Consider the following 71,774-nt stretch of genomic DNA (forward strand, 5'->3'; position numbering starts at 1 on the left):
TTCATCTTCCATACAAAACTGCTCGAGAGCATTATTTTTCTTAATGTGTTGTAGGCTAAAAATGAACCCTCCAGGGTTTCCATTGCTCTCCTTGTTGCCAGAGCAACAAAGCAATGCTCACCTGAATTTCTGCCAGTGTAAGTATCAATTTACAAGCCCAGATGAAGTTTGTGCTGCTCGCAGGTGTCACTCGCAGCATTTTTACTACGAGCCACATTTTTAGTGTGAGGGAATGCCAGGAAAACTCAAGAATATATCAGTATTTCATTTGTGGTACTTGGTTATTGCTCCACTTCATTCAAATGTTTCCCTTAAAATATCTTGACCAAGGACATTCAAAGAGAAAGGGTAATAATTAAATCTTTTATATGAAATCCAGTGCACTAATAAGACTTTGTTCACCAACTCAGAAGAAATCTCATTAAAAAGCTTACTCAGAACATTTCCCAATAAATTCCTTCCTAAAACTCTTCGTGGGGAGGGGAGCAGTGATGAAACTTTTTAAGAGCATACAAGATGTTTTCACTTTCTGAATTGAAAGAGGGTTTATTTTCGAACACTATCCATCCAAAATCCATTCCATGTTTCTGTTTGAAACAAGTGACAGAAGCAGAATTCTGTTGCCATGCTGTAGAAAAAGAAGGACTACAACTCTGAAGTTGTTATGTGTAAAATTAAACCCAGAAGGACGACGTGCCATATATTAATACATCTAATTAAAACATATTAAGAAAGAGATATGAAAAATAGAACACTGAGAAAATAGCTAAGCTCTATGGCTTATGTAATTCACGATTTTTCTCCTCTTAAAAACTAAGAGGCAGAGGAAGAAGGAGAGAAACTCCAAATCTCCTCCTGTTTCCAACTCCAAATTCCACGAGAAATCATTTTCAGACGTTGGATCACAGCATCAATTATTTTACTCTACTGAGCCAAGCAATCTGAAAGTGCAAAAATTGAAAAGAAAACCACAGGCACTTCCAGTTATGACATGAAAGACATAAGTTAGTTAAAAAAACACCCCACAGTGTTTTATTTTCACACACATGACGTGCACCTTGTAAATTCACCATTCCTGAAAAAAAAAATAAAATCTTTCCTTATTCCATGCAGAGTCAGATGCAGAGGCAGTGTGAATCACAGAGCTATATGAAGGGATTTTGGGCAGAAAATTGTCTAGGCAAGGGATTGGGAAATTCAGAGCTAAGCTTTTTTTTTTTTTCCCCATTTCCCACAGATATGCTCTGCTATCAAAATGCAAAGGAATATTTTTCCTTTTTCTATGTATAAAAACAAAAATCCTCAGCCTTGCACTGTTTATCTTCCCAATCCAAACACTTAGGCCAGTGTTACAGAGAAGCCTGCAACAAGAGAAAAGAAAAATTGTCCTTTCTGCAAAGAAAATATCTCATTTTGACCTCAGCATGATGATCTGCACTTGCAGAATGGAATCCTGGTCAAATTCATTCTGCCCTGCTCTCTCTCTCACTATTGTTGCCAGTCCCACCACGTGTTTGTTTTCAGCCAGGACACACACACTTCTCATTTGATTGATGCCAAACTGAACACCTCAAGCTGAAAAACAAGCCAGCTTTCACTTCACAGCCTGTCCATAAAGACAGCTACTTCTCTTTTGGATTTCTAGGTTGCTGAGCTCAGCCAAATTAAAACAAAACCAAAAAAAAAGAGTCGTGTTTCTTATTTGGTTTCCTTTTAGTTACACACTCTCTAGAAATACAGCAGAACACACACCTTGCTTTCTTGTCTGTCCATACATGTGCAGATCAGCCTTTTCTAAATATCAAACTCAGAAAAAAACAAAACCCCACATGAGGGGGAGAAAACTGAAAGGTGAGGTTTTTTTTTGTTTTGTTTTGCTTTTTTTGTACACCAAAGTGGAAAGTCATGAAGTATGAATTTTTATAAAATACCAAAAAATTCAAAGCCAAGTAGTTCCATTTGGTTGTATGGAGCATCTTTCTGCTTCAAGACCAGTTCTAATCCACACACTCACCAGTGGTAGCATCCTTGTAAGTTAAGAGAGGTAGTCTTGTTTTACTCTAAGGCTGAACAAGTTTGTTTCCTAGTTTTCACCACCTTGGACTATTTTGTTACAGCTCTCAGGGAGGGTGACCCTCTCAAGTGGCAGCAATGATCTTGAGGGAAAGAAACCAAAAATCAACATTTCTTCTTGATCTCCCTTCCTCTTTCTCTGCTGCTTAAATCTGACTTTTCTCCCTCCCCCACAACATAAGCACAGTTTCAAAATAAACTGATGTAAACAGAAAGCAGTATTCATTTAATGCAATTAATAAGAAAGATTATTAATTTTTTTTCTCTTTTTCTACAGTCAGGGCTCGATTAGTTAGAAAATACTGACAGCTCCTTTTTTTTTTGTGAGAGACATGGGCAGTTTTGTTCAGACAGTGGAAGAACATCATGGTGTGGCTTTTTATCTTTTTTTTAAACTTTTTTTTAGTTTTTTTTTTTTTTAAAGAAGGTACTGTAGAGAGCATAAAGGCTCCTTGTACTGCAGTAGCAAATCCAGTACCGTAGCACTTCAGAGGTGGTTAACAGTGCTTTGGTTCAGAACCGGTGTTAAAAAATAAAGCTGTAAAAGTCAGGATATTTGGTGGGATTCTCAACAGCGTTTTGTAGGGACGTAGGAAGGACTGAGGAGGCATTGGCTTCTTCCCCTTGGCAGAACTCTTTGTCCTTGGCCCTGTTTTTGAGTCAGTTTTTTGGGATCCAGCCTGTCACTTCCAGCGGTGGCGCACGAGGGAGGACTCGTCGTTGACCACGTCGTTGTCGGTGTAGCGGTGCTGGCAGCGGGGTGGGATGAGCAGCAGCACGATCAGGACCAGCAGGATGACCCCACACAGGCTCATCAGGGCGTAGGAGGCGATCCAGAGCACGGGCTCGTGGAAGGAAACGCTGGAGACGCAGTTGCTGGCGACGTCTGCTGTGGTGAAAGGGCCCTCGATCTCCGAGACGGGAGAGCCGTCAGCTTCTGGGGGAGAGGAAGGGAAAAGGAAAGGATCAGCTCTGCAGATGTCACTGGGTGCTGCTGGGAACCAGGGAAAAAGCAGCCTTGAAGCCTTGAGTTTCTCAGGCTGCACAAGGATAAGAAATTATAACAATGATTATGCCCCTGCAGGGTGCGTGAGAGCCGTGTGAGTGTCTTGTGATGTTTTGCAGAAAGCATGATTTCAAAGAGGTGTTGCCTTCTTGGACCAGTGAGTCTTTTCTATTCTGTTTTTCATGTATACCCTATAAAGTGTAGTGTTTCTTTAAATAAAGCTCTGTCTCTCTCTTTTGCTTTTCCACTGCACGAGGAACTATGTTGCATTATCCTTTTTGCCACTCACCTATAATCTAAAATGCAACATACAGACACCATTTAAAAAGTATTTGTGTGTCCCTCTCCCTCTGTCACCACACATCTTGGCACGCTCATGTTTTACCACATTCCTCATTGCAATAAAAATGCAAGAATCTTGTGTTTATAAAAAAGAGAACGTGACTCTCCCACATCTCCACAATCTGTCTAGGAGAGAACAAGCATTTCCATCAAAGCCCAAACCACTGGATCATGTTTTTGCCTCTGCACTAATATTTTCAAAATATCAATATAAATATTCTACAACATCCACCCTGGTGTAGGGCATTTTTTTCTTGTTTCTGGCAATTCCAACAACTGGAAAAGCATGTCAAGTGAGTCTTTGATCTTCTGTATTTGCTGTCATCTTAGGGAGCAGTTGGAAGGTTCATCAGCTTCACAGACACCTTTAAGGACTTCATCCTAAACACAAGGAGCAGTGTGGGAAGCTGGGTGACAGCTGTCCACAAAAGGGGAGTGGAGGAGAGGAAGGTCAATGAGGAGCAGGGACGTGAAAGATCAATGGTGTTGGGCCAGGAGAACTCACCCAGCAACTCAAAAAATTATGACAAAATTAAGGCAAGCAGCAGCCATAATTCGCTTCTCTAGTCAGCCCTTTCCATGACACATCTGAGTATTTTTCATGAAGGTCTCAGTTTTAACTGTCCTGCTCCATTTCTGGCACATTTTACATACAGGCACACTCTTGCCTGATTGGAAGTGATCCCATCTACTAAAAATTGTATCTCTTATTTTCACATATCTTAGTCACAACTGCTGAAACCACATTTAAAGAGATTACCATGAACTACCCACTTGGAAGGAAGAAGGGAGCCTGGATTTTGCAAAGGTGGAGTTTCAGATTCTTAAGCTTTTTAAAAAATGCAGAATAGGTTGGTTGCTTTATCTGCATAGATTTTGGTTGTCATTCAGTCCCTGGCCTCATAAGACCTCGTATTATTTTAAGATTTAGGTTTTGTTAGACTTAATTCAACTTAATTGTGGGCTGATGTTGAAATGGACAATCCTGCACCCACACTCCTGCTCCTCACAGCCCCTTTTGTGTTGGTGGAGGGAATGGGAGGCTGCAACTCGCAGATCAGATGGGAAACCAACCTTCACAACAAACAAAATGCCCAAACAAGGAATTTTCTGTGGAATCACTCATCCAAACCAACCCTTCCTCCACCCCTAAGTGTGGGAAGACTCCTTTAGCAGGAATAGGCTGTGAGAGCAAACTGGGGGAACCCGAGGCTGCACCCACGAGGACCCTGGCACTGGTGAATAACCAAACACCCACTCCCCAAACTCATTAGACTGTAAAATTCTGCCTAGAAGGTCTGTGGCAGAAATGCTTTTTGTCCAGAGCCCCAGGATTGCACTTTGCCATGCAATTATTTCTTCTGGACATCTCACCCCCCCTCCCACCATTGTTTTGTCTCTATGAAGTTCTGCAGGAACACCAAACTCAACCACATTTAACACCAACTTGAAATGCAAGGCCTGAGTATCATTACTTAGTTGCATTTTGAATAAGTGGAGGGAAAAGAAAAAGCAGTACAATTTTCCACCTTGGAAATAGCTTTGAAAATAAACAGTCTCTAATTACTCATTATTTGGCTCGTGCACAATAATTACTCCTATTAAAGAAGACAACACAAAGCTGTTGCCATAGTGGCTGACATTTTAAATTGCATTTTGAGAATGCTTGATAGCACAGCCTCTGCTTTCTTCCCTCCAAAAGGGAAAAAAAAGTTTTCCCTCACACTCTTCCACCCCCAGAGAAATTGAGAGGAAATTTGCCTAAATTGTTCAAAGAAGCCCTTAACATAAACTAAGAGTCACACACACTCAGCATATTACACATTAACTGAATTAGAGTATTTGGATGTATTATTTGAGAATAACTGGTGGTACCTAACTACAAAACTTTTACAACCTTGAATAAATGAGATTTTCTTCACTGTTGATGATTACAGGACAAAAAAGGTGCCTCTGGAAAAATGCTGTTTTCTAAATGTTATTTTCTAGAAGTGCTACACACGCTAGCTCACCCACTTGGATGGTTACAAAGGCAGTAAAAACTGAATTAGATCCAATTCATCATAGAATTATAAGGTACAGCTTGAAAGGGGTCCCTGGAAGTCACCTAGACCAGGATCCTACTCAGAGCTATCAAGATCAATAGATCAGTTCTGCTGCAGATTTATCCAGCCAGGCCTTGTAAAACCCTGAGGTTTTCTTCACCCACCTGGTGAAGAAAAAACTCCTCATGTCAAACGTTCCTGAATGTCCCTGGTGGATGTTACTCTTTGCTATGTAATTTCATTTTCACTTACCTTGGTTTGCATGTAGCTTAGGGCCCACCAAAACCCCAGCTATTTTCCTTTTCCTTGTTTTTTTTTCTTTGTTTGGAAAGGGACATTAAAGATTATCTAGTTTAAACCCCCTGCCATGGGTAGGGAACTTTCCATTAGACCAGGTTGTTCAAATCCCCATCCAACCTGCCCCTGAACATTTCCAGGTTGTTTCACTAAAACCAACTCGTTGATCTGAGCTTCCTGTCTCAAAAAAGAACCTGATCCAAAAACCTGTCCTAGTCATCCTGTAAACACTAGGTTATCAACAGGTAACTCAAAATTATTTGTCTGAATAAGTCTTAAAGGGTTTCATGTAATGAGGAAAAGGCAAATTTCCTGCTACAATGGAATAGCTTCCTGCAGCCATCTAACTTTCCTCATTCTTGGTACATCCTGGAGAATGAAAATGGTCCAAGGAATAATGTGGGATAAGCCACTTCTCATCTCTAGCCAAGTCTGAAAAGTAACCTGGAAGTTCAATGAAATTGAAGTTTTTAGCACTGTTCCCATAATTTTTGTATTCGTCACTTACAGCTCTAATACCTTAAAAGAACACAGATTTAATTTAATGTTCACACTAAGAAAGCAAAGGTCATTGCAAAACTACACTGAATGGTTGTTGGATCCCAGAAACTTGAGTTTTTTGAGCTTTCTGTGCTTTCTGTCACTGACCCCCAGGAGAATACTGCTTTGGACCTGAGGCCTTGGAGAAGCTTCCAAATTTGAGTGATGGAGTTAAAATCACTGGTGTGTAGTTAAATACAAGTGTGTGATTTCACATGGTGAAGGGTTTTAAATTTGAGGTTTTTAGAATATAGTAATAGGCATGGGACAAGATGAAGGATTTTGGGTGTTGTCTCTGTCTTCTTCCTTCTTCACAGTTTCAGGCAGCAGTTTTTGGCTGGAGAGTTAGTGCTGCACTGAGGATCACAGGAGTTTGGTTATTGGGTCAAAAGTATAAATAATATAGGTGTTAGTTATTTAATGGACTGTTTAGCTTTAAAAGACCTTGTAACTAGCTCGATTCACCTCCATTTTGCTCACTTTTAGGTGGTAGCTAGAAGTGTTGCAGAACTCTGTACTTTAGATAAGATTTAATAAGCAACCAAGCCCAAACATGAGAAATTTTGTCTCCTTTATGTTTTTTAATCCTGGCTCTGAGTGAAGACAGAAGAAACTTGAGACAAGCCACTGGTTAAGTGGTGCAAAACACCCCACCATTACAAATGGTCTTTAACATTTGTCTGTCTTTGAAAATTCGAGCCACCAGTAATTCAGTTTAATTTATGCCCACGAGCTGACTGGAAGGCTCCAAATAAATGCCATTAATGTAGCTGCTAGGGAGGGCAGTTAGGCAGCTCAGTCCCTCACCCTGCACTTGATGCTCACCACTCACAGCCTCTGATCACTCTCTGATCAAAGTGCTGGCAAATGTGGAAACCACGAGCTGTGAAGAAGTGAAACTCAACCACAACCCAGAGAAATGTCATCTGAGTGGAATCTGGTGACTCTGTGCAGCTTGTCTGAGCCACTTGGCTGATTCCTCAGGAAGCAGAGTTCCCTTGAGGCTGGCTTAGACATGAGCAGAAAGCATGGACAAGGACACAAGGAGGAAATGTCTTGGAGGTGCAATCACATGCCCAAGCTCATGGAAATTCCAGTGGCAGCTCCATTCAGCAGGGTCAGCTCCTCCTCACTATGTGAAGTGGTCAAACTGTGCTGGCAGGTGGCAATATTAACACCAAGGTGTTGTTATTATGATTATGATTATTTTTCTCAGCAAAGCAGTTCTATTGCACAGCAGCTGCCTGGTGTCCCCTGCTGACCACAGGTGGTCAGTGTGTCCTGCCAGATGTCCCCTCCTCCCTTTGCAGCAGGACAGGGACAGCAGGCAGCTCCACACTGGCTCCAGCTGCAGCAGGAAGAATGAAAGGCAGGAAAACCTGGCCTGCAGCACTTGCCCAGTTACACTCTCCTGCCACAGGCATTCAAATAATTTCTTTCATCACTGCATGGCACCTCACAGAAGTGCCCATAAAGCAACTCATACCTATATCCAGATTTTCTCTGGGAGTGAGCTCAAAGCTGATGAGTCTGAGCTTGTTAACAATGGAGAGATTAAAAAAAAAAATAAAAAATATAAAGCTTTAAAACTGCCCTAGAGCTACAACTCAGCCAGCCAGTATCTCTGTTTTCCCCCTCTATGAGTGCATTAAGCACTCCAGTCCTAACTAACTTTACTTTCTCTGAGACCCCAAAAGAAGCACTGCCAGTTCCAGTGCTTTTCTCTGGCAAACCCCAGGTGAGACAATGTTTTTCAGAGCATAGACCATTCCTGTTTGGAGCAGAGACCTGAATATGGGTGCACATCCTTCCCCTCCTCTCCCACTTGCAGGTTCTTTTGATGTCAGAGCAATGTCTGAACAACAAGGGGAAGAAACCCCAAAACTTTTGGGTTTTAGCTACCCTTGGTGAGGAAAGAGAAATCATGAAAGTTAACCACCACAGTAAAATCAGCCAAAAATTATGAGCTTTTTCACAACTGCCTGGCAGTCAATTAATAAATTAGTGGCTTTCTGCTTACAATGAGGAAAGCAACTGTTTAGAATTAGCACAAACACTAATTTTAATGTGAGTCCATTTTCACCTCAGCTCTTTGTGAATTTCTAAGGGGCTGAACAGGCTGAATTTACATTAAGAGAAAAGTGTGAGTAAAGCACACTGCAAGAGATGGTTGAAGAATCCATTTATGCACAACTCTGAGCAGGAACCAGCCCAAAATGAAGCTGCATTAAAAACAGGGACTCATCTGATGTAACTGCTGGGGAAACTGCACACACAGACAGATGTCCCAGAAAGATCATTTCTGTGAGAGGGAAGAACCCAGCACAGATACCCAGAGCTGAGGCTGATTCACTTCATGCCAAAAGATGCTGCAATACAGTTTTAATTTCCTTTTTTTTTTTTTAACTTCCTTCATTTGAAATGTGAATAGCTTGGGATTTCTTTAAAACCCTTGACACTGTGGGAGTAACCACAGTTTCTCTGAGTTTCCTCACTCCCCAAACCTTGAGGAATTTTTTCTCTTACCTGCACAGGGACTCACTGCAAAGCCCACTCTCCTCTGGGCTCTGTCAAAGATGACATAAAATCCTTCCATGACTGTAGCACCAATGACCAGGGCATTTGTGGAGGAGGAGATGCCAAATCTGTAGCACTGCAAATTATCTCCTATCACAAGGATGGGTTGAATATATAGCTGTTTAAAAAAAAGAAAAAATTTAAAAAATGGAAGCCAGAATGTAAAAAGCAACAACTCACAATAGGTGAGACTGCAAGTTTAGGCTTTTTATAGTTCAGGCATGCAAATTCCACTGGAAATAGAGAATGGATAGGGGCAAACAGATTTTTGTACATTATTTAAAACTGGTCAAAGCTAACAGGCAGGAAAGAGGTAAAGCTTGTGGATTCTAAAATAAATTTAAACACAGTCACTGCATGCTGGTCAACAGCAAATTCTCAAGATTCTCACTTTTTACCATATTTTCCATAAGGGAAGGATGGCTGAGGAAGAACTTGGGAGATGAACTCATATTAGAGAATAATTCAGTTATTAGAAGAATTATTAGGATGAAGTTGATTCAGTGTCAGCTTCAAGGTTCTAGATTTTATAAATTCAAGTCACATTTCCACCCCTGTCTCCTTGGGGAAGATGAATGATTGCTAAGCTACATAATCAATACAGAAAAAGCTTATCATAAGGCTTTACTATATTTCAAGTTAAAATGTACTTAATAGGTTCATTCTTTCCTTTGCTCCTGCCTGTCCCTTGAGGTAAAATAATGTATTAGTAATATGAGAGGATACCAGCCTGTACTGCAACTTATACTGGGAGGAGAAGCCAGAGAAGAAAAACAAAAGTGGCACATTATATTCTAAATATAATGGAATGGATGGAATATTAATAAAAGATAAACCAGGTGAGTTGCAGAAAATGGTGAAAAGCTCACAAAGGGTCATAGCCAAGATTTTCATATTCAGAAGAAGTGCTGCAACTCAAAATGCCACGAGACACAAATCAATTCCCTTCCCAAGACGAGAAGATCAAAATGAGCAGAGACATTCTGTATTGACATCTGATGTGGCCAAAGCTCATGAAAACAAAACAAAAGCTTGCCTGTTTTTCTTAGACAAATTGAAAAAAAAATAACTCCCAACTGGATGGACTGCACTGAGAGGGAAACTGTGCTTTGTGCTTTTCTTTTTTGCTTTTAGGTTTGACAAATTTGTTATTTTCCCTACTTAAAAATTGATTTGAAAATTTTGATTTAAAAAGGTTTCCCTTGCATGCAACAAGCCAGCTCCCTATTACTGCAGAAAATAGCTTCTATTTTTAAGAGCATGTGCTTTATAATAGTAAAAATAAATGCAGAGATGAATAAACAAAGAAGGTTGAGACCTGTGGTAGGATAGAGATCCGAAACGACCTACTGGAGTTTTCATCCCTCAGGTAAATGGAGAGTTTGGGAAATAAGGACCAGGGTTTTTCAGTTCTATCCCAGCATGCAAGCTGTGAACCAGTCCAGAAACCAGAAGAGAATTCTTGTATCTACAAAACAAACAAAATCATACTCAGACTACAGACATTTTGATAGCTTTGTTTGTGAATGATCACCACCACTGTCTGATACCTCTTTCATTTCCATGGAGAAACTCAAGAACACAAATCTGAGCTGCTTCTTCAAGGACCAAAACAAAAACCCAAACCCCAGTGCCCAAACTGAGGTGTGTCATAATCCATCATGGTCTGGAGAAGGGGGAAGAGGCAAAATCAAGTTTTGTTCTCCCTTCCCTCCCCATTTTTGTCTCATTTTTTCCTGTATTGCAGTGAACACGTGGCCTCCCTGAGCAGTCACTTCCACAGTGGGATTTTACTGCCTCTCTCCCTCCTCTCTGACCAAACACCAATGTTTTGAAGCAGCATTTTCCATTTTACAAAAAGCACAATCCAAAATACAATATATGCAAATATATAATGAGATAATGAGGTCACCTCCCTTCCTCATGCACCCACAGCTTCTTACTCAGCTTCAGAGTTTTGAAATCAAGGGCTAAGCCAAAAATCTAAGGGAATCAAGATTTGCTGTAATAGAAAGAAAGACATCCCTCTGTCTCTTTAGTCTCCCTACCAGTACAACCTGACATGCTTTTGAAATAAAACTGATTAACAGTACTTTGTAATATATCCATGGAAGTAACAAAACAAAAAGCAAACCTTTACAGAGCTTGTTTGGCTAAGATAAACATCTTGCTCAATGTTCCTTCTCCCTGAAGCTGACCTGTTGCCACACCTGAGCAAAACCCTTCCTCATTTCACTGCATTGTTTTGGCTGGTTCTTGTTCCCCCACAAAGCAGCAGTCCAGGGAGGAGCTTGATCTGAGGCTGCACAGCCAAAGCCTCCCATCTGGGTGAAGGAAGAAGATGGAACCCAGCCTCTGCACTCTCCTCATTTGTATTTATCTGTGATATTGATTGTTCTGTCATCATCAGCTCGTTCATTAAAATATGGCATTTTACAGGTGACAGGCACTCACCCCCAGTGAAGAGTTTGTTAGGGCTGCACAGAGACTCCTTCACATTGCCAAGTGCTCTGCTCTTGGAACTCAACAAGCACAGACTCATGTGAGCAAGGAGATTTCCCACCCCAAACAGCCTTTTACCCTTAACTCTCAGCTCATGCTGAAGTGCATCCCCTGGCACAGGGCTGAACACTCTTCCCTCAAGCTGAGTCCCAGGCCAAACCTGCTGAGAAATGCAGCTCTCCTCTCTTTCCATTCTGTCTTGAAAAGCAAATCTGAGAAAAACCAAGATACCACCCAGCCAGGTCAGGCCAAGCCTATAAAGGTCTGTTTTAAGTGGCTGCTTTAATTTCCCAGAAAGATTAATGCATTGCATTTCTTTCCCTTCCTTCTGCACACTGCAGTGATGCATGTGGGAGATTTGAGTGCACAACAAAAGGCCATTAAAATAAAGATTTGAGGATTATCTGAGCCTTTCTTCATTTAGTTTTTTAATTTAACATTGTATTACTGCTGTCCTGACTTCAGCTCAGGTAGGTGCCCCCCATCCCTGGCTCATCTCTGCCCATCTGCCAAAATCCCCACCCTTCCAAACTGCATCATAACAGCTGCTCCCTGAAAGACTTTCCAAACAGTTTAGGTTTAAAAAAACCATCTGCACCACTGAAGAGCACAGAGCTCACAGCCTTGTTTTTTAACTGAGCTGAATAATGGAATGTGCCACATGTGGTTATCCCAGTGTATCTGAGAGGGAAATAACATCTGGCTGGAGTGCTCATAACAAGCTATGAGAGCAGGAACTTGTTAACCAGGCTCACCTGTGGTCAGAAAAGTGTGTCTGACTACAGCAGATGATTCTTTTTCAGTGGTACATCTGCTGCCAGAAGCAGAGAGCTGCAGTACAATTGCTGAAAATGTCCATTTTCCTGGCATTGCTCCTACACAGCTGGAATCCCATCCTTGCACCCTGTAACTACTTTCTTATTTAGTTGACTCTCTCCTTTGTTTGGAGCTGTCAAAGTAAATTCTGGGGTGTGTGGAGGGAAAGGGGTACAGCAGGAAGGTCCTTGAGATTAAAAAGAACTTAGAAAAAAAAAGCTTCTTTATGCATTTTTAATAGGAACAGAAAAAAAAAAAAAGCATTAAGCAGAGCAAATGGTTCCCCTCTAATACCTTATTGATCTGCCCACTGTTTCCTTGTCAGGTGAAAGGCCCCAGTTCAAATGTCCTGACCAACATCAGAGGGGACTGGGGACCACAGTGACCCACTTCCCAGCAGGATTCCTTATCCACAGGGTGACCTTACAAGAGCTCTTGGGGTGGCTTCTTTCAGTTCTCCCCCCATGGACTGAAATTGTTCCAGTCAACACTTAAGTGCTGAGCAAAGAGAGGAACCTGTAACTGGTACATTTATTTCAGATACTGGACATCTGCAGGCAGTAGAGAACATTTCATACCAAATCTCTGCTCTTAATCAAGTAGGAAAAAGGGTTTCAATCTTGAATTATCAGCACACAGGCAAACACTGTCTCTGGGGCAGCTGCTTACTGTGTTTCCTGTGATTTGCATCAACAACCACAGTCTGATTGTGAGTCCATGACAAAAATACCAAGTTTGTTCACACTAGTGTTTATTCTTCCTCTTTAACCTTCTTGGTGCTGCTCCTTGTATTGAACAAAAATTTATGAATAGTTTTTATTAAGCAGAAAATGCTGCTTCAGCCACTCTAGGCACAGAGAACTCCACCATCCCCATGCTCTACTTCTAAAGCCCACTCTGTTCCCAAAGAAAGATGCTTTTGAACATAAATAATTCAATAATGAAGGTCAAAAGCAGCTTTATTGATATGAATAATCCTAATGAATGGCATTTATTCTAGACAGCTCTAAGAATTATACTTGGAAAGGAACTGCTTGCAGCAGCAGGTTTCTCCTACTTTATAAACACTCTGTTTTGAATGAAAAGACTGATTTTTGCACTCTTAATACTTTGAATCAGAGCAACAGGGATTATGTCCATGTTTCTGCAATGCTTAGAATAAAACACTCCATCTCTGCCCTATTTCTGATGCATTTCCATACACACACTTCTTGTCTGCACTTTTGCCCCCCCCTTTTCCCTCCTCCCTTTTTTTTCCCACCTCTTCTTTTCCATCAAAAGCCATCACTCATTTCCCCCTTATTAACAGGGCTAGACCAGGGAAGGTTCTGCTCCCCTCAGGTGAAAAACCCACGACTTGCAAGGCAGGCAGCAGAGATGACACTCCTTTCAAAGCCCCTGTGATCCTCTAACAGGGATTTCACATTTTGGAGCAGGTTTGATGGCATTTTCTTACCAGGGATGTGCGAGCTATTGCCTGCACCACAGCACTGAAGACTTTCTCTGGCAGTCGAAGGAGAGTGGTCCCACTGTCTACTATGGCTTTATCAGCATTGTACTGGGGAGGGAAAGGGAAAAAAAAATAAAAAAGAGAGAAGTTGTACTCTGTAGTTACTGTAATGCAGATCCCACTGTCTCCTAACCAGAACAAAGCTGCTCCTTTTTGGCAGCTGCCTTCCCAGAACTGCATGTCATACTTGTCAGCAGCTCTCTCCAGCTGACAGCTTCAATTCCAGTGAAATCTGAGAGAAAAAAAAAAAAAAAAAAAAGAAGCAAGATACTATCAGCCTAGAGACAAGAGTGGGTTTATCTGCACTGGTCAGGAAATTACTGTGTCACCACAGCTGGTGCAAATGGTCATGCTGCTGTAAAAAAGTGAAGTCTGGCCCCTCTCAGAGGGGGAAAAAGCATTTTAATATTCAGTAGAGAGGTGTTAAACACCCTGATTCAAGGTCTCTGCTAGCATGGGAACAGCTCTAGTTTAAATATAAGAAGCTTATTTTAATGGCTGGCATATCTAATATAAGAATAACTGGAAAAAATTAGGCTTTATTACATATCTGTACTGGCTCAAGGTACAAATGACACATCTTTATCCCTTGACTGCTGAAAATCCCTAAAACACAAAAAAACCCCAAACCACAGGTACAAAGAATCTTGAAGTTTCAGTCTTGCTGCCTTAAAATCTTCACAAAAACCCACCCCTAGCAAAGAGCTCTCTTATTGTTAAAACTTCAACCCTAAAATTAAGAGATTTCAGCAAACTTCAGATCCAGTGAATGGGGTATAAACTTTTTAAAGGGTAAATCTTTTTTTCATGAACTCCTTAAAAACTATGATTAACTGTGGGAAAAAAAAAAAAAAGGCAAGTAGCAGTGGCAGCTATTTGCATTAACTACTTTTGCTGCCAGTTTAGGCAGCAGGATTAATATAACTGAACTGTGACATTTTTATGGCATAATCATAAGACATAGGATGATATACAGCCTAAGCTACTTAGGAAGAGGTCAAACAGCCAAGTGAATTTAAAATACACTGGTTTGGATGTTATCAAGTCACATGGAGTCCCTTTAGATGAGGTGACAAAAATAAAAATCACCAAAAAAAGTAAGAAAAAGTAACTCTGACAGTTCTTTTTTTTTTTTGGAAGAGCTGCTATGGGGTTGCCATACAGAGCTGACAGAAAAGCAAACAGGAAACCATTTATTACACACTTGGAAATAGTTCTGAAGAGTGGAAAGCAATGCCAGGGCATTTTAACAGATTTGTACCACAAAATACACAATCACTGGCATCCTGGAATACCCTTAGAAGGAAAAAAAAAAAAAAAAAGTAGTTAAAAGGGTTGATATAAACTTGTGCAAAAGTCTGGGAGGAGCAGGATTGCTCACATGGGGGCTGAGCACCTGGTTTTGCCTTCCTGGCTCTCTGGTTAATATTTACCAGTGCAAAGTGCACTTCTGGCACTCAGGACTTCTCCCAGCCCTGGCTGCAGGCTCAGGGCCACAGCTGGGCTGCAGCTCTGGACACATTCCCAGCACTGAGCTAGGAAAGGAGCAGTCCCTGATGAAGGCTGAGAAAAAATGTTCCATTTCCTAGAAAACAACAGAGAGGAGAGAGGGCACACAGCTCCTCATCCCAGAGGGAATCACTCATCCTCTGCCAGCCCTAAACCAGCCAAACTTTAATTGTGCTGCTTTACTGCTCTTCCTCTGCATTTCTGTGGGAAGGTCTCCTTTGATCCAGGAAGGTTTGATCCTTCTGCACCAGCAAAAGCAACCCCTGGCTCAGAAAAGAGCAACAATTACAGGAAACTTTCCTGACACACCACTGAATTTTTCAGTGAGTTGTTTTCTGGCAACAGCATGTATTAAACCACTGAAGGGCTCCCCTTCAAAAACATGTTGACTGTTTCTTAAGGCAAGAAAGAAAAGCAAACATTTACTTTAAAGGACCAGTGGTTTTGCATTCCTAACAGCACAACAGAAGCATTTAAACAGGCCTTGTTCTGCTTATTGAGTTGAAAGATGCTGCAACTCATTTTAAATAATTGATATGGCAATATGATTTCAATATTTTGCATGGAAATATAATATTTATGCACATGTAATATTGTAATCATGAATTTCACTTAATTTGTATGGATTATAGTAAACTTATCACGTCCCATTGATCTCCAACTAAGAGCATGAGAGTAAAATGAAATTAGGATGTCTAAAGAAACTGGGGCATAAAAAATGCAGAACTAAAATCAAAACACGAATAGCAACAAGCAAGAGTAAGAAAGAGATAAAGCACACACATGCACATATATCTATCCTCCACAAGAAAAAAAAAAAAAGAAAAGAAATGGCTTTGGAATAAAAATTGCAACAGCACAGTCTCATTAGACTGATCCAGATTCAGCAGAACATTATTCCTAATAGGAACAGAAAGCTTATCCATCAGGAATAATAACTGCCAACCACAAGAGAGCAAAAGTTGATTGCAAAAACATAAAATCAAAAAGGAAGCCTAGGATGAGAACTTCAGGAAGCAACCCAGGGTGACACCTGTCCACTGCCATCATGAGCTGTGAGCTCAGACAGCTCTACAGGGGTCAACCCAAAATCTCCCATTTCCTTTGTATGGCCAGAATTGCTCTAATTCAGCTCTCAGGAGAGTGCAGTGCACATCTGCCTGCCAAGACAAAACTGAGAAATTAGGGTTTTATCCCTCATCTGGGTGTCACAGAGACAGGACAGAAGGGTCAGTACCTCTCTGCAGTCCAGCTCCAGGTTCTGTCCCCCCACCTCCAGCTTGAGGATTTCAACCTGGTAGTACCACTCCTCTTTGATGGGTGTGTACCAAATGTCCCCCGTGTACAGACTGGGCTCAATTCCACCCAGCACCTAAGGGAAAGCAGAAAAGAAGTCACACACTTTAAAATCACATGTTTGGTTTTGGGGCAAGTGCACACAAAAAAGGAAAGTATTTTATTGTGATACTCAGGGGCATCAAAGTTTTAATTTGGCATCATTTGTTAGGATTTTACTGTCAAGTTCTGTTAATAATAGAGCAGTGTGAAGCATCTACACATTATACAGATTGTGCTTCAAACAGAATTCCCATGCTGGGCCAAATTATCAGCATTTTCACCTACAACCTCACATTGATTCCATTATGAAAACTCCACTGTTTAAAATTAAAACAGTGTCTTCAGTGGTTAAACCTAAGCAATTATAAAATTGGGATGGAATAATAAACTTACATGTGAAAAAATTTGCTTTGTCAGATCAGAAAAGCTTCAATACTGTCCAAGAAGATTTCAGTTTTGTGGAGACTCTGACTCTGAACTAAACCCAAGAAAGTTCTGTCTTGGTCTTCAGTTATAAGAATAACATTTACAATATGCTAATTATCTCCAAAATAAGTATTTGTGATCAGCCCCTGTGCTGAGATGCCCATTTCAGCATCATTTGGGAACAAATTCCATCTCCCAATTCCAGATAGATAATGTGCCAATTCATGGTCCCACTAAGGATGATGGAAAACTTCCCAGAGCAACAGCAAGCAGGAGATCTGATCTACAGATTTTTCCCTTTAATAGGTTATTGACCAAAAAAATAAAAAAAAAAAGAAAAGCCCCTTGATTGCTCTCCCCCTTTTCACATCATGTAAAAAAAAAATTACTGTAGCATTTTGATGAGATTGAACAAATTTATCAGCTGAATAAGGGACAGCTCAGTTTGAGAAATACAGCAAAATCTGCCCTGAGGAAACACCACAATATTCATGTTTTTCTTTGTCAAAAGATGAAAAGTTTACTCCAACTTGAGAGAGAAAAAAAAAAATCAAAATTGAGAATGAAAACAAATAACACTCAAATTTTGCCTACGGGCTTAGCTTTTCTTTCAAAAAAAAAAAATAGAAAGCATATTTAAAATCCAAAAATATATTTAAACACTAAATTGGGCAGAAGCAGGATAGTCAGAGAAAAGAGGGAGAGAGATGAACAGAGATACATCTTCCCTCTCCTATTGACAGATACCCACAAGACTACCTCCGTTGGTACCACTGCCAGAAACAGGGAGTCCAGCACCACACATCTGCAGGGAGAAGATGTTGGGGATCTTGGCCTGCCTCACCAGGGAATCAAAGAATGTCTCCACAGAACTCGAAGGCTTGAAGGTGTTGAAAAGCAAAACAAACAAACAAACACAAGAATTGGAGGGTTCATTAAAAAAGTTTCTTCACGGAAATCAGCAAATCATTCAAACGAGGCTGCTTTTCATGAGTAAATTGAATTTCTGACAAGCAGCTGATGAAAGTTCTAGACATAAAAAGTCATTAAAACCCCAATATCTGTCATTTTCCTGTTTCTAAAAACATTTTTACTCTTGACCACTGTCAGCACTGCTGCCACCAAATCCCTAAAACACAGGAGTAATTTTCAATTGCAGTTTCCAAACCCAAACATCAGTTTCAGGCAGCAACTCTCACTGATAATTTCTGTTTGGAAAAGGCTTTTTGTTATTAGAACACTCAAATGTAACTTGCCTTTCACATCTGTCCTTAGTTAAAAAACAGCATTTTAAAGTCAAGATTTTCAGTTTTTCAACACTACTGAATTCTAATGAACTTTGAGTTTAGTGGCCTTAATTTCCTCTCTTTTCTCTTAAAGAACTTGCAAGGGAAGAACAAATGCCCTGAGTACTCTGTTTGCCCAAATCTCCTCTCCTCTCCTCTCCTCTCCTCTCCTCTCCTCTCCTCTCCTCTCCTCTCCTCTCCTCTCCTCTCCTCTCCTCTCCACTCCTCTCCTCTCCTCTCCTCTCCTCTCCTCTCCTCTCCTCTCCTCTCCTCTCCTCTCCTCTCCTCTCCTCTCCTCTCCTCTCCTCTCCTCTCCTCTCCTCTCCTCTCCTCTCCTCTCCTCTCCTCTCCTCTCCTCTCCTCTCTCCTCTCCTCTCCTCTCCTCTCCTCTCCTCTCCTCTCCTCTCCTCTCCTCTCCTCTCCTCTCCTCTCCTCTCCTCTCCTCTCCTCTCCTCTCCTCTCCTCTCCTCTCCTCTCCTCTCCTCTAGAAAATACTTTTGCTGATTTTCCTCCCTTTATTTCTTTTAAAATCTTTTGCTTTAAGAAGCTTTAACATGCTTTTTTCTTCTCTCTTCTCTCTTTTTTCTTCTCTCCTCTCTTCTCTCACTTCTTTCTCTGCTGACAGTCCATGAAGTCAATAAAAACAGCTCTCACACAACTCTGGAGTAAAGCAGACTCATCAGGCAGTGCTGACTCATTTGTTCTGTCTGGGTAGAACTCACTTTTGGTTGAAAATCACAACTTTGTAGTTTTCTAATCACATTTTCATTTTTAGATTTTGAGGTTATAAATTTTTGCCTATACATTTCAGGTTTTAATTGAATCTTCTACCTGGATTTCCTGCCTCCAGAGGAGCAGGATGTGTGTTTGGTTCTATGTTCCTGGAAATACTGTAGCTAATATTTGTTCTGAAATTATCCATCCAGCTCAACCTGATGAACAGAAAATGTCCTGGAATGAACTGCTGAGGGCTTTGCCTTGGACCAGTTTTGAGAATTATCATCAGAGCTGTAATTCCTCCCTCCACACACATCCCACAACCACACTCTGGTACTACAAGCTCTGTAAATGCTCATGCATTCCAGAGGAGCTAAAATCAGCATTTCCATCACCAGAAAAGCCAAAATCCTGACATGGGGCTGTGGTACCATCACAACCCAATTTCTTCTTTCTGGAACAAAGACAGAAGGTCTGCAGGGAAGGGTGGAGTGTGACAGATCATCTGCTGGCTTTCTTTTCACAGATTTCTATTTACTGTCCTTGTGGAAGACAATCAGTGGGGGAGGGATGGTTTACCTTGGCTAAGGCATCGTAGGCAAGACCAAGGATCCCATGCCACTTAACCCCTGGCAGGAAGAAGTTCTCTGACTCCAGGATGGTGGCAATGTTGATGGTGTAGCTGCCATAGAGTCCTTTGGGCATGGTGATGACATCTGTGCCCAGCACTCCAGTCCAGCTGCCTTGGCTGTACTTCACTGTCACCTCAATCCCTTGAGATCTGTATGTGCTTGACCTTTAAAAGCAAAGGACACACTGATGCACAGGCTGTTCATTTACAATGCAAGACAACAGAATGTATTCCAACTCAATTTTGCCCAGAGAGGGGAAAAAAAGTAAATTAAGTATGCAAAATACGTATTCACACTGCTTGTAAAATCAGGAAAAAGAAGGAACTAAAAAAAAACCCCCAAAACTCAAAGCCCCATTTTTATCCAGAAGCCATCAATAACTCAAACCTTCACAATGTGTTTTTAAAAAAAATAAATAATCTAAGGTATTATGTCACCTAGTGCAGTGTCCCTGATTCAGACTGGTCCATAGGGACAACACTCTTAACTGGAGAAGGAATGTGTTAAATGGTACTAGAAGATGGAAAGCTGCTGAATTCAAATCTGAAATTGAAATGCCAAGCTAGCTGAATAGCTGTAGACTAATAGCTCATTAATATTTCTAAAGGATCAATTTTGGGTAAATTGGAATATTATTGTGAGTGTCAACAGTGAGACAGAGGTTTCCTAAGCCTGCAGTTTGGCCTATCTGTGAGGAAGTAAGTAGAACTTGGTATTATTAACAAATGATTCACTGACTTGGAGGAGGAAAGGAACCAATTTTTCCTAGGCCAGGGAAGGAAAGGCAAAGGAGTGGTTAAGTATGGCAAAGGAAGGAACTGAATCCTGTTTAAAAGGCTTAACAGAACTATTAGTAAAAGCTTCAGTAGAGATTTCATTTTAAAGAGCTGTAATCCATAAGCATTGTGATCATATCCCACCCACATCTCTGCTGAAGAGCTACAGAAGTTCTGGATCCCTCACAATTTACTTTGGATCCCCTTCTTGGCACACAACTTCCCCTTCTGGAGAGACAGATGACGACACTCAGTCCATCCCAAGAGTCTTTTCACAGCTTTTTGGAAAGTAAATTAAGGGGAGGAAAAAGAAAAAAAAGCATAAAATAAATTTATAACAGCATCTTCACATGTGTGTAGAACAATAGAAAGTGCAAGGGTTTATCAGGTGCAGATACTTTTATCAATCCAGCTTTAATCTGACAAACACATGAAGAGACCTCACAGCCCCTGTGCCTGAGCTCACCAGCGTGAATTTGGGGTGATTTTCATTGTTATGAGGAACAATATTCAACCTGGACAAGTCCCATAATTCCAACACTTTCTCCTGAGGGACATTTTGCCCACATGGATCAAGCAATTGACTCTTCCCAGCTGAGGAAGGGAGGGAGGCCAGGCTCTAACCCTAAGCAGCTCTTGACACTCCCAAGACTTAACCCTTCAAGGGTTAACATCCAGGGCAGCAGGAATACATGAGATAATATTTCAAAATGCAGGAGTTCAAGAGATACTGCTATTACCTGCATCTGATCACTTCCACTGCTCCTGTGTAATGCTGCATTTGTGTGACACACAAAGGAACAACTCTGCTCAGGCAGGGTCTACAGAACACCTCTGTGACACTGGCAGCACATTCATAAATCAAAACAGAGTTTGAATAATTAGTGGCATAAGGGAAACTGTGGGGCAGGAAATGAACACAGGGTTCTTCATGTAGGAAAGTGTCTGGCCAGGCAGAAGAAGAGGAAACATCTGAAATCAGAGAGAAAACTGAGTGCTGGGAGAATAAAACACATAAATCTGCAAACACAGCAGTGCATGACTAGAAGAGCAGCAGCACAGAGCCCTTCCACAGGCAGGAGGAGCCTGATGGATTGAGCTGTGGACCAGGACACAGAAAGACTGGATTCATTTTCCAGCACAGCTGGTGACCTTTTCCTTCCTCAACATTTGTGCCTCAGCTTCCCCACCTGTAGAAATGGATATGGAGACACTCATCTCCTTTGTAAAGTTCACAAATGTCTTACTGAAGAGAACACTTTATTACTTCCTTCAAGGAGCAAAACTGGTAATGTGGGAAGGGATCTTGCAGTAAATTATATTCTGTTCTGCAAAACCACTTCCTGCCAAATCCTCCTGCAGGTGATCAGCCAGTCTGGTTTTTTTTTTCACCTTTCCACCTCACTGACCTAAAGGAAGAAAACTTTTAGAGATCAAAACCAGAGACTTCTTGTAATTCATGGGCTGAGTGTTTTAAAACAAACAGGACAGGAAAGAAAATAACAAACAAGCTGTTTTGGCTGTGATGAGAAAAGAAGAAATTCACCTCTTCCAGCAGGACAAAGTGTATCTTAGCCAGAGGAAAGGAACAAGGGCTCCTAGATCTTGGTGCTGTAGTAACCCTGCTCCCTTCTCCCTCTCATTCCTATTCCTGTCCTCTCTCCAAAGCAGCCCCAGAAACCTGGTCCTCAAACCTCAAATGGATCTTGAACCCCAGCTGAACAAACCAGCAATGGGTTTTCTCTTTCTCTAATTTTCTCTTGCAGAGTTAATCCTCGTTACCAGCACACAGCACAGAACAAAACACAACCAGAATCTCATTTCTCATGTCACCATCCCTTTGCAGCAAGCTCAGCATGGCAACAGCAAATCCACCCCAGGCAGGAAGCCCTGTGTGGCACTGACCCTTCCAAACAACTTTCAGACAAAGCAAATGTGACAATACAACAGAAATTATTGATTTCTAACCAAGAAGCCCCATCTAATCTGCAGGGCTTCCATAAAAACTTTATAATTCACCCCAAACCACAACCTGTAGAGTGCACACAACCAACCTTGCAGGATCACACTGCAAAAGCAGCAGTTTCTTTTGTTTGATGGTGTATAACTTATTGTATTACCTCAATTTACTGTCTATATTTCTTTTACCTCCTTATCTCTTGGAAAGATCAATTCTTGAGCAGCTTGCTTTTGAACCTTCAGATGGTGAGGCGGTAGTAGTCTTTATTTATTTACTGAGTAAAACTGAATACTGATCCTGAATACTGAGAGCCCTGAGCATGCCAGATTTACATACTGCTGCAGAGCCATCACTGATCACTTGGGTTCAGTGTAAAAATCCCTTTATATGGCTGTTTGAGTAGCTCTTTTATCATAAGTGGAGTACTCAACAAAACTACTTGTTGTTTTGAACAGCATGCAAAACAAACACTGTGATTTCTTTTCAGTTCAGGACAAAGCAGGTCATTTTGCAAAACCTTATACATGGTGGTGACTTATAGAGCATGATTATCACAGCAAACTCAGAACTTTTCACAGCAAAGGTTTGTCAGAGCCACTGAAAAGCCCAAGTTGTGAAGGAGTGCATGGTAACAGCTTTACTTGCTTTGCACAGAAAGAGCCAGATAATTAAACAGCAGGATTATATCACATAGATTAAATGATACACAACATCATTTAACAAGTTAGTTCTGGAATTGCTCCAGGAGGGCTCTTCCTGAAGAACACACTCTCTGGGTCCTTTGAAACAGAGATAATGCCTTTCCCATGCACCCCCCTCAATTTCAGTCAAAAAAGAATCATGCATTCAATTTCTGATTTTGATCATCTGAATAAAATTAAACTAAGAGTGTGGCACCAGGAAATTAAGACCCATCACTCTCTCCAACACAACATGAATATTCTAATAAGCACACATCTATAACTCATAAGACATTAATTTAACAAATTACTAATCTTTCTTTCCCCTTGTCTTCAACTTGCAGCTTAAGATTTCGGAAACACTCCATGACAATATAGGGAAAAACTCCAGGAGTGATTAGCAGATGAGAGGAAACTCCTTTATCTAATTTTAAGTGTTCTTCCCAGGAAGGGAGAAAAGTGCCCATAGGTTGTTTTTCTCATTTGCACGTGGGCAAAGGTCACTCTTGGGTAATTTTACAGATGCAGCTGATGTGATATCAATGCCCCTGTTTACCATCCCTGCAAAATCATGACAACCAAGTGTGCTGCTTTGGGCAGGGGACAGAGTTAATTTTCTTCACAGCAGCTAGCACAGGCTGTGTTTTGGATTTGTGCTGAAAACAGAGCTGGAACATGGGGATGTTTTTGTTATTGTTGAGCAGCTCTTGCACAGAGCCAAGGTCTTTGCTCCCTCTCACTCCACCCCACTACTGCCAGGCTTGGTGAGAATTTGGGAGGGGACACAGCCAGGACAGCTGACCCCAAATGACCCCAGGGATATCCCACACCATGGTGTCATGCTCAGCATATACAGCTGGGGGAGAAGAGAGAAATGTTTGGGGTTTTGGTGGGGGAGTGAGTGAGTGGCTGTGTGGGGCTGAGTTGCCATTGGGGTTTAAACCACAATGCCAGGGAAGGTGTTCTGACTCTGGGAAGAGTCTATCCTAAGGTTAGTCTCAAAAAGAGACAGGCAGCAGCACCCAAGGAAGTGGAGGTCACTGGGCTTCACTTCCAGTCAGGAAAAATCCCAAATAAAACGCTCTGGAGTCTGTTTCCAAGCAGGTGAAGGACAGTCAGGCAGCCACAGACACTCCAGGAGGAATTTCACAGGCACACCACCCCTGATCTCACTGCCTTCTACACCCAGGCTGGGTGCACAGATGGGGAGAACAGTGGCTGTGGCACATCTTGGGCTCAGCCAGGCTTTGGACATGCCTCCCATGGCATTCCCATCTGGAAGCTGAGGATGTGGGGCTGAACAAACCAGCCATGGTGGGGCTGAAGAGTGGAGACATTGATTCCTGACAAGCAGAGAGCCCCAGGGGTTGTGAGAGGAGGACAAACTCTTCCACAGCTGGGGAAAGAAGGCTCAGGAGAGACTTTCTCACTCTTTACAAGCCCCTGTAGGGGACAGGAGGGTGCAGCCAAGTGAGACTCAGTCTCTTCTCCCAGGCAAATCAGCATCAAGCTGTGCTGAGAGAGGCTCAGGCTGGACACCAGGAGGAATTTCATCATGGAAAGGGTTGTTAAACACTGGGACAGGCTGCCCAGGGAGGACTCATCCCCCTGGGGGTGTCCAAGGAAGGGCTGCAGGTGGCACTCAGTGCTCTGGGCTGGGGACAAGGTGGGGATGGGTCACAGCCTGGACTCCAAGGTCCTGGAAATGTTTTCCAACCTCACTGATTCTGTGTTCTGTGAATGTTTTCATCAGGAACCTACCTGAAGGACAGACAGCACACTCAGGTGTGCCTGGGATCTACATCATGCTGACTGTCACAGCCACAAGTGACATTTTTTGAGGTTCAGGTTGGATAACAGGAAATATTTCCTCCCCAGGAAACTGGAACAGCACTGGAACTCTGCCTGGACAGGGTGTGGATTCTCCATCCTCAGAGGTTCACAGGACTTGGCTGGGCTCAGCATGGCTCACCTGCTCTGTGACAGCCCCAGCTCATTTGGGATCTGTGCCAGGGGACCTACACAGCTTTCTTGCAATCAACATTTTAAAAAATATCTACTTGATTTCACTGGGACTCCAATTTATCCATTTAAATGTAGTTAAAATACTTAAAATGGAAGGAGCATGGTGCACCCAGGAGTCTGCTAATGTTTGTATTCTGAGCACACTGCAGGACTCCAGCAGTGCAACCCAAACCACAAACTGTTGCTGCAATTGCTCTGGACTGTAATGACTTGATTTTGAGTAATTATACAAAGCACCCTTAACCAACTCTTCAGAGCCTGGACTTCAAGGTTTCATTGTTTACCTTATATTAAAGTTCTCAAAACACAGTGTCCACTGAGAACACCAATCAGAAGCTGTAACCTTCACATGATTTCAGTTTGTCTTTCTCCACACACAAGCTCTGCTGTTGCTGTTTTTAATTGTCTGTGTTTCTGATGAGAGAGGCCTTGTCCTCCTAGTCTCAATAACATCAATTAAGAGACAAGGGAGAAAGAATGCTTGTGCTTTTAATTCTTGCAATTAAGTTTTCTCTAGCCACTGCCTATGGAAGGGGATAACTGGCTGGCATGGGAAACCCTGCAGTAGTGCAGAAATTGTCATTAAGTGCAAATTCTGGATTTTCCAGACCTGTATCATATCAGCATGATGTGAAATATCTCCATTAACATCTAAATATATGACAGGTGATGAGGCTACTGTACTAAGCAGCATGGAAATAATAGATTTCCCTCCATTCTCAGTGCACCTTATTGGAAAAAAACTGTAAAACCCCAGTTAAAACACATATGAGGTAGTGAGAAGAGTGATACTCTCCAGTTTCCCAGCACTGTTAGTATTTTTATCCATATGCTTCAGCTAAAGATAGACACTGCATTTTGGAGAAGTTTACCTGAAATAATTGAAAGTAGAGAAAGGCAGAAATGAAGGAAGAAGAAGAGGAAGTGTGATTCAGGCAGACAAAACTTGGCTGTGATTAATGTCAGTTTATGCTGAACACAGCAAAATTAGAGCATAACAAACACCAGAACCACCAAGTTGTATTTCATAAATAACCAGATTCATCAGGGTCTGTCCAGATCACTGACTGATTGAGGCCTGTGGCCAAACTAAACAACAAATTAGGTTTTGACTAAGTAATTTTGCTTCTGGATGAAATGTCAAGTAACTGATACAATTACCAGCTTTTAATTTTTGCTTTCAAACAATGGCAAAGCATATAGAAACTTTTAATTCCTTGCAAGTGTATTCAGGTAAGAAATTGGCTGAAATTGGTGTGATTTTGCAAATGATTTTTACCCTGTAATCATCTTTTCTCCAGTTCTAATTAGTGCTGCTGATGTTCACTCAGAGCTCAGCTGTGCTGCCACCACTGGGGCTGTTGATAGTGTCAGGCAGGATTTTGCATCAGGCAAAGCCAAAATTCCCACCAGGCAACCAACATGGGATGTGACAGGAGCCCCAGGAGCTGCCTTATCATCCTGCCTTGCATGCAGGAGCCAGGATCCAAAAAACTCCCCCTAATTTCCACCATGGGTGCAGAACAGGTACTTACAGCTCAGGATTGAAGTAGGATGTGACATCAGGATCAGGCACACCTGCTACAGCAAAATTGCTGCTCCCAGTGTCAACCAGGATGTTTAACTGCCAAAAAATAAAAAGGAAAAAAAAAAAACAGGAGAGGTGATTTGCATATCCAATTAAACAAATGAACAATAACAAAAAAAATCACTGCACTTTTTGTCTAAACTATCTTCAATTTTAAAATCATGCTGAGCATTGCCCTGAGAAATAAATTTAGTGTCACTTTTGGGAAAGATATGCTGCTGCAGCCCAGCCAAAACAGCTGATCATGGTGAAATACTTTAAAATAGTTCTGTTCCTGGAAGGGGGAAAACCCACCAAGCCCACATTTGCACAGCAGATGAATTCCTGAACATCTCAAATTTCTCTTTGGCCCAAGCCCACATTTGCACAGCAGATGAATTCCTGAACATCTCAAATTTCTCTTTGGCCCAAGCCCACATTTGCACAGCAGATGAATTCCTGATCATCTCAAAGTTCTTTTGGCCCAACCCATCAGTCTTGGCAAGCTGTCCAGAGCACAGGCTGAATTATGGACTGCTTAAAGCACTGTTTGTCTCAGCTTGGGAGATTCAAGGCAGGGGCTGAGTGCAGGTCTGGACAGAAATAAGCAGAAGCACAAAGCTGCCTTTTGGATTGGGAACCACAGGATGAACACTACTTCACCCTGAGCAGCCTTTACCACCTCCAAAAATGAGGGTGGCAGAATTACTAACACCATGACTGAAAGGTGGCCTAAGAGGGGGTCACTTGTTTGGCTCATTAGGAGGCTGATTTAGGCTGGAAATTGCCACACAGACAAAATGGGACACCTCCTGTCCCCATCTAGCTCAGGCTGGTCCATCACAGCTGCATGCTGGCAAAGCTGAAGGAACTGCAGGATCACATCTTTCAGTGAGATCTGGAAACTACATTAGGTGCAGAGCCATTAAATGATAAGTTTAAGTCAGCCAGATTCTCTACTGCTACCAAAAGCAATGGTCACACTCTTCCCCTGCTCTTGGCTGGATGATTCCCTGGCAAAGCCACAGGGCTGTGATGCAAATCAGATCAGGTTCCTCACCTACAGATGCCAAGAAAAATTAATAATCTGCCCTATCAGACAGCCACTCAAATGAATATGGGAGGAGAAGATACCAGAAAAGGGTGATTCCCTTGGTCTCAGACTGGCTTAAAACACTTGCTCCCCAGAAAAATATTAAAGAATTAAGAATTTTCCTGTAGGAGGGAGTGAGAGACAAAGATTTTAAAGCCAGCTCAAACCAGCCCCTCTGGCAATCCCCATCACTCCTTAAAATGTGACATAGCTTGGGAACTACAAAGGAAAGGGCAAGAGAGAACAATCAGGGAAACAAGTTTGGTATTGACAAAGAAAGTGGAGAAAAAGGGCTGAGCTCAGAAATAAATGTGAACACAAAAGAGGATGAAGCATTTGAAAAAGAAGTGCTGAGTCCTTCTCTAATATAACTGAGAGTAGACAAAAAGTGTGAGTCAATGTTTAAAAACATCTTTGGTTTGCTCAGAGGAGGAAGGAGGTGATGGTTACCCTTGTTTCACCCTTTCAATGCAGTATGGGGCTGAGGAACTCTGAGATTTAAACAAGAACATAAAACCAACCAGTAATTTCTGAGAATCTCTTCTGAACTGCAGGCACACTCTGCCATTGGCATTCCCAGCCCTAATCTCACACAAATTTTAAAACAAAAAAGAAACAAACCAACAACCTTAGCCAAGTGCCTCACTGCATCCCAGATTTTAGATTAAGCAAAGACAATACATTAAAATTTATTTTGCAACCACATGAGCTAGACAGAGACATCTAAGAACCAAAGGACATCTACAAGTTCACTTAGCTCCAGGAGCTGAGGCTTTAAAAGAAAATAAGAACCTCTGAGGCACTGCAATAAAATCCAAAGTTTGCTACATACTTCATTTCAAGGATATCAAAAGCCTAACATTTTTTTCAACTACCTAAGAAAGCACAAACTATTCATTTTCCCCCCTTCTCTGGCATAGAAATCATATTAAAAATAAACAACAAAGAGCAGCTACAACGTGTGCATCTATCAGTACCGACAAAATTTGCCTCCAAGGGGTGCTGCAGGGCTTAAATTAATTAGCCTTTCCAAGACAGTCTGTGATGCTTGAGTAATGGGCACCATATATCAGCTGCATAAATACATGTAGGTGTTGCCTTAGCCTCAGTGATATACATGGCACCATGCACAGAGGAGGACTTGGGGGAAAAAAATCAAAAAAATCCAATCAAAAGCAAACAAAAGCCACTAAATATGACACACATGAAAGTTATTTTACCCCCACACCTTAAATACAATGTTATCACAGAATCACAACCATGGGAAGAAAGGGCAAATTCACTACCCACAGGATGGAGCAAATCAAGATTTGCAGAAGAAAAGAGATATCCCCCCACAAGGCAGGAGGGAAAGCACAAAGCTGGCTGGGCACAAAGCTGCAGCCCACTGGGACACAGCAGTGCTCACATGACAGATGCCATTGAGGCTGACATTCTCCATCCACATGTTTGTGCATAATGAGATGCAGGCAGCCAGGGCAGACACTGATTTATTGTAGTCCCCACAATAGTGCCAGTATTAGCAGTTCATTCTGGGGTGGGTATAACTTACTGAGTTCCCTTTCTCTCCTGGCCACCCTTTGGGTCAGAATTTTCTTTAGTGCCTTCATGTCTCATTAAGAGCCACTTTCATGTTGTCCCCACTGGAGCCTGCTCCATTCCATGCTGGGCTCGTGGAGCAGCTTCAGGCAAGTTCTGGAGAGTCACAAGGTGGCCACTGAAGGAGCCATGGCCCAGGGCTGTCCATCCTGCCCAGTCTTACTCAGCCATGGAGAGCAGCCCTGCTGGGAAGGACCTGGGAGTGCTGGTGGGGAAAAGGTTGGACATGCCCTTGGAAATGTCACCTTGCAGCCCAGAAAGCCAAAAGTGTCCTTGGCTGCATCCAGAGCAGTGTGGGCAGAGGTGAGGGATCTGTCCCTGTGCCCTGCTCAGGTGTGACCCCACCTGGATCCTGCATCCAGCCCTGCCCCAGCCCAGGGAGGAGCTGGAGCTGCTGCAGAGCCCAGAGGAGGCAGCAGGATGAGCAGAGGATGGAGCAGCTCTGCTGGCAGGAAAGGCTGGCACAGCTGGAATTGTTCACCTGCACAGGAGAAGCTTTGGCTGAGCTCAGTGTGGCCTTGCAGGGCCTGAAGGAGCTGCAGGAAACATGGAGAGAGACAATTCCCAAGGGATGGAGGGACAGGAGACAGGGAATGGAGGGACAGGACACAGGGAATGGAGGGACAGGACACAGGGAATGGCTCCCACTGCCAGTGAGTAGGTTTAGATTAGATATTAGCATTAAAACCAATGTAAAACTGCTTTCATTTTGCTTTTGGAAGAAGCAAAATTTTTTATTTTTGGTGGGTTTTTTTGTGGTTTCCAAGTTCAGTTTCAGACCTACACAACAGACACAGAGCAAATGCACTAAATTGTTCCTTTCCCCCAAAGGTCACCTTAACCACAGCTCTGGGACATGAAATCTACATCTAATAAAGTGCCTGGAGATTTTTTTGCTGTCTGCATTTCCTATATGCAAATAGTGTTGTTATTATGAACAGGAGGCTCATAAAGTTCCCTATTTTACAGTAAGCAAGACAGGATCATCCACCTCTGCCACAACAAACTCACAGAGGGAATCTGACACTATCTGCCATTAATTTGTGGTTATAAAAAGAAGCAAATCCAAACTTTTTTACTGAAAGTCACAAGCACCAGAAGCAGAAGCCTCAGAGGTCATGCATTTTACATTTTTTCTACTCTGCAGGGGTAGAGACACTAAAAAAATCCCCAGTCCTAATGATTTCTTTCAACTGGAAGGCAAACATTTTGTCAGTGCTTCAAGGATCCCTTCAACTTTCCAGTGCTTGATTTAGCACCAGCACCAAACAGCACTTTCTGCATGCTACACAACTTCAATAATTTAACCTACCCCTATGTCTTTCATATTTTTAAGCCTTCCATTGCTTAAATATTGCTGTGTTTTGCTGTCAGAAAAAGCAAAAAATGCCTATTGCTGTGTTATCTTCTTTTCCCTCAGCAAAACTTTGGGTGTGTGGGGTTCAGGCACCTGCCCTGGTACAGCAGGTGATGTCAATGTGATGACATCCACACCAGGCTGGTTGTTATTCACACCTCATTTAACTGCCTGGCATAAAACAATTTGCAGCTATCCACCATGCATTCACAAAGTGATTCCTTCACATTTTCAAAGGAAAGTGAGAGCAGCAATCATTCATTTTTTTTGTTGCATAGAGATTGCTTGTATCCCTTAGCTGGGACAGAAGTTGCCTCTGTTCTGGTACACACACTTGGTAAAAGTTTCTCTTCCCTATTTTAGTTTGAGGTTGGGAGGTTTTGGTAACTTCCAGAAAAATATACAAAACAAATTCCACAGGCTGAAAGTGCAAAATGGATTTTTTTTAAAGCAGCATCCAAGTGTGGAACCCTAGGGCTTGCCTGTTGCTGGAAACCTGAATCCTGGGAGTTTTGAGTTTTCTGTGCTTTCTGGCACTGACCCCCAGGAGAACACTGCTTTTGACCTGAGGCCTTGGAGAAGCTTCCAAATTTGAGTGATGGAGTTAAAATCACTGGTGTGTAGTTAAATAGAAGTGTGTGATTTCACATGGTGAAGGGTTTTGGATTTTAGAATATAGTAATAGGTATGGGTCAAGATGAAGGTTCTTGGGCGTTGTCTCTTTCCTCCTTCTTGTTCTTTTTCTTCATGATTTCAGGCAGCAGTTTTTGGTTGGAGAGTTAGTGCTGCACTGAGGGTCACAGGAGTTTGGTTATTGGGTCAAAAGTATAAATAATGTAGGTGTAAGCTCTTAATTGGATAGTCAGCCTTTAAAAGACCTTGTCACTGACTATATTCACCTCCATTTCCTCACTTTTGGCTTGATAGCTAGAAGTACTGAAGAACTCTGTGCTTTAAATAAGATTTAATAAACAATCAAGTCTGAATGAGAAATCCACCATGTTTCAATGCTGACTCTGAGTGAAGGCAGAAGAAAATAAAGACAAGCCACTGGTTAGATGGTGCAACAAACCCCCTACAGCCTGCAAACCTGTTGCTTTTGATGTGATTCTCTGGATTACCCACACTGAACTAGGGATACTCTTCATCCCCACTAAAAGACTGGTCCATAGAAAAAAAACACTCTATTTTTTTTTCCAAGTTCATGGGTCTGATCAATCCCTTTAGGTCAAGCAATGAAGTTCCACCACTGCACAAGCAAACTTTGCACTTGAAAGGAGGTTGGAGTGAGCTGGTGTCAGTCTTTTCTCAAGTGACAGAATGAGGGGGAATGGCCTCAAACTGGATATTAGGAACAATTTTTCTTGGAAATTGTTGTAAAGTACTTAACCAGACTGGCCAGGGAAGAGGAAAAATCATCATCCCTGGAATTATCAAAAAGGCAGGTGGATATGGCACTTGAGAACATAGTTTATTGGTGAACATGGTGGTGGTGCTGAGTTGATGGCTGGACTTGATCTGAAAGGTCTTTCCCAGCCTCTAACCATTCCATGATTCTGCAAAGAAACCAGACTGCAAAAATGTGTTTGGATGTGTTCATTCCTGCTTCAGCTGAAGCATAGGGAGTGGGGGAAAAAAAGGAGTAAGATTTGCACACCAGGGCCATAATAAACAATCTCATTCAGCCTGACATTTACTGTGGGGTTCAGTCAAAACTTTAATGATAATTGATAGTTTCCTTACAGGTCAGCAGAGCAAAGAAGCTGGCTGTGTAAGAATTCATAGAATCACAGAGTGTTTGGGTTGGAAAGGACCACAGATATCACCCAGTGCCACCCCTGCCATGGCAGGGACACCTCCCACTGTCCCAGTGCTCCAGCCCCAGCGTCCAACCTGGAACTGAACATTCCAGGGATCCAGGGGCAGCCACAGATGCTCTGGGCACCCTGTGCCAGCCCTGCCCACCCTCCTGAAGGAGAATTTTTTTCTGATATCCAGTCTAAACCTACTCTCTTTTAGCAGTGATCTCTTTTCATGCTGAAAACTACAAGCCATCATTCCTCCTCTGGGATTTTGACTCAACCCAAGGGCACCCCTTTCTTCTGCCTTTTCTCTTGTCCTCAGTAAAGGACTTGATGATCTTGAAGGTCTCTTCTAACCTAGTCACTCTGTGAATTCTGTGAAAGAGCACAACCATTCCACACCAGTAACATTCATGTGCCACTCAAAATCTTGTCCTGCTGTGCTTTCATGATTTCTCCCAAAGCACCCACTTAAAACAGGGCTTGTGATTCTACTCTGCTTGCTGGAGCATGTCACACAGTGAACTATGACAAAGTTAAAAAGTTTTTATCCCCATGTAGAGACCAGAAATAGGAATCATCCCATTACCTGCTCAGGAGCTGTTACCACACATCACAATGGAGATGTAGAAGTCCACCCCATCTCACCCCTGAGCATCCACCATCTCTTAATTCTCTTTCTTATTTTGTCCCACACATAATAAACTCTTCAGAAAATAATCTGCTAGACAGTGCTTAGAAAAAAAAGAAGAAAAGGGTTCAAAGAAGTGCTGCTTCTTTTTAGGGATTAGCAGCTAGAAATCATTTGGGTAACAGCTCTTCTTTTGCAAGCTGGTTAATAGATAGGAAAATTAGTTGGCAATTTAAATGCTGCCTCATTTAACACAATGATTCCTAATTACATTATCAGCCCATCTGGCAAGAATTGCTTACAACCATCACACAGAAAAGAAAACACCACTAACTATATGCTGTGTTTGCCCACAGTTATTACATGTTATTATTGGCACTGACTGTCAGGTTATTTCAGCAATTTGTTTCTACAAATTAGAAATGCTACAATATACAGTGGGTTTTTAAGCACAGACATACTGTATGGGTTTTTTTTCTCCCCTGTGTTACTTAGAGTTAGCATTTACAGCCTACTTTCTAATAAAAAAAAAAAGTATCAGAAGGCTAGGCTTTAATATAGATTCTTCATCTGTTCCTCTGAAGATGCAGAAATAAAATCAATTTAAAAGATGAGTTATGAGAAATTTTTGGAAGCATTTCTAGATGTAGAGGACTGCAAAGTCAGATATAAACTTGAAAAGCCCCCACAAAGACAGATTTCTGCTTGCAGAATAACGTGCACTTTGGTTAAAAGGTAAGACTGAAAACAAAAATATGTAAATTTGTTGGACTGGCACACTGCCCATGAACACTGGGGCAGGGATGGACTCTCCCATTTCTCAGTGCTCACCAGCAGCCTCTGCACTGGAGGAACACCTCACTCCAAAGCCAAATGAGCTTCTGCAGCTTGGATGGAGTCATACTGCACCTTGGAGGAGGAGGAGGAGGAGGAGGAGGAAGGCAGACCCACATTTTACACCAAGTCCAGGAGGAGTATCTCCAGTGCTGCCCTGAGTGAGCTCACCTCCCCAGAGAAAACACACCTACCTCCAAAAAACCCCTCCCATGGACCCACCAGCCAAGATAACAGAGGCATTGTGAGGAAAGAAAAAAAACCCAAACCAGAATGAGATTAATTTTCTAGTGACGTTTGTTCAGCAGGTGGTGCCCACATTCTGCTGCAGCTCCAGGGATGCAGAGGGAGGTGATTTATTGCTGCACGAAGACGTGGGCAAACCAGAAGGTCAAGTTTATCACCAGAGATAATTCCTGCTTTCACAACAGCAGAAGTTTGTCACAGAAACTGCGCTGTGTTTGTAGTCTGGGGAGTTAACAGGAGAACAAGTGGCAGCCAGACCAAGCTCTCAGAGAGTGTTTGGCCTTTGCTGCCATTCCCAGATGGTGCCAAGACCTGGGATTTACATTCACTACCTTTACATTTACTGCCTCCACTCTCACTCTCTTCCCCAGCCACTTAAAACATTCCCAAACACTCTCACACCCTCACTGGGCTCAGCACAAAACCAAGAGTTTTTCCCCTCAATCTCTCCATGATCTGCACTGTTAGACTGGAAGGAATATTTCTTTTTTCCTGCCTGAAAAGCAATAATCTCTTTCTTTGCCAGAAGATTACAAAGTACTATCTGGATTAGCCAATCTATCCGTGCTTAAGAGCACTGCATGCATCTGTAGTGGAGATTTGTATAAAAAACACAAATGCTAAAATGACAGATTGCTCTGAAGTATAAACTTGCTAAACTAAATTGTGAGTTGAAATATGAGCATCTGACTGTGGGACTGATGAATAGTCATTTTGAAGAAAAATATTACAGGAAGTGCTTTATATATATTATCATTTTGACAATAAGGGAAGGCTATTATGGTTTAAAGACAAAAAAAAAAAATAGTCAGCCAATCAATCCTGGTAACAAAACAAAATATCTATTCTTCATTTCCACGCTCTCCTTCCTGCCAATGCCCTCGGTTCCATAAACATTAGCATTCTTTCTGCACATGCCATCTCATGTGCTATCTTATTTTTCAGGCTGAAATTTATTTGCTGTGTCTAGATTTATCATACAACACATCCATCCTATTCATGCTATATGAACATGCTTTGCTGTTGAACATGAGCCATTACTTGCTTATCTTAGAGCTGTGTGAATCGTAGCAATTTTGTCTCATTGCCTTTTCAGAAAAGATTAACCTTTTTCCCCCTCTTTTTTATTATTTCCCCCCTCCCAGATATGAGTCTCTCACACCCTATAGGAGACAAAACCAGGTGTGTGAAGCAATCCTGAAGTTCACACAAACCAGCTGCAGCTGAAGTCATGCTCTGCTCTAAGCTCTGGGTTTTAAGGAAAATCTGGACTAATTAAAGAGTAATAACAATAATCTAGAGGTGTAGAAAAAAAAATCATCTCTAAGTAAGCATTGACAGGCTTTAAATAGCTTGAGAAGATGAAGGGAAAGTGTGATAGGTTTTTAACAGATGTAGGGGTACCACAGAGAGCCCCAGGGAGCCAAACCTTTCAGAAGGAAGAGGCTGCATGGAGCCAAGAGGTGCCTTCATCAGCCTCCCCCAGGGCAGCCACCAACACTTCAAATAGAGTCAGAGTTACTGAGAGCAGCAGAAATCCTCCCCAATTTCACTGAGGAAAACCTGTGTATTTGCTGTACTTACACCACACATGTTCTTGAATGGAAAGATAATGAGTGCCTAGATAAATGGAGGATTAAGAAACCCCCCCACAAACGCTCTGAAATTCAAGAACAAATGCATGAGACATCCCCTATCTGCCCTTAAGTGCAACACACAAAGCTCCTGTGAAACCCAAAAGCCTGTTTCCACCTGTTAGTAGATGTGAGGGAACTAAATTAATCAATTTCCTGGTAATTACAGCACAGCACTGATGAGGCAGGGAGGCTGTAAGACAAATGCCACTGGGAGCAGCTCTCACATTTAACTGCAAGCCTCCAGAGGAATCCCAGTGCCCACGCAGCCTTGGTTTAGAGACAGGCTAAGCCTAAGCCTTGTGCTGTGTCCTAAATTAGCAAGAATCTCATCTAGAGCTCACCCTTCCCTCCCTGGGGAACAGGGTGACTTAAGGTGCTGGAGAGACAGCTATTAATGCAGTAATTCCACAGCTAAAAGAGCTTAACTCTGGGAGATGTGCTTGAAAATGGCATCACCCATCCCACAGGCTCCTTCTCAGCATGGAACTCTCTCATTGGGAAACCACAGAGTGTCACCAGCACAGGGCAGACCTGCTGGGCACTGTCCAGCAGGATTTTGGGCTCTTTGGGACCTCTGATGGAGCTCAGGATGCTGCAGCAGGGCCTGGGGAGGGGGAGAGCTTCCAGCTCCACAGCAAACAGGGTCTGAGGATAAATGTCTGTGCCCACCAGAACTAATCAGGGCATGATCTTGCTAAAATCATCATGGCAAAGAATAGTAGAGGTTGGGGTTTTTTAACAGAGTGAAAAAAAAAAAAAAAAAAAAAAAGAAGAAATCATGCTACTACATTACCTTTCAGAATGCAATATTAAGGAGGGCTTTTTGCCTTTTTCTTTTTTTATTTCTTGGGTTAAGGAAATGAAATCAGTAAGCCTACATTAATGTATTATACCCAGTGAGTGATTACAGTTAGAAGCTGCATTCAGTTCAGAATTTCAATTTTCCGAGGCTTTTGCTCTCCAAAATTAGCTTCCAATTTATTTTGTCAGGTCATTCTTTTCTTTTCCTCTACTACTCATTAAACTCAAGGAAACTGCTGTCAAATAAAAAAATAAAAAAAAAAAATAAAGGCATTTTTAACTCTTCTACCTAACTTCAGAAGTCCTATAGTAAAAAAAAAAAAAAAAAAAAAAAAAAAAGATTGTTTTGAAACTAAATAAACAACCCTCCAACTGCAGTAAGACCAAAACATTTTTATACATATGTACAGAGCTAAGTAAACCCAAGAAGACTTGAAGTAACTAATGTTTAAACCTTCCTCACCCTGTAGGTGAGTCACTGCCCATGTTTACTGTGCTATCTGGAAATAACAAAATTCATCAAGGAAATGAAACCCATTCCTAATGTTCTTGAGCTTAGGCTAGAGGCATCCTCAGCCTCATGGGCACTGCTGATATTCTGATTTTCTGATATTCTCCCTTTGCCAAAGACACCACAGGAGAGGTTCAGTCCCACTCCTCTATTCCCACCTTCTTTCAAAAGTCTCCTTCACACCAAAGATATGAACTTCAACTTAATTTTGAATAAGATCTCAGGTTTCAATTGCATTGGAGATGTGAAACCAAGTGCCAAAGCTGCTCCTTCAACACTTAAGAAAGTTTTGTTTAGTTTTGTTCTGTGATTTGTTTTGTTTTAGAGAGACTATTTACAAGAGCATAAGGAATGGCTTCAAACTGAAAGAGAATAGGGTTATATGGGATATTAGGGAAAACTTCTTCCCTGTGAGGGTGGGCACAGCATGCCCAGAGAAATTTTGGCTGCCCCTGGATCCCTGGAAATGTTAATTTCCAGGTTGGACATTGGGGTTGGAGCAGCCTGGGACAGTGGAAGGTGTCCTTGCCATGGCAGGGGGTGGGATTGGATGATTTTTAAGTTCTCTTCCAGCCCAAATCCTTTTATAATTCTTTGATTTGAAGGTAGTGAGGAACTTTGAAAAAAGGCACATTTCAGAGACAAATAGAAAGAAAGTTAAACTCACAGGACAGCAGTGAGAAAAATCAGATTTTTCAGAAGGCTTGATGCCAAGTCTGATCTCTTACGTCTCCTCTCCCCATCACCTCACTCTTGTAATGACACAATTCTTTCCAGGTTTTTTTCCTCCCCTCCTCTGTCAAGATGTGTTTGTTAGCAAAGGTTTTTCAAGGCCTGGAGAGCTGTGATGAGGAGAGGTGAAAGCAGGACACCCCTGACTCATCAAGTCCATCCATTCTCCCTGGAATGAGCTCTTCCCAGCAGCACTTCCATCCCCACACTGTGGGGTACCACTCATTAGAGCATCCTTCCAGCTGCCCTTGCTGCCTGCTTTTAGGAATTCCTCCTCATGGTTTTTCCAGTGCTTCTCTTCAAGGACATTGAATGCTTAGAGAGATTTTTCCAGTCTGTTCTCCTAAAACAGTGTAACAACCCCAAAGTGCAGAAGCTTTCCCTGGGTTTTCTCTATCCACACAGCAACCAACCAACCTTCCCAACACATGGATATGATGCCATGGGAACACCCAGCTTGCTGCTTAAGAGAAGTTCAGGGCTCTGAAAGCAGCCTGGAAGTGCCATGTTCACCCAGTGAGATCCCTGGGTTAGCTGGGATGGTTGGGCATGGAGAGGTAAGTAAATAAGCACACACCTTGGAAAGCTATCCATCAACTCCCTGCACTTCAAAGCATGACCTTCTCTATAAAAATGCCTTGACTTGCTCTTCAGGCCTGATTTGCAGCACTGCCAGATTTTGTTTAACACGAGATCTGAGGAGCTGAAAAAGCCAATTTCACCTTTTAACTACCTGAACCACCTCTTCCTCACCTGCCATAGCAGCTCCCACCTCTTTCCTCCCTTTCTGCCCAGAAAAGCCACCATCCCACACTTTCACACACCTGCTGGGCTGGTAGGATGGCAAAGGGACATGACTGGATCTGCCAGTGCAGGAGAGGCAAGGGAAGGAGGGAAAAATCAGGATAAACCCCCCAAATTCATCAATGTCAGGCACAAAGACTGGAATTTGGCTATTCTGATTGTCCTTCTGGTTAGAAAAGTTGTGCCACACATCTGGTGAAAAGGTGTAGGGCCAGGCTTGCCACTGCTCTGTGCCACAGGAATGTGCACAGGCAGTCCCAGGGCTCAGAGCACAAACATGGTGATGCAACTCCAGTGGTTTTATTTCCCTGGCAATTAATAAAGGGAATACAATAGACAGAAGGCTTTTGCTCCCCATTGCACTTGACCTATTTAGGATATTGCCAAGCAGAGTTTGATTGTCATCAGGGGTGTTCCTTGGAATTGTACAGGGGAGTTCAAAGGCACAAACAGAAAACAGCTTTATGCTCCATATTAGCAGGAAGGACTATTTGATGGGGGGAAAAAAAAGAAAAAAAAAAATGCTGCTAACCAGTGTAATAATGATGTGTTTGATTAATTAAAAATAAGAATCATGCTTTTTATTCATATTTTTTCTAATGTTTTTACTTGAAAATTTGGCAAGGCAATTTAAAGGCAGTTTTGATTCTCATGTGAAATAAAATATGCTTTAAAAAAAAAAATTCTTTTTTGAAAGCAGCCCTGTTCCTCCCCTGCTATTGGAGTAGTTTATTTCTCTCTCTCCTTTTCAAACATTCCTCCTTTACTCTTTCCCCTGGCTAATACTGGAGAGGCAGCAGCTCTGGGAAATGAACCAGCTTCGCCCGTGGCTCATACATCATTACAATTGTTAACCAAGTTCCACTATAAAATCTTGATTACACAGGAGAACACAGAGGCATGCAGGAACACAGCTTCATTTCCAGATACCAGATTGAGTTTGTAGGGCAGGAATTTAAAGGACTTTGTTGTGCTCTGGGTTGATAAAGTCTGCCAGGACACACAACAGCACACGTCAGGCAGCTCCCTACAGCCCATTCCTCCACACAGCCACAATTCCAGTGTAGGAATAAACCTCCTTCTGCTTTGGCCAGGGGTTACATCCCACTGTGTGATGATGGATGTGTGATGGGAGCTGGAATTGGATGATCTTGGAGATCCTTTTTAACCCAAACCATTCCATTCATACCACTGGAGCTGACGGTGCTCTGGGCACTGGAATTGTGGAATTTTGTCCATTGGCAACACCTGCTGTGGAGAAAAGCTCCCAAATCTGGACAAAAAGCAGCAGGTAGCACCCCTGGCATCTGGTCACTTGCCAATGACCAAAGATCATTCAAGGTAAACCTGAAGGCTCAGCAGAGTGCAAGTGAAAATTAATTTTAGCTGGAACATGTAGCACACACCACACTCATAACCACAGCTCCTGAGAAATTCTGTGAACTTTCCCCATCCCCCATCTGTTTATCTCAGAGGTTCAAATGCAGAAATCTGGCACTTTGGATCATGTGAAATGTTCGTGTTACTCCCTGAAGGACTTTGCTTTGGAGAAGTAAATGAGAAGATGATTCTGTGACAGCAAAGCTGAAGCACTGTGACTGCATCAGATGTAACATTGCTCCAGCAGCTCCCAGACTTTTGGGAAGTGTCACCACCTTTGAACTCCCTCTGTCTTATTTGCAACCTGAGAGTAGCTGGGAAGAAAAATGAATGTATTAAATAAAAATCTCTTTAGTCACAGAAAAAGGTGGGATTGATGCATCATTTTCTGGCATGCCTCACACTTCACTCTACATCCACCAGGCAGCACAGTGAATAAAAGCAGAGCCTTTCCAAACCATGCTTAAACAGCACAGTAATATTGACCTGAAGAGCTCTGGCTTGAATCACAGAATGGTTCAGGAGGGACCTTAAAAATCATCCAATTCCAACCCTCTGCCATGGGGACTCCACTGGACCAGGCTGCTAAAAGCCCCATCCAACCTGGCCCTGAAATGATGCCACAAATGTTAATTTCTTATTCTGCAGACACTGACAGTCAAGGTTTCTGTATCAACAGGTATAATAATATAATTTTGGAAGTAAAATTTCCATTTACATAGAAAAAAAATGTGAGGAAAAAACCTCCCTGAGATTTCACAGTCACAACTTTCAAAACAGGTCCAAATCCTGCTGTCAAAACAAAACCCCCCAGGATTTCATTTTCTATGCCAAAACTATTTGCTGCCAATGGCATTCTTCAAATTCTTTTCTTCCTGAACGTCACAATAAAATTTTCAATTTGGCACATGCAGGACCCAAGCTTCCATATGATGACAAAGCAGGTAAAACCTTTTATTCCTGTAGAAACCCCAGATCCTGATCTTCTCTGGTGTGAAGCTTCTTATGGAAACAAAATAGGAAACAGAAAGAGCCTGGGTGGTGAAAAAATTCTCACATCTGGCCTTGACCTGAGCCTGAGCACTAGGTGGGCTCCAAGGGGCTCTTCTAAGAGCAACTCTCACAGGCAGATCCACTCACAAAAATCAAGGAATTTTCTGAGAGATGGCTGCCAAAAGCACCCAATTATTTTTCCCCTGTCAAATGGCAGGAGCTGGCCTTTAATCCCTCCCTCAAGTGGAAAGGTGACTCTCAGTTCTTCAGTTGTCATGTCTTTTTCTTTAAAGCAAAAATGCCACTTTTGGAGTTTTGGATCCCCAAGGACGGATTCTTCTCTGTATTTGGGGAGGAGAAGCTTACCAAGTGTTACTGCAGCATTAATACCTTTCCTCTTTTAAAATAAGACCAGACTAGGATGTGAGACCAGCATTTTCCCTGAACACATGCAATCCAGCTTAACAGCAGTTTTTGCTAGTAAATAGGTACAAAAATAAGCCAACCATAGAGCTAAATAAAATCAACTAATTTTAGTTCCTCAAGCTGAGCAGAGGACAAAATCTACAAGTAATTTGTTTTTTTTTCACAATATCAAATTATCAGTAAGCAGTGGTGAGGGGAAAAAGGAATTGCAGAGTGCAATTACTGTCTTAACAGATTCCCTTCAAAAGAGCCTAATTATGACACATTAATTGTATTCAGTGAATTGTAATTTTCACCTGAATAAGATCTTTCCCCTCCATCTAGCTTGTTTTCCTCAAATTCCCTCCATGTAATACCCCACAGGTTTCATCTGTTTGAGAAAGATTCTTAAAAAAAAACCAAAATAAAAATCTAGAACATCTGTCCCCAGCTGCCCTCCTTGTAAAATATTCTTTGACATAAAAAAGCAGTAGGAAAGACAGGCAAAATGAAGAATGAGGGAGGAATTCAGAGGGGAGAACAAGGGGAAAGAGGTGCTATTGTACCAGTTTTTGGCAAAAGAGGGAGCAAACATTGACTCAGGTTTTCTGGAGGCTCCAGAGCTGGCTGTGCTCTGACGTGGCTGCTCTTGGATGTGCATGGCCAAAAGTCCATGGCACAGGAGCCTGGAGTGAGGCTGCTGGACAGCAGCAGCTGCCCTGGCCAAGCTTGCATCCCAAGGGGGAGAAGTTTTCAGAGCTCCTTGGTGAGGCTCTCAGATGCCAGGCTGCTGTTTTTTTAATTTTTTTTTTTTTGGATTGAAGAACGAGAGATGGTATTTTGTGTTCGGACTCAGTTGTTTATGAACTTTTATTTAAGTACAGTGAGTGCTACAGTACTTTTAGATAACAAGCTAAAAAACAAAAAAAACGGAGTCTTATCTTTTTTTTTTTTTTTAAGGCTTAATCATTCAATTAAAAACTAATACTTACATTATTTTTACTTATGACCTAATGACTAAACGCTTGTGACTCGCAGTGTGATTATCTTTTATTCAATTAAAAAAGTATTATTTAAACTTTTAATTATTATTTAAACTTAAGAAGAAGAAGAAGGAATAAGAAGCAAGAAGAAGGAATAAGAAGGAAGAAAAAGTCACGTTTAATCTGTCTCATACTTATTATTATATTCTAAAACCTCAAATTCTAAACCCTTTACTACATGACATTACATACTTCTACTCAAACCACACACCAGTGATTTTAATCCCACCACTTAATTTTGGAAGCCTCCTCCAAGGCCTCAGGACAAAAGCAGTGTTTTTTGGGGGGTCAGTGCCAGAAAGCACAGAAATCAGAAATCAGCTTGGATCTACAGAGCAAACCCAGGCTGGAAAGCAGCAAGATGTAGGACTGTCAATAGCAGGAAAAAACACTTCCTTCTTTAAGGCAGCTGAGAGCTGCCTCTTTTGCTTTGAAGATTTGATCTCAAGCCCTAATCTATGCTGAAATAGAAGCAACAAGTTCCTTCACTTATTTACACAGGTTGTTTGTACAATTCAATCTGTATTTTACAGTAGGAAAAGGGGGAGAGAAGTCTGCCCAGCCCATACTGGAGAGGCACATGTGAGAGCCATTGCACCAGCTTCCCTTTTCCAACAGAGCTGTGCTTGACAGTGACCAGACAACACTTCAGACTCGTTTCACTTACACTGAGTGAGGAAATTTCAAAGATAATAATACGTGGAGGCAATGTAATAGCTAAGGTGTCCTCACACACTCAAAGTCACAAGTGCTCTTCAAGAAAATGAAGACCCCTGTGAGGTGTAGTAGCTTTTAAATCTGTCTTGCCAGATACAATCCCTAGAGCTCACAGTCCTCTAGTAGCAGAGAGGGAGAAAGGGGGAAAAAGCCCTAAACAAAAGCCCAAACAAGAAGAGAAAGATTTCTTCCTTAATAATCCAAATGAACCAAACACATGGAAATTCCACACGGGCTTTCTTTCATCCACTGTTTCATTTTCATCTCATTCCTACTCCAAACCCTAACTAATTTACACTTTATTCAGGCAAAACAGTTATTTGCTTGCCCTCTGTTCTCCTCTTTCCAGATGTAACTGATGCTTTTTCCTTGATAAGGAAAGAAATACAAAGTGGTAAAAAATGTGAGCCTGACACCTATTTCTTATGTTCCTGACAATAACTCTTCTGCCCTGACCCACCAGGATCTGAATTCAGGATTGCCACAAGCAGAGACCCTGGATAATAAAGCTTCCATCATTTCTCTGAAGAGGACAAAGCACTTTTAGAGGAAAAGTTAATGGGGCTCTAATCCCTAACTCTGGGAGAGGAGCACGTCCTGAGGAATGACCATGCTGAGCCTCTTCCATTCAGTGTAATTAGCACTCTTATTTAGGGTTATTTCTATAGTACAGGTTCTACTACCTCCACACAGTCCCTTTTTCCAGGGCTAATTTTGGGTGGAAAAAGGTGCTAGAATGCTGATTTGTAAAGGCAGGGACTTTTCAGTTAACCCAAACCTGGTATGTTTGCTTGCTTGTCTTGGGTCAAAAACATATCACAGCCCTCCAGACCACAGTTGTTCAGTGTATTATTCCTGAATTACAACTGCCAGGTCCTTGTTCTTTTTATTATGCAGGTATTCAACAACAACAACAACCAAAATTGTCTCAAATCACCATTCAAAAGCAGGAGTATTTTGCATTTCATTACTATTTCCACTAGACAGATCTGGAGGGAATTTGACACTGCCACCTCAAAACACTCCAAGACACCACAGAACTTGTCTTTGCTTCACAGCCTTTTGCTTCTTCAGCTTCATAAAGAACTCAAAAATAAATACAAAAGACCTTAGTAATTACTAAAAAAAACCCACAAAAAACACCAGAAAGAGAGACTTGTGATTGAACCTGCCTTCTGATATTTGAACAAAGAAAGATCAGATTTTCAAACTTCTTGTATCTAAAAAGACAGTGAGCCCCTTTTCAGCAAAATTAAGAAAGTGGAGCTGAGCTTGTTGGGGAATAGTACAGCACCAGAAATCAGATTACAAGAGCAGTTGAATCTTTCCTCACATCTTCATTCCTTCCAACACTCAGGGAATGAGAGCTACCACCAATTAGGGAATAATGGCTGCAAGTTCAGAACTTGTTAATGTGTGTGTACATCACCTTCAAAACATGAAGCCATAAATTCTGAGTCCATGACACACTAGAGGTATTTAATACCTATCCTTCTTTATCATTCCTTTATTTAATAGCTAGAAGAAATGGAAGGGGAGATAACCTCCTACCAATTATGTGGGAACTGAAGTTGGTGTTTTGCAGCAGAGGCTGTGAGACTCAACATCCACACTGACCTTAAAACTTGGGAGCAAGTTTATAGAAGGGGTTTTTGCTCACCCTGTGCACAGAACAAACTGCCATTAGGATAAACAGCAGATACCAAAGCCTCTTCATGAACAGAATGAGAAAGTGACACTGAAAGAGGAGCTGTGGCATTCACAGCACGAGTTGGATTCTTCTGTTGTTAACCAGCCCAGAGCTCTCAGGGACTACACTCTCTTTCACAGGGGAATTTCAGGAATGACATTTACCTGTTCTCAATAAAAACACAGCTTGGAAATGCAGTGGGACCAGCAGGACTAGCACCACCTCGTGCAAGAGGCAAGATGAGGCAATGGTTCTGTCCCTGAGAACATTCAATGCAGTCCAGATGGACTTCAAGAAAGCTGTGAAAAACATGAGTTTTTTTAAGAGTTTGACTATTTCCTTTTGGTCAAAAGCTTGTAGGAGAAACAAAATTAATATGAAGAGAACTGCAGTGAATATAGCAGAAAACCCTAAATGATATTTGATTCAATTTCCCACAGTGCTTATAATCTCAGGGTAGGAAAAATAATAAAAGATAGAGCAAAGGAATTCCATGGGATTATTTAAAGAAATAGCTAAGAGCACTGCACACAATTCATATTGGGCTCTTGCCACTTCTTATTTAAATCTGGAATTGGAAGAAGTGCACCTATACAGACAGGTACAAAGCACATATAAAGCGGGACACACAATAATACATCCATGAAATAAGGGACAAATACATCACACCCTTCAATAGAATAGACTGTTTTCACCTTTCACATAATTCTTAAGCAGGTCTACACGTGAATGAGTAAGAATTAGTGGGAGTAATAACATTTGACACCGACCTGGGAGCTGATCTGGAGATCTGATAGGATTAGGAAGGATACTGTATCATAAAACTGGAAATGATCAGAAACACTTTGGCTGCAAACACTTTGCAAAACTGGATTGACTGCACTGAAGTTTCCTGTCTTGGAAATAAAATAAATTTTGTCTTCACACAGCTGCTCTATTTTTGTACCGTCAGAACAAGTGTTTCAGAACTGCCATTGTGAATCGCAGCTCTGCGCCGTGTTTATCTGCTATATGACAAATCAGAACCAAAGCCAAAAAAGTGTGCCTCAAATGACCTGAAAAACGAAATTCTGTCATAGTAGCTTCCTTCCAAGAACAGAAATTAAAAAAGGAAAATTTCTAAAAATGCAGCTGAGCAGTAAAGCAAGCCCTGTAGTGCTGAAGCCTTTCACAAATGTTCATTCCCCATTCTGGCTCAGCAGCTCCCAGCGCTTGACGCACACGCTCCCGAGCTCACTGGGCACCAAGGCTGCTGTAACCACCACGTCAAACCTGGCTCCTCTTCTCACAGCCTGCTACTTGGTCATGGTCTATCACTGCCCTGAGAGCATTTCCCCATCCCCTGCCTGCTCCCATGCAGAGCAGCAGCTGGGCCATGCACCTTTCTGCTCGGCCGCTTTCGCTGCCAGCATCCTCCTTCCTCTTGGCAAAGAGTCAGGGCAGCTCCTGCTGCTGCTCCTGGGCTGGCAGCCCTGGGACAGCCTGCCTGGGGCAGGCAGCTGGGAAAACCCAAGCTGGAGGGGTGCAAGAGCACAGGAAAGTGTCCAAGCAATGCTTTGCAGCGCAGCTTGTGACGTGAGGCAGAGTCGGGTTGGGAGGAGCGTTTAAATCAGGAAAAGATTTTTCCTTTCCTGCACCATCGTGCACAGCCCACTCCCAGCCCCAGCAAGGACTTGCCCAAGGAGATTAACACAATCCAACGCTTGGCACTACCCAGACACTGCTCTCTGTAGCAGCATGTGAAGCATTCAAGTAGGGACAGTAGCAGCTTTGTAGCTTTATACCACTCGATGCAAAGCAGGAAAACAGCAAGTGCATTTGTGAGCTTTAAGGTTTCAGGCAGAGAAGGAGGTAACAAATTCATCCTCATCAAAAGTACAGAATAAATTCCAAGTGCACTCCACTGAGTCATTACACACCAAGATCTGATTTGGGAAACAGAAGCATTTATAACCTTCCTTACAACCTCAGTGGGTCTACTTGTGAATAAAACCTCACATGTGCTAAACCAGTGGTAGTCTTTAAAATAATTAACTTTGCAAGAAGTCAGAACTAGTTTGAAATAGTAAAAGCTTTGCAATCAAATTCAAATAATGGGTTTTTTTCATGTGGAAAAAATAAAAAATCAGAGGGAAGTCTAGCTGAAACCTTCCATCACCTGTAATACAAGTGATACGAGCTGTTAAGCATAAGTGAAGCCTCTGGGTGTACTGAGGGCAGCACATTTCTCCCTCCTAGACCTCTAGTCATATTATTAAAGGCCTGTCACATTTCTCCTTCACCATTTTTTCCAATTTCAGAATCCCCCTAGACATGTAAGGAGATAATATGCTTGATAGTCACTTTTCCTACCTGAAATAATTTTTTTTCATCTAACACATGCTGAATTGGGTGATTAGTCCAATGAAATCTGGTGCCTCGATTCTGGCAGAAGCCAATATTGAATGTTTGGATGTTCCCTCGAGTTATGAAGCATACACACCACACTAACAGAACTAGTCAGTTATGCATCATTCAACAAATAATAAAAATTATTTCATGGTGGCCTCTATGGCTACTGGGCCACACCTTGATACGTCAGACCTAGTTAAGATTTTTTATTTTTTAATCTCTATTTATTGATCATAAAACAATGCCAGCCTTTCTCAATGCATGTATTGATCCCAGTGTGATATCTTTTTATTAGAGAGATGATGTGGCCAATCCTCTTACATTTGAGGGCAAAAAAAAAAAAAGAGCTCACAGACGTCCAAAAATGCAATGACAGCTGAATACTCCCCATTGGCTGCGCATTTTGGCATTCATTGGCTTTTTATTACATAGGGGAGTTAAGCAGAAGAATAAAGGTTTTATTTTTTTCTGTCTACACTGGGAACCTAAGGACCTGAACTCTTGAAGCAAACACAAAGTTCTGAAGGAAAGCCCCGAGGGCTCTCAGGAAATTAATCCCCACTCAGCTGACTAGTCATCCCCACCAGCAGCCCAGCACTGCTCCTCCTGGGATCTCATGACACAGATGAAAGAGCAACTACACGGCAAAAAAAACCAAAAAAAAAAAACCAAAAAAAAAAAAAAAAGCAAAACCAAAAACCCGAAACAAACTTCAGTCACAATGGTGGAGGCAGAGAGGGAAGGCAACACGGTCTCTCTGAAAACAATATTCAGAACACACACATTCTTTGCCCCGTTAACGAGCAACACATGGATTCCTGGCAGAAGGGGCTGGTTGTGCCCAGCCACCACTTAGTTTAGCAGGAAGATGCCGAGTGATTCTCCCGGGAGCACCGGGAAGATCTGCCAAAGCACCCAATCACGATGCAGAGCAGCTTAAAAAAGCCAAGAATAATAAAAAAAGCACCCTCTGTCTCCAAAACACGGTCAGTTCGACTGGCAGAGCAACTCGCTTCGGATCCAAACGCCTTGACACAGCCTAGAATAAAGCCTGGGGAGCAGATCCGCAGATTCCCCGAGCAGGGGCAGGTCAGGGCAGCGGGGGGATGCTCCTCTCCTTTCTCCCTTCGCTGCCGGCCCGCAGAAAGTCGCCGCTCTCGGGGCACCGGCAGCGCGTCCCGGGGAGGGAGGGAACGGGAGAAAGGGGAAGGGAGGAGGCGCCAGCGCCCAGCACCGGGACAAAGTTGCGATGGAGCCGGGGGGGCACCACCCCGGAGAAGTTTGGCCCCCTTCCTCCCCATCCCTCCCAGCGCCCGCACCCCCGCGCTCCTACCGCCTGCGGCGGGGTCCCGATCAGCATCTCCAGGTAGTACCCGCGGCCGGAGTCGCCCTGAAGGTTTTCCACCATGGCTAAAAAGTTGAGGGAGCCGCCGGGATCCGAGGCCAAAGCCAAGCCGTCCGCAGCCCCGGGGGCATCCTGCTGGCGGCTGCCGCCGGCCGGGCGCAGCAGCACCGGGGCGGGCGGCGGGGCGGCGGGGGCGGCGGGGTGGGACACGCGGAGCGGCAGCGAGAAGAGCGCCCGGCAGAGCCCCGCCGTGCCGGCCAGCAGCAGCAGCAGCAGCGGCAGCAAAGAGCCGGGAGCCGCCAGCGCCCTCCCCATCCCGGGGCCGGGAGTCGCTTCCCAAGTGCGGCCGCCTGGCTGCCAGACTGGAGCAGCCGAGGGGTGGAGGAGGAGGAGGAGGAGGAGGAAGAAGAAGGGAGCGGCTTACCCACGCCCCGGCTCCATCTCCCCCTCCCCCGAAGCGAGCTCCTCCTCGCGTTTCTCCCGCACGGCCCGCGGGCAGCCGGAGCGCTCGGAGCTGCGGGAGCCGTGCGGGGAAAGTTGCTGCGACCCAGCGCCCACGGGAGAAACTTCCCGGCTCGGCTGAGCCCTGCCCGCAGCCCCGCTAGCGGAGCGTGACGGCACGGAGGGCAGAAAAGTTTCCGACAGCTTTATAAAGGGAGAGCGGCGGAGCGGAGACCCGCTGTGCTGGGGCGGGAGGAGGTCGGGGTGGGGATGCGGAGTCACTCGGGGATGCGGGAGTGTCCCCGTGTGCCGGTTCGCACGGCGGTGGCCGGTGTGAGTGTGTTAGTGCGTGTGGAAATCCGTCTGCTGCACCGGCAGGAGCGAGGCACGCAAGGCGTCTGCTTGAGGGAGCATGCGAGGCTTTAAATGTCTTCATCACGCACGGAATTAATAACGGCAGTCAAGTGCGGCCTTTTGAAAGATGGGAACACTTAGGGGGGAATTAGTCTCGACATCTCTGGAGTAATGACAGTGCCTGATGGATCGTTGGATGGAGCGGATGGTCTGAAAACCTTGAAATGTAGCGCTGGGCAAGTCTAAGCAGAGTCATTCTGTGGTTGTTTCTGGCTCTTCCCCCGATCCTCGGTTGTAGATGAAGTTGAAAAATATCCAGCTGATAAATTTGCTGTCCTAGGCAACCACCTGGTCTCTCCCTGTGTGTAAATCTGTGCCAAACTGCGTGGACTGACATCCCTCCCCTGCCAGAGTAAACTGAGAGAGCTCCCCCCCTTTCCCTTCCTTGAGCTGGAGTAATGGTCCGCAAGATTTCCAGGTGTTTCACAGGTATTAAATGAAGTTTCACCAAGAGGTAGGCAGTGTTCATTGCTGGGAAGGCTGAGCAGCCTGTTTGGGGGAAGGATACTTGGTAAGGCTGTTAACTGTGGCCATTTGTCACAGTCGCTTGAAGAGGATAATCCTTAAAAAAGAAACTGAGAGCCCACCTTCTTTTGCTGGAGAAAAAGAGGTGTTTTCACATTTTTTCATGGATGTTTTCGCTACTCTGGCTCTGGCACCTCAAATCTAGAGCCCTTGTGCCCACTTTGTAGGGCCTCCCTTGGGTCAGTTCAGTGCTTCTGGTGCAGCTGGATGCTTTTCCTCCTGTATCCGTGGATAGAGGGGATGCAGACCCTGTCCTGGCTGGTGGAGCTCTCTGCAAGAAGGAAAACAGAGCTCATAAATGAAGCTTCCTCTCAGGAGCTTGTTGTGCTTGTGGGATACCACACACCTTGGTAAGAGGTGAAATTGTGCAAAGTTCCCCTGCTGCACAAAGCTTTCCATTTGCCTGACAAGTAGGAAGGTGAAGTATTTGCAGCCTTGCTCTGTCTAGTCTCACCTGCTCCAGGCAGAGGGAAAATGCTGCTGGCACTGAGCACCTGAAGGAGTGGCAGGCAGGCTCACACAAAGGTTATCTCCGGGGTGCTGCACTAATGGCTTTTCCTATTGTGGCTGGGATAGTGACAGGTTGCATTGTAGGGCCTGTCTAGCTGCAGCTGGAGCTGAAGGGGAATTAAAACGCTTGGGGCACTTCATGGGTGAGCTGAAAACTGGAGAAATGCCCCCTCCCCTTTGGAAAAGGGAGGGTGAAAAGTAATCAGGAGTATAATTGAACACCCCCTCAGAGTGGTAGGGATGTATTTAGAACAGTCAGCAGCTATGTGCATTTTGTTTTAATTCTTTTACAGTGCAGTAAGTCTTCCCCCTTGCTGCTGTTGCTAAGAAACGTTACCACACTCCTGGCTAAAGCAATTCCAGCCAAAGGAGTGCATAGTTTTCAGAGCATAGAAGACATAGCATAGCCTTTAAGTGTTCAAGAGAAAACTTGTCTTTTTTTTTTTTTTTTTTTTTTTTTTTTTTTTTCCCATGCTGTTTGGTAAAAGTTCTTCCCGTCCTGTTTTCCAGAGCCCTGGCTGAGTCTCACAGTAAGTGCACATCAGACAGCTGCTGTGTGTGAGATGCTGTGTGTGAAACCTTCCTGTCCTCCCATGGCATCATCCCAGCAGGGCTGGTGTGCAGCCTCAGGCTGAGTTTCTGCCTTGCTTCCTCTGCTCCTTTATTTATTTAAGTATCTGAGAAGGATTAGGCTGTGCCATGTACAGGTGAGGAGTTCCAGAGCATTTCTGCGTGCTGGCAGGAGTGAGCCTTTAAAGTGCAATGTGAACAGCTGCTTGGGAAAGGAGATATAAAAAAAAAAGTCCTCCCAGAGAGCCAAATGTAACCACATCCAAGATGTTCCTTGGAGGAGAAGTCATCTGTATGCAATGAATGCCACAGTCAACACTCACATTTGGGGTTTTTTATGTATCACATACAGAAAATAAATGACATGCCAGAAATAGACTCAAGTTCAAGTGTCTGTACCGTTTGTATTCTACAATATTTGGTGAATCTTGTTTTTCTCTATTTTTGTGATTCTAAATATGTGTTCTTCGAGTAAATAATAATAAAAGTAATTTTAAGTATCAGTCTCTGTGAATAGGCCTTTTTTTTTTTTTTTCTTAAAGTAAACTGTCCACATATAAATTTTCAGGTAAATCTTAACTTTAATCCAACTGTTAGTTTAATTTCATGGCACTGTGATGCTTTAAATCTTGTCAGTGAATTAACATTTGTCTCTATAACACAACCTTCCACCAGTATTTACAGAACACAGAGCATCATAAAAACACAGAGCATCATAAAAAACCGCAGAGCATCATAAAAATGCAGCTGCTCTCTGCTGTGGACAAGGTGTATGAACTCAGTCAAGGGGGACAGTTGCTCTGTGGAGATGTTAAATCAGGCCTGTGGAGCAAACAAGCAGGAACAGAGGAGGCATCTGAAGATGCAGAGGAAGTGCTGGAGCTGATCTGAGCAGAGGAGCTGTGTGTGGCTAAAAAGAGATCCTCTCCTTCCCAGGGAGGAAGCTGTCAGGGGACTGCTCAGATGGAAGTGCCTCTCTGCTGAGCTTCTGAAGGAGTCAGGCTGACCTGTGCCAGCCTCACACAATGATAAGGGCAGATGGGCACAAACACTTCTGTCATAAAATTGCTTTGTCTGCTTTCTGTGTTCTTAGCATAATCAATACTTTGGTTTTAAGAAGAGTGATTGTTCCTTACTGTAATTCCACCGTGTTCCTGAAGGAAACCTAGATGGATCTGCAGTGTGCAAAGGGTTAATTCACTTTTTTTTTTTTTTTTTTTTTTTTTTTTTTTTTTTTTTAGGAGAGGAGAGGTTTTGTTCTTCCTGAATGTGACTGGGAAAAGGTCTTCTCTGTCTGTAGTTGTCTTGCAATCATCTTTTTCACATTTTGGGGCCTAACCCAGTGAAGTATTGCTTGTACAAGCCAAGTGTAAACAAGCAAGGGGCAGCAGAGGCCACGAGGTCTGGGTCTGTTTTGTGTCTGCCAAGGTTTGGCTCTGTTTGTCTTCAAAGGCCACAAATAAACCAGCTGGCCCAGGGGATGAGAAATGAGCAACCCAGGAGAGCTGTTCCAGGGGTGTTCCTGGAGCTCTACAACATCTCCTGTGCCAAAGGGGGGATATGGACACTTCTGGGACTTTTTAAAGCATGGAGTGTATGCCCTGTGTGTAGAGCTCATGCAAAATGAATTTTGTGGCTGAAGACTTGGTGCTTGGGGATGTAGGTGCAAATCCTTATCATCCATTTTTTGATTTTGGGTGGAGGATCTGTGGCTGGGGGTGTCTTCTGTCTGTGCAGTGAGTTTCCTGAATGATGATATCTGCCTTTGGCTGCAGTTGAACATGTGAAATGCTGTAGAGCCAAGATGCTCAGAGGGATGGAGCTGCTCTCCTATGAGGAAAGCCTGAGGGAATTGGGATTGTTCAGCTGGAGAAGAGAAGCTTCAGGGTGACCTAATTTTGGCCTTCCCAGAAAGATAGGGAGAGACTTAAAAGGGCATGCAGTGATGGGACAAAGGGGAATGGCTTCAAACTGACAGAGAGTAGGTTTAAATTGGATGTTAGGAAAAAATTCTTCCCTGTGAGGGTAGTGAGGCAATGGAAAAGGTTGTCTGGAGGAGCTGTGGCTGCCCCTGGATCCCAAGGCCAGGTTGGACACTGGGGCTGGAGCAGCCTGGGGCAGTGGGAGGTGTCCCTGCCATGGCAGGGGTAGAACTGGATGATCTTTGTTTCCACCCAACCCAAACCATTCCATGATTTTATCATCCCTTTCTCTCTAACAAAGTGGTGTGTGACCAATCAAAGGGAAAAGATGCAAAATGGCCCCTGTTTTGTGCTTGTCCCAGTGCCTGAGCAGAGGGGCTGAGCAGAGATCCCTCCTTTGGGGAAAGGAGTAGGAGCCAAGGAAGGGGAGGCAGAAACAGCTGCAGGTCCAAGTGGCCCCAAGAAAGGGCTGCTCAGGCCTCATGGTCTCAAAGGGCAGCACAGAGCTGAGGTTAAGGGGAGGGTCTTGAACACCATCAATATATTTGGTATTATGTTTATTTTGACTGTTTATCACCTTCTGTTTGAGTATTTCTGTCTGGTGTAACTCATTGCTGCCTGGGAGCTCCCATTTGAGCTCCTGCAGAGCTTGTGGTAAGTGCTGTTCCTCCTCAGAAAGTTCTGCAGGCTTCCTCAACTCTATTCTGCAGCTGGCACCAGGGAAAAAATAATTTGTGGCTTAGACCTTAAAATGATCCAATATCGACCTTCTAATTCCAGACCTTCCTGCACCACAAACAGCAGTGTTACAAATTCATAAACTATGAAAAATTAAACATGCAGTGAACTATAACTGTGCTTTAAAAACAACACAGTGAGATCTGGCACTGCTGAAATTACCCTGATATAAATGTGGGGCTGCAATTCACTTGCCCAGAAGTGGTGGAATATTCATTTATTGTTAATGGATTGCTACTGGGTGTTCAGGAAACCTCTCAGCTTGGTTGAGACTTTTCAGAAGTGCTTGGACTCCACAGTATTTATTTGAAAGTGGAGGATTTGGGATAGAGAACCCTCAAGGAATTCTAGGCAGTAGCTGTTGAACTGGAAAGTGCAAGAAATAAAGGAGCTCATGCACAGCAAAATTAGTTCCTGCAACCTGTCATTATAATCTGCTTGTTTTTTTGTCCACCTTGCTTTATGACCCTGTCAGAACCTCTGCAGACTGATAAATTTTGTCATAATCTATAAAAATCTGCAGTTTCCTTAATTTGGGGTCCTCAGCCCAGTGGCTGCCAGCTGGGCATGGAGCTTCCTTCCTTTCCTCTCTTCCTGGGGCAGCACATTTCTGAATTCTAATTTAGATATGCTGCTATAGTAAATTCAATCTGAAATGCTGAAGGCTGAGCACAAACCAGATGCCTGAGTGATTCTGGGATGAAGGAAAATGAAGAGGGGCAACCTAGGTACATGTAATTGGTGGGATTAATTAAAGATTTTTTTTTTTACACCTGGGTTTTTGGGGGTTTTTTGGGTTTTTTTGGGGGTTTTTTTTTGTTTTTTTTCATAAAATATTATTTACAATGTGGTGATGAGTTCTTGATTTTTCATTTTTGGCTCTTTTGGTCCTGAAATTATACTTTGTTTATGATTGTTTTTAAACCAAAATAGTAATACAGAAACACTGGAATTGTTACACTCTTTCTAGTGACCTTGATCAAAATAACTTATTCTGTATCCCATTTATTTCAGATTAAAAAACCCAACCAAACAAAAATCACTTAAAAACCAAAAAAATTGAGCTCTGTTTGTTCAAAATTCTTAGAAAGGTTGAAGTTTCTCAGTTGATGCATGTATAAAGATGAAGATGTCACCAGAAAAATGGTTCACAGGCACAGAAACATTCTTGGCTTCTGAGCCATGGGGAAAACCTTATGAACCAAAGAGAGGTTTGCATCTATCAGCTTTGCAAAATGAAGTCTTGTTGTCATCCTCCTGAGCCTCTGGAGATCTCTGAAATGCCAGAGAAAGGTGGAATGGAATTATGTTTTACAGAATGAACTCCTAGTTCAGGATGTACCAGAGTATATTTAGACTTTTGAGTGTTTGTGCTAATGCTAAATCCAAAATGTTGCTTTAAATTCACACATACTCTGAAAGAAAAAAGCGATAATGAACTGTTTTCAGCTGTGAATGTTGGGCTTGCTGCAGGATAGAGCTGGAAAATGGTTTTTAGGTGCTTTAAGGTTAAGTAAGTCAATTAGTAAAAGGGCTGTTATCCAGCATTTACCTGGTAATCACAGTAATGAAATGGTCCAGAAAACACAAAAATGTCCTAAAGCAAAACACTTTGATCTCTTCCTAAAAAAATGAGTAAAAAATTGTCAACTTAGAAAGTTTGATTAAGTTATTAATGTGTAAAATGTTTCATGACTTTGCACTTCAATTTTTCTGTCTTTCCAGCAGTTCATTATTCCCCATCAGACACAGAGGTCTCCTCATAATTTATGTCTCCTGCCATTTGTTTCCAGAGCCCAACAATGAGAATAATTATGCTTGCCTCTTGGAATTCTTTGTTTTCAGGAAACAATGCATCAGGGAGGCTGTTTCAGGGATGCAGCCTCTACCAGGCAGGCAGCCAAAAAGAGGCAGGAGGCTGAAAATAAAGCTTGAAAAACTTCAGGTGATTCTTCCCTCGTTTGTAATGGTTGGACCCACTGGAGTAAAACAGATTGATTTGCTGCTTGTAAGGGCAAGATCTGGTAATTTCATTTCAATTTGTCTTTCCTTCTTAAATAGTTTGCACTATTTCTCATGTTGGGCATCAGAAATGTATTTCTTGGAGTTGTGTGCATGATTTCTGGTTGACAATGCACAACACATTGAATTAGAGTAGTTTGTACCTGCTGAACTCAGAGGCTGAAGTCTTTTGGGCTGCAGGTCTGCCAGAGACTCATTTTCTGCAAGTTTGTTCCTGGCTGTTCTGAGGAATGCACTGGAGAAAAGCATATTGTTCTGTAATTTAAAAGAAAAAAAACCAAAACAGTCCAATTGAGGTATTCATGTGTGAGAAGGAAATCTGGGATATCCAGGTGCTAGAAAACAACAACAGCAACAAAAAACCACTCAAAGTAAATTTGCCTATGAGGTATATATAATAAAACCAAATGTGAGAGTGGTTATTTTCCTACAAAAATCAGTTTCCATGTGCTCAGTGGCAGCTCCTTTCTTCCCAGGGCCCCTTTTACACCACATCTCTTCACTCAGGCTGGAGGGAGCTCCTTGACCCTGGTGTGGGGCTGGATCAGACTTTGCCCAGAGCTCCTGGGGACTGCAGAACATGGGACAGAAATGACAGCAGTGACAAGAGACCCTGGGGAGAGGGCAGGGAGGGAGACAGCTCCCAGCTGAAGTGCCTGGAGTGCTCAGGGTGGGCAGGAGAGCTGTGGCAGCACAAAGGGACCTGCACAGTGACGTGACTTGGAGGAGAAAAAGGAGAAAAGGAGAAAAAGGAGAAGAAGGGCCCTGTTGGGGTGACAGGAAGAGCACAGGAGCTTCAGAACACTTCTCACCAAATGAGAATGGGAGTGCAGGAATCCAACACGCCTCAGATGAAGTGGTTTGGTAACTAATTAAGATTTTTCCATGCAGGAATCTGCTCTGTCTTATTTTGAGAGCAAGGAGACCTTCTGGATTCTCAGAGGCCTTTTCCTTCTGAGTCTCTACTGGGTGAGTTTATTGACTGCATTTTAACAGTTTCTGAAGTACCACAAAAAAACCCCTCAAGGTTACACCTTCCGCTCTGGTCCCCATGACAAAGGTTTGGGTGGTGTTTCTTTTGAATATGAATTTCAGGATTTAGTACCATTAATCCTATTATTAGTCTATTTAGGAAATGGAAAAAAAAAAAAGAAAAAAAATAGAAGCTGACTCAGTGTTAGAGGTAATCTCCTTTATTAGACTTGTATGAGAGAATACATTTTTCAAAGAGGAAAACCCCTCAGGAATTTCTGTTTCATTTTTCTAGGGTCTCATGTAGGCTGAATATAATGTCTGTATAAAAGGACTGAATAAGTTTTTGGTTACCTCATATTAGCAATACCCTTATCCATCTCCTGTGCTCTATTAACACTTGGGCAAATCATACCCATTTATAACACATAGTTTGGGTTTCCTCCACCTTGTGTAAGCACACTCCACTTTAAATACTTCACAATAAGCATTTGGATTTGGGGGGGAATTGGCAGGAATGCCTTCTGCTAGGTGACCTTTGCAAATATGTCTGCTGCTGCTACATGTAGTACCTAAGGAGATGGTGTTTACTGCACTGGCTCTCTCCTGGGAGCTGAGAAAGAGGACAAAGCAGCTCTTTGAGGCTTGGCAGAAGATAATCAGAAATGTCACTCCCCACTCCATTCCTGCCAAATGCAATTAGGACTTTTGCCGAGGAGAAAATCATTTAGGGGTTGCACTAGAATCTTAGAAGGCACATGTGAAATGCTTCATTTTCAGCAGCTGATGCTGTAAACAGAATGGAGATTGGAGTAATGGAGTAGAATTTGTTTTTCCCTCAATGAATACAAGGTATAAAGTGTTTATTGACTTAAAAAGGAAAACCTGAACAAACAGAATAAAGAAGAAAGCATTCACGGCTGCTTTGAAGGAAAGAATGTTTTTATTTCAGACTTTGAAGAAATTGTTCAAGTAGTTCAGCCGTGTAAAAATGTGACCCCCTCTAATGCTGCCAAGGGCAGTGAGATCAGGGATAATCTGCTGAGGAAATGCAGCTCACGCAAGCCAAAGGCAGAGTTTTAAACTTACAGCACCATTTTTTTTTTTTTTTCCAAGAGGGAAACACAGGTAGAAGGTTTTTTTTTTTTTACTTCCTGAAGAATCCCATTACCTGTTTTGATGATGTTCTCTCTTTGCTGTGGATGCATGTGGATGTGAGGCACAGTCTGACACATCTTCTCCCTCCAAACCCGCTTTGTCTTCCCTGTTAAAAGCTCCACACAAGAGTAAAGGGGCTTTAGGAAAACTCTATAAAAGTTACCTTTCATCTTGCATTATTCTTCTAAAAGAATTGCAGGATAAGTGCCAGAAAAAGTAGACCAAACTGGTCCTTTGCAGAACCTTTACATTAAGCAGGGACACCTTCCACAATCCCAGGTTGCTCCAAGACCCATCCAGCCTGTCCTTGGACACTTCCAGGGATGGGGCAGCCACAGCTTTTATATTCCAGAGCCTCACCACCCTCACAGGGAGGAATTTCTTCCCAATACCCAATCTAAACATTCTGTCTTTCAATTTAAAGCTATTTTTGTGGGCATGCAGAGATGAATGCTCTTGTCATTGCTGTGGTGAGAGGTGATGTGCACGTGTCAGGCTCATCACAGTTCTGGGGATGTGCAAATTACTCTTGATATTTGTGTGGTGCCCTTGGACACTGCTGCCTGCACCCTCCGATTCCCAGTTTCCTCTGGAAAATTTTGTCAGTGCTTCCTCTGCAGAGGAAGAATGGATGGAGAACTTTTCCTCCTTACCTGTGCCTGTGGGATCAGCTGCCAGGTCTGTGTGGTGCTGTGAGTGCTGAGAGGGTGTTGAAAGATGGGCTCTGTGACACAGGTGGTCCTGCAGTCCTTGCACTGACACAAGAGAGATAAATATCCTAGAGCAGGTCTTTAATTAGGAAGAGATACCACCTCCAACACTCTTCTTCCCCTAAAATGTCACTGACTTCTTGTTCCTGGAATATCATAATAGCTCTCTTTGCTATTCCTGTTGTGAGAAAACTCTGGTGCAATTGCTCAGTAGTCCATTGCTGTTCCAAATATAAAGTCCTATTTAAAACAGGCTGCTTCAGAGGGCCTGAACCCCCAAACAGTTTTCTGTGGCTCTCTCTGGCCATGCCCTGGGTTGGGCTTTCAGGGTTGCTGTGTGGATGGATTGTGATCCTGACCTTCAGGATGGAGCTTCCTAGGACAATGTGGGGGTGTAAATGTTAAGGGCACACCTCAAATCCTGTGTTTTGAGCCCTGTAGAGCAAAAAAGACTTTGAGGGGCTGGAGCTGGGGAAGGGGCTGGAGCCCCAGGAGGGGCTGAGGGAGCTGGGAAGGGGCTGAGCCTGGACAAAAGGAGGCTCAGGGGGGACCTTGTGGCTCTGCACAGCTCCCTGACAGGAGGGGCAGGGAGGGGGGTCGGGCTCTGCTCCAGGAACAGGGACAGGAGGAGAGGGAACAGCCTCAGGCTGGGCAGGGCAGGCTCAGGGTGACAGCAGCAGGAATTTCCCCATGGAAAGGGAGCTCAGGGATTGGAACTGCCCGGGGAGGTTTGCAGTGCCCATCCCTGATGGATGGATCATAGCTTGGACTGCATGATCTTGGAGGTCTTTCCCAGCCTCAATGTTTCTGTGAATCCTCTTTCTCCATGTATTTCCTTCCATATGTAGTTCCTGCCATATGAGCTGGCATCCACATTTGCCTTAAAGCAATGACACCTGGAGCACCTTTCTGTCCTGTGGACAACAGGAGCCTTTACATCTTGCTCTCATCCTTACCCTGCCATTTGTTTTGACTGTCATCACTGAGCACTTCCATTCTCTTGTTTTCAGAGTCTTCCCTGGTTCTGCTTCTGCTGTAGCTGAAGTGTGTAAGGTCAAAATATCAATTTGCTTGGGTGGGCAGTGCTGCTGTAGCTGCTGTGACACAGAAGAATGGTGGTGTTACACTTCTATGCACATCAGACTTTGTTCCTTCACCCTCCTCTTTTTCTGCTTTTCCTCTTTTGGGAAGAGAACCCCAGACACAATTCAGTGGAATTTACCAAGTTAGGAGTGCACTGAGTTAGAAAATAAATGATGCAGGAAAGAAATTACCCTTAATGATAATCCTCAAGCATCAAGGCATGAGCTCCTCTGTAGCACTGTGCCCTTCAGTGCTCCTGCTCTGTGCTCATCCTGCTCCCAGACATCCTTGCTTTGCTCAGGAATCCCATCCCCACTGCTGTGCTTGACCCAACAGTTTGTTCCTTCTTCTTTGTGGTGGTGCTTCACCTCATTTCCAGCCTGACTGCTCAAGTTCTTGGCAGTTTTGAGGTGCTGCTTTTAGCACTGTGCCCAGGGTATTGTTTTTGGCCTCTGTTATCTCTCTATTTACACTATCAGCAGCACTTTTGCTGCTGGCCAGTGATATTGGTATGCTCATAGCACCCAGGTATGTTCCTTCTTTCTTGTCTGCACACGTACTCATCAATAATTCTGTTTCTGCCTCCCTTATCTCCCTCTTGGAGAGATACAACTGCTCTAAAGATAACAAAACCCAGAAATTCTATTCTTCCCCTCTGATTCTCACCATTCATCTTTCTTCCCTCACTAGCAACACTTGTGTCATTTTTGTTGTTATTGCCAAGGAAATACCTTTTTAAGAAACAGTGGTGCTCAGCTTTGGACCCGTCTCGCCCACACTATCAAAACATGGCATGTGTATTTTTAGGCACAGTTCATCACAATTTTTAATTTTGGTTCAGTGGATAAGCCCTTCCATGTGTCTTTGTTTTGTACCTCAACATCAGTCATATTATCTATGGTTATTTCTTCATTTCCCAACCCTGCACTCTTCTAAAGCTGATACAAACCAGGCTGATTTTTTCACTTTTTTTTTTCTGTTCCTCATGATCTCCACCTTTTCTGAAGACTACCTTTTGTAGTCTGATATTCTCACCTTATGCTTATTTTTCTCATCTTCACTACCTGCCAGTTCACTTTTTTTAAAGCATATTTTTCTCATTCCTTGCTCTTTCTACATCAAGCTTTTCTCATGTCATACTTCAGAATTTTTTTATTAACTCCTTTTACTTCTTGTTTATTTCCAAAGTTTAAATCCCTTCTTAAAAGGACTTACTGTGTTTTTCTCCCTAATCCCATGCATATTGTCTCTTATAGATCAGCATTACTTGTTTTCTTTTCTAGGCTATATTGCCCTGGAAGATATTGAGCTTGCCTGATGTTTTTATGTTTTTGTTGTTATTTATTTCTTTATATAATCCTCCTCCAAGTGTTATACTAGAAACCTTTACAAAGGGTATGGACCTTTTATTTCCAACTTCATCGTTATTCTGCTTCTGCTCAAAACTAGCATAATTTTAAGACTATATTTTCCAGAAAGACAAAAACATGAGAGGGCTTCTTTTCAAAGGAATCAAAGATACAAGAACTCACAAACAACTTCTTCAGAGCCTGAAAAAAAATCCTGCACTGGGCAATCCAACTGTGGAAGGGAAAGGAAAACTTTGGAGAGGGTTCAAGTCCCAGCTAAATGTAACACCTTGTGCTGCAGACAGATTCTTGGCCTTTTTTTATCTGATGTGATTTCATCCCAAGTGCCAAACACAATTGGTCACAGATTCCTGAAGTGCTGAATGAGACACAAAGAGAAAGAAAAAGCCCACAAAAACTGTGCTGGATGGGTAAGCTGTAAGCTTGGAGGCAGCATCCAACTTTGTAAGCCAGAGAAAAATACTTCTGGTTTGGTGATTCAATGTGTTGTTTAGGGTGCTGATTCCATCTCAAGTCTCCCTGCATTTGAGACAATGCTCAGCTCCTGAAGACAGATACTTTTGGTGCAATTCTCCTTTTTCACTAGAAAAAACCCCATTATCTATCCTTTACATCTCTAAGGGAAAGAAAATTTGATGTGACTGTGTCTGAAAGATTCATAAAGCAGAACCTGTATGAAGTCTTTTAAGATTTCAAAAAGAAAAATCATACTGTGGTTTTTAAATCCATCTTCCTGATTTGTGGGACAGGTGATTTGTCATTTGCCATCACAATCAGAATACAAATACCTCTCATTCCTACCAGAGGTGGGGAGATGTGGAAAGATCAATTCCTTCAGTAGGTCTTTGTAAGAAGAAGGGCAGTGGGGAAGAGGAGTATTTCCATGGGAAAATCATGGAAGCTCCATTTATATGACACAATACTGGGAAAAGCTCCATCACTTACAAACTGAGGAATATGGGAGAGATTTATGAGAAACTATTTCATGCGGAGTCATGCCTGGGAGGATTAAGGTCTCTGAAAATGTTCTTAGCTGTACCTAAACCTGGAGTGGGCTTACACCTCTGTGTCAGAGGTGTGTAAAAAAGCTCCCAGGACCTTTAGAGAGCTGGAAGGATGGTGCTGCTCCCTGTGCAATTCAGTGATGCACAGCTGCAGGGATTCAGACCAGGCACTGGATTTCCTGCCTGGCTTACAGAAGCCAGCACAGGAAGAGGGGAGAGAAGGTGTTGCATTTTAGGCTATAGGAGAGTGGTGAAAAAGATCATGCAATATAGTTCCTCATATAATGGAGAAGCAAAAAAAGAGCTTTATTCAAAGAAACACTACACTTACATAGGGTAGTTTGTGCAAAACAGAATAGAAATGGCTCATTGGTCCAAGAAGGCAACACCTCTTTGAAAACATGCTTTCTGCAAAACATCATGTCTCTCACAGGTGTTTAATCATTTTTATAATTCCTTGTCCTTGAACAAGCTGGAAAAGGAAAGGCTTCAAAGCTGCATTTTCCCTGATTCCCAGCATTATCCAACAACAAGAAGGTGCTCCTGAGAAAGGGAAGGGTTATTCTTTGGCTGAGGGAAGATTGAGGGATCCTGGTCTTCATTGTACAGAGCTGCCCTGGGCTTTTTATGGGGGAGGACAGGAGGTTTGTCATGACAGTGTCATGATCCTCCCTGTCCTGGAAGATGAGAGCAGCCTGTTGTCACTTTATGCTCTCAAAGCAGTGGGTCTGGCTCAGGGGCTCTGACAGTGAATTTACTGCTGCCTCCTTGGCACCCCTGAGCTGCAGGAACAGTTCTCAGGGGAATTCTCTGGAATGTCAGGCTGCTCAACACAGCTTTTGGGGCTCAGCCAGGATGTGTAGGTGCTGCTGTGCTGAACAAGGCAGATTTGTGGGTCTGGGGAACATCTGCTCAGTGATCTCCTGGAAATGGCAAGGCAGAGCTGCAACTTCAAGATGGATGCAGATTGATGAAACTGGCCTGAATCAATCAGGTCCTCATGCTGGACTCAACAAGTGGAGCTTTTTCTGTCTCCTGCACTGCAGGGTGTTGTATTGTCCAAAAATAGCTCTGGAAGGAATTGTTCTCCAGAAGAAAACCCTCTGAAGTGTGTTTTCTTCCATGCCATGAAAAAGCATTCATGCAAACTCACACCTGGCCTTTATTTTATCCATGAATTATAGAAATTGGAAGTAGTCTACATGGGCAGATTTGAGTTTAGGGGTGGGAAGAAGAGATTTTCATGTGCTTCCCACCTCCCTGCAGTAGCATGGGAATATTTGTTTTGAAGTGCCTGCACTCCTCTCTAGGCAAAAATCACAATGTGATGTCAGCAGTGGATTCTTATTTTTCGTGTTGTTTTCTCACACAGACACTTTCCAAAGCCGTGAAATCCTTATGTGGGTTTTAGGTCCCAGCTATGAACTTGTTACCATATTAACTTGTAGACTGCTGAGAGGGTTTTTTTGTTTTGTTTTCTCTTTTCCTCTTCTCTGGCATTTTCTCCCCTGAAATACACCTGAGTGATTGTCTCTGCATACCTAAAGACACAATTATTTCAGTATCATAGAATTATGGGAAGATCTGGTGGGAAGAGCCTTCTGGAGGGGGTACAGAGATCTGATTTCTTTTCTCATCGTCCTTTGTTTGTGCACCCTGAGCTATGTGGTAGCCCCCTGCCTGTCCCTCTTCTGCCATATCCCTGCTGATCTGGACTCCCACAGCCGTTCCCTGTCTGCTCCAGGTGTGATCTCACCTGTGCTGGCCAGAGGGGAAGAGTCACTTCCTTGGATGTGTTGTCCTGGCCCTGCAGGTGTGGGCTGGTGAGGAGTTTGCTGAGTTACAGTGCTGGCTCTTATTCAGCCTGGTGCCCCCCATCCCCTCCAGTTCCTTCTGAACCCTTTTCAGTTTCCCAGAGTGTCCTGGTGCATGGAGTTGTTTCCTCTCCAGTCCAAAACTTTGGGTTTACTCCTTGTTGCATTCCAGGAGGGATTTTTTTGCCTCATCCACCTGTCCTACAGGATTCTCCTGGATTCAAGCATTCAGCATGTGAGTTGCTCCCCTTTTCCTGGTACTCAGGTAATTTTCCCTGATGGTCACAGATTTGCAGAGATGGCAGACAGGGGTCTTGCTGTCACATCAGCCAGCACTTTCAGCACTCCTGCAGGTCTGAGTGAGCTTTTCTCTATAATTTGCAACCAGTTGCTCTCCCACTGTTTGCTGTCATCCTTCCCAGACTCCATCTCCATGGCAAAACACAGAGGAGTTGAACAAGACTTTAAATTTGAATACTGAGGGAAAAAATGAGCACTGAGCCTTCTGCCACTTCCTGCATTGCCCATCCCTGTGCCTGTTTCTGAGGTACACACTGAGGTACACATTGTCTGTGCAGGCACTGTTGCCATGTGCTCAGAGGGTTTTTAGAGCAAACTGCCCGTGGTGATTGAGAAAATAATACCTTTGCATTGCAGCAAATTGGCCCTGTTTGTAGTACTCCAGACTGCCTCAGCTGAGTGTGCTGTGTCTGAAAATGCCACTGAAAACAACTCAGGCAGCCTTTACTCTGATGAAACAATCACTCTCTACAGCTCCATCTAACACACAAGAGTGTGCTCCAGTGGTAAATCCTCTCCCTGAGGGTTTGTGTGGCTCCAGAGCACAGGAATCCTGATGTAATGGCCACAGCTCAGCTGGTAAGTGTAATTTGGTAAGGTGCAATGTGATGAAATCCCTGGAGTGCTTTGGAGGGGGCTGCACAAAAGTGATGGGGTGCAGACAGGCTCATCTCCATCCTCAGGAGAGTTGCTGTGTTTGGGGAATTTTTATGAGGACAAAGGCAGCAGAACTGTGTGAGACTGACATCCTCCTTAGTTTTTATTTCTACTGATAGGCAGTGACCCAAACAAGAGTTGGCCAGGCCAGTCTTAGAATAACAGAATCCTAGAATGGTTTGGGTTAGAGGGGACCTCAAAGATTGTGTAGTTCCACTATCCCAGGTTGCTCCAAGCCCCATCCAGATTGGCCTTGGACACTTCCAGGGATCCAGGAGCAGCTGCAGCTTCTCTGGTAACCTGTGCCAAGGCTTCAGCACCCTCACAGGGAAGAATTTCTTCTTAATATCTAAGCTAAATGTGCCTTCTTCCAGTTTGAGCCCATTACTCCTTGTTCTATCACAGCTACTGATAAAGTGTCCCTCTCTTCTATCATTTGAAACAAGAGAAAATCAAATTATCTGAGACATCAGAGGAATTTGATGAAGGTAGACCAGAACTGCAGGATGAAGCCATGCTTCTGCACAAGAACCTTAAACACAGTGCTTGTATAACTTGCTGAAGAGTTCAGATTAAAAGATTATGAAACAAGCCTTCTTTGTTTTTTTTTTTTTTTTTTTTTTTTTGTCTCCTGAAACTCTTTCCCACTTCAAAGAAGGAGAAGTTTCCTCACAGGAATGAAAGGCGGTGAATTGATAACAAACAAGTCAAACCACAAGTGCTTTGTGCAGCAGAGATGAAGGGCTCATTTCCTTGTGGGAGCTGAGGGTGGCTGGGGAGGTGCACTGGACCATGAACCTTCTGAGCTCAGAGCCTGGCAAATTTCCACCCAGCCCTGGCTGGAGCTGCAGCAGTTTTGGGGGAGCTCCAGTTACCTGGATCTACAAGCCACACCATTCCACGTGCCAGCATCATCTGACTGGACCTTCCCTTAGCAGGGAGGGGGGAAAATGCCAGGAAAAGGCCATTTGTTAGCTTTTCCTGGTGGAAAAGGAGCCTCATGTTGCCTTGTGCTATTTCTGCCCTCCCATAACATCAAAAAAAAATCAGGTGTCTGTGCTAAGAATACAGCTGGGAGCAGAGCTGATGGTTGACATGCAGAATTCACCTCTCAGGGAGTTCTTCCAGTCAGAGAACTAAACTGATGTTGAGCTTGTTCTGGGTTTCATTTTCTCCTTGGGAATACCTGAAGTTTAGTATTGTCCCAAATGCTTCCAACTCCTCTTTTTGCTTATGTAAGTCTGTGTAAGTGTATAAACATTGCAATACACTTCCATCTCTTCAATAACTAAAACTTCCTTAACTTAATAAATATCCAGCAAATCTTCTGTGAGGCAATTAATATTCTGGGGTATTTGCTTCAGGACAACATTGTGATGATTTGCAGTGCCAAACTATCTCATTTGAAGGTGAAAATGCAGCAAGCTCTCACTATTCTTTGTCACCCATGCATATGAAAAAAACCTGCACTTAAATATTTAGTAGTTTTCATATCTTTAAACAAAAGGTAATAAGGAATAATGCTCCAAAAAGGAAAAATACTGAGTACTCTGAAAATACTTTTTCCTATTCATGAACTGTTTATTAACTGTATCTGGATTCTGCAAATCTGCTCAGTGGATAATATAGATAAAGAATTGTCAATTTACATGTGCAAAGTATCTAGTTTGACTTTTTGCCCTCTCTGATATAGTGCTGGTTGTGTGGCTACATAGCTGCTCATGGACTGCAGAACAGATTTTTTGGCAGTGGAATACCAAATAGCAAATATTTGTGCTGCTGCATTGAAAAACTCAATTACATGCAGGCATTTTTCAGGGAATAGGTGCTTTTCAAGCATTCACATGAATCAAAAAGCTATTCACTGGAATGTTTATGAACTTCAAAGCAGTGGTACATGAACAGAAAAGAGCATAAGAGTGCTTCAGAATTCAAAGAGACATTCTTAAACATTGCTTGGCAGTGCCAGCCTCAGGCCAAGTGTCAATGCCATATCCCTGCTTACTATTTATTATTCTGGTGATATATGCACTGAGCACTTGGGATGGCAAAGTGTTCTGAGTTCCTGTTTTGCTTAAAATATTTGTGTCAGCGAGGGGTTGTAATCCAGGGAACTGTTTGGAGCTGCAGGCAGCTAGGAAGGGGAATCAAGGCATTAAATGTCACTGCCACTCTTCACAAGAGACAAAACTTTTTTTTCTTTTCCTCTCTTCACAAGAGACAAGACTTTTTTCCTTATCCTCTCTCCTCAAAGGATCCCTGGAAACACTTTGGGTGAATGATCATGGGATTAGGGAGAGAGTGGATAAATTTTCATCTGTTGATTGTGGTGGGACTCCAAAAGAAGTCTGGGGAGGATTATTGGGCTGATTTTTGGTTTGTTTACATGGAATTTTCCAAGTTGCAGGAACCCATCTTGGAGATAGAATACAAAGTCACTTGAAGTTGGCCACTTACCAAACCAGGTATTTTGGACTACAGATGTCATCCTTGCAGCATTGTGCAGATTTGATTTATAAATTGATTTATAAATTACCTGCAGATTTGCCACCTCATGAGTCATTGGAGAAGGATGTACTGGACTGGGGAGGGATATCCCACACAGGAGGGTGGTTCTGTAGTGGAAGAGGTGCCTGGAGATGGCTGTGGTGTCTGGGAGACTTCCAAAAGATGGAAGATCTGGGAGATGGAATCCTGGGAAACTTCCAAAACCTTTTTGGATGGGGCCTGGATCAACCAGATCTCACTGTGAACCTGGCCATGCCCTGAGGAGTGGGGTGGAGCAGAAGTCTCATTTAACCTGAATTTTCTGTGGCTCTAGGTGCTGAGAAAGGTATCCCAAGGGAAAAAGCAGAGGGAGAAAGGCATGGGATTAGTCTGTGTTTCCTATCTGGGCTGCAGGGCAGAATTCCAAAAACTGGAATCTCATCTCTGTGCAGTCAGCCTTGCATGGATTCTTTATTCAGCCTTGATTTTTCTCTTGTGGATTTTATCTCATCTCTAAAGTCATGGGAACTGAAATTTCATGTTACAATTAGTCTCCTCTTATCAGCAATGCATTGCTTTGTGTTGTGTTATCTGTCTTGTCTACAACCATTTTAGTATGGTTGTTTTTTTTTTTAACAGCATAAACATTAGGAAGAGAATTATTGTGTCATTAGATATTACAGCATGAAATGAAGAGGAAAGTTAAGGGCAGATAACAAGGAAGCCTTTCACTGCAAAACTTCAAGGGATGTGGCAGCATTAAATCATTTACAATAAGTCTGAACAATTTCTTGAGACTAAAACTGTGGGGAAATATCCAAGATTTCTTGTCTGGAAACTTCTGAACTCTTGAAGTCCAGTTGTAGAGGACAGAGCATATATTCAACTCCAGTCTTTTACATCTCAACAATTTTCACAGTAGCACACCAAAATGGCTTTATAAATAACATGAAATTTTGTATGTGCTGGCCTAAATTCTGTTTTATTATCAGAAAGGACTTGGGGATATCTAAAAGCTCAGCTGACTCTTGTATCTGAACACAAAGGGGGGAAAAGTTTGGCAGTCTTTGTTTCTATTGGAATACAAAACAGGAAAATGAGAAAAAAACATTCTTTTTTGGGAGTTAGACTGCAATTGCTAGATTGAAGCTAGAATATATTTAGGGTATTTAAAATACAGAGCTGGCTACATTCTCATGGAGGTAAAAGAAGTTATGAGGTGGAAAGTCCAGGTGGGTTCCCTCAGCCAGGACTGGACAAACAAAGGCTGGACTTTGTGTTGCTTCAACTGCTGGAGAAATGAAATTATGGGAGCAGAGCTTGTTGTGACCTCTGATCCCCCTGGGGCTTTGCAGAGGGTGGTTTTCATTGGGATGATGGCAATTCTGGACTGTCCTGATTCTGTGCTGGCTCACCTTTATAAATTCTCACCTATAAATTCTCTGCTGTGCCAGGCCAGATGGCACCAGGTCTCTCTGAAAGCTGAAAGGCTGATATTTAGAGTCCCAGCACATAAAGACATAACATTCTCTCATAGAGCCATCACCACTAAAAAATAAATTAAATGTGAGGTAGTGTTGTCTCTTACTCCAGCCTTGAATAATGTTATCATAATTTTTAAAAGACCAGCCTGGAACTCTGTTTTGAAAAACACAAGCAACCAATGCTCTTGACCAGAGAAAGAAATTAATAAATAATTAATCACTTTCCATAGATCACAACACGTTCAAAGCAAGGGGGCCTGCTTTGAGAGGACATAAATTGCAGGAAAAAAAAAAAAAAAAAAAAAGCTGATGAGAACTGGGCTTGAACTTAGGCTGGGGTGACTCTGTGATCTATGAGAGTCCTTCAGTGTGACAGCTTCTCCATGCTTATGCTGATGAAGTTTCAAGGGGTTACCAGTCATGCATAGTCTACAGATATTTGTATTAGAGTGAATCAGATGTGAAAGATAGCTGTTGTAGTCAGGGAAATGACTAATGAGGAAGGTTACCAGGAATCTGGCATTTTAAAGCCTTCTCAGTGAAAAATGGTGTGGGAGGCAGAGGCTCCTTGCATGCTGATCTCTCATTCAAATCATGAAACTTCCTAGGACAATGAGCACAATGTTGTGTGCATGAGGGAAAATTTGATACCTGGAAATTGAGGATTTTCCAGCATTTTTATTACATGCTGGGATTTGCAAAGCAAGGTTTGGTTGAAGCCCAATGAGGTGTCAATGTGCTGATTGTGAAAATTGTGATGGTAGCAGAGGATAAGGCTGGACCAGTAAATTTCTCACTGATAAAACCTCCAGAGCAGCAGGAATATGGTCTGGTGTCAGGTTAAGGGAGGAGCCTGATATTATTGTCATGGTCTGAGGTGGTGAAGTGACCCTGAAAATGAAAATCCCACTGTCAAACCAAGAGCTTTCAGTACTGTGATGTGTCTGGAGCAGATCATAGCTCTGATCTGGACTTTAAATACATTCAGCTGCACAGGAGTTTGCTCTGTAAATCCAGGCACTTCCCTTCTCCCTGGAATGTTCACTTCTCCAAGTTCTGCTCTTTCTGACCACTAATGATCTTTCTAATGGAACAACATCATCCCAAGGCATGTAAATGAGATAAACACTGCAGCTGATAAAGAGCCAGACACTCATCCATGATCTTGTCCTTGTCAGTTAAATGCTTTATCTTTTAGATGATAAACAGAATTACAGAATTACAGAATCACAGAATGGTTTGGGTTGGAAAAGGACCTCAAATATAATCCAGTGCCACACCTGCCATGGCAGGGACACATTCCACTGCCCCAGACTGCTCCAAGCCCAATGTCCAAACTATAAATTTTTTTTTTCTTTTTTTTTTTTTGCATATGAAAAAAAAGCAATTCAATTCTGGTTGCACCTTGGAGCAAGCTGGCAAGGTAGGAATAGTCCCTTTTGTTAAGGTTGTTTTCAGCTTGATTGTGCAAAGAAGGGAGCACCAGCCCCTGTGTGGAAAAATGTTTGTGCATTGGTTCCTCATAAAAATAAGTAGTAAGCATCATAAAAAATTCTATTGGACTAATAACCACACATCCTCTGTGCATTTAGTTTTTAGCTGTGCCTTTTTTACCACACACACACACACACACACACACACACAAATTCTCTATAGACTACTCTAAAGAAGATACATCTAGGTTTTTTTAATTGTTAAAAAGAGTCTGATTATAAATAATTTACACTTTCTGCTGACATGCTGACACTTCAGGATGCACTTCTGTCTGCAATAAGGGAGGAGCAGCTGAGCTCTCTCACAGGTCCATGCATGTTCATGGCCACGGGGTGTCACTATGATATAGATAAAAAGAGGCTCCAGCACATGAAAAAACAACTTCCAGTTCTGCAAAGCTTTTCTGCCAGGGTTTAGTAGTCGTGGCAGTGTTGTAAAGCACATTCATCTCTTCAGGTCCTGGATAATGGAGTCTATAAGAGCAGTTTTGACTCTGGTGGTGCTGGCACTGGTTCAGGGTGCCAAAATCATGCCAAGGTTGAGTCTCTGGTCCAGAGCTGAGGGCAGAGCCTGGAGTGTTGGGATGTTCAGTAATTAGGGCAGGAGATTGCATTTATTTATGAGCATTGAGGGCTTTCTGCTTTTGCTGGTTTTCATTATACATTCCCGTGGCCAAAATGTGAGGGGAAAAAAAACCAACTTACTGCTTCATCCCTCCAACACCCCCCTGGATTTATGTCTTTGGAGCTGTAATGACAGCTCATTGGAACCTTTTGTCCTTGCAATGCTACATTTTCCAGTTTTTCCTGTGTTATTCCAAGTACTCTTTGCCCTTTGTCTCTGAAGTGGGCCTTAATCTGAAAATGGAGATACAGCTCTGAAAGGCATCAGTTCCACATGGGAACTGTGCTGCAGGGAGGAGGAAGAAGGAATCTCGTGGAATCACTTGCCTCTTGCTTTTTTGTTTGTTTCTTTGATTTTTCTGTTTGTTTTTCAGCCACCTTGTCAAACTGAGTCCCTGAAGACTCCTGAATTCTGCCCATGTGGGTGACAGCAGTGCAATTCAAGGATGATGCTACTAAAAATAACATTCTTAGTAAAACACTATTTTTTTTTTCTGCATAGGACAAGATTCCTGTTGGTTGTGCCTGAGGTTGGTGGGTGGACATTTGCTTGTGGGACACAAGAGAACTTTATTGCCCTCCTTGCCATTTGTTTTTCATGCTTTCTAGGAGAATGTGGATTTTGTTCTGCAGCCTCACAGAGCTGTGGGCTCCTCCCTGTGACAGGTCATGGTTAGAGGTGGAGATTCTTCACCTCCTTCACCAAGCTCCATTTGTCTCTGCTGTAGCAAGCTGGGGTTGGAAGGACCAGGCAAGTCCATCTTAAACAACTTGCAAACAGAAAAGACACAAAACCTTTCAGACTTCACCAAAAAAAAAAAAAAAAAAAAAAAAAAAAAAA

At 42.8% G+C, this 71,774-nt stretch overlaps 1 protein-coding gene and 1 long non-coding RNA gene across 2 annotated transcripts; one reads left to right on the plus strand and one right to left on the minus strand.

Moving 5' to 3' along the window:
* Nucleotides 1-1,291: 1,291 nt before the first annotated feature.
* On the minus strand, nucleotides 1,292-49,005 carry BACE2 (beta-secretase 2). Its single transcript, XM_079312499.1, has 9 exons — nucleotides 48,624-49,005; nucleotides 26,593-26,681; nucleotides 19,564-19,780; nucleotides 17,733-17,861; nucleotides 16,455-16,589; nucleotides 13,655-13,756; nucleotides 10,199-10,348; nucleotides 8,830-8,998; nucleotides 1,292-3,010 (listed from the first exon to the last, which is right to left on the minus strand). Exons 1-9 carry the CDS (start codon nucleotides 48,948-48,950, stop codon nucleotides 2,757-2,759), a joined length of 1,572 nt encoding a protein of 523 aa, XP_079168625.1. The 5' UTR covers nucleotides 48,951-49,005; the 3' UTR covers nucleotides 1,292-2,756.
* Nucleotides 49,006-49,096: 91 nt separating this feature from the next.
* Nucleotides 49,097-51,592, plus strand: LOC306805435. Its single transcript, XR_013775204.1, has 2 exons — nucleotides 49,097-49,919; nucleotides 51,036-51,592. It is a non-coding gene; the product is annotated as an uncharacterized lncRNA (long non-coding RNA).
* Nucleotides 51,593-71,774: the final 20,182 nt, after the last annotated feature.

The sequence above is a fragment of the Erithacus rubecula genome (genome assembly GCF_903797595.1).
Source record: "Erithacus rubecula genome assembly, chromosome: 1".
In the NCBI taxonomy this organism is placed as follows: domain Eukaryota; kingdom Metazoa; phylum Chordata; class Aves; order Passeriformes; family Muscicapidae; genus Erithacus; species Erithacus rubecula.

Bases quoted from the DNA above. Each gene is read 5' to 3' on its own strand.
- BACE2 (XM_079312499.1), bottom strand. From the start codon at position 48,950: ATGGGGAGGGCGCTGGCGGCTCCCGGCTCTTTGCTGCCGCTGCTGCTG. The intron at 26,682-48,623 runs GTAGGAGCGCGG...ATTTTTTGGCAG, and splicing joins TCGGGACCCCGCCGCAGGCG to TTAAACATCCTGGTTGACAC. The intron at 13,757-16,454 runs GTACTGACCCTT...TTCCCTCCCCAG, and splicing joins TGGAGCTGGACTGCAGAGAG to TACAATGCTGATAAAGCCAT.